The sequence below is a fragment of the Salmo salar genome, chromosome 02, assembly GCF_965601325.2.
Source record: "Salmo salar chromosome 02, fSalSal1, whole genome shotgun sequence".
Lineage (NCBI taxonomy): Eukaryota > Metazoa > Chordata > Actinopteri > Salmoniformes > Salmonidae > Salmo > Salmo salar.
Window position 1 is genome coordinate 90,743,187 of NC_138292.1, and position 72,089 is coordinate 90,815,275.

A 72,089-nucleotide genomic window follows, 5' to 3' on the forward strand; every position below is an offset into this window, starting at 1 on the left:
TATGAACGCGAGTTCAAATGTATTTGTTCATGTCAGAATGTTACAGATGTTACTGTGTGTTATTTAGTCAGTAGCAAACATGTTTAAAACAATGTCAAATGTGTTATTTGTATGTTTTAGACAACTTGGAAATGAGCCATTAGCCGTTCTGCTAGCTACCTTGCTAAAAGGCTGCTCACCGACTTCGTGCCCGACAGAGACCGTATGTTCAGCTCCTGTGTGTGTAGGTGAATGGGAGCAATGGAAAACTGAATGTTGTTGTAATCTAAAAATGAATACAAGGTTATACATGTTGTCTTTGTTATTAGGATGGTTATACATTTAAAAAGAGGGACAATAAACATGTATTAATTGAGCCATTGTAATGTATAATGAGACAATATTGGTTTATTGAACAATTGTAACAGCTATGCAATTTGAGAGAAGATATTTTGTGCATTTGTGAAACATTTTCTGTGGGATTTATTTGTATATTTCCACCTTTCAGGGGTATAACAGAGGCAAGTCTGGTGGGGTAAGTATGTTGTCAGAGCTATATGTAAGTTGATTATACAGACAATTTGGATATTTCCACATAATATTTCTCACAAAAATAAGATTTGATGCAGTTATTCTCTTGTCAATCTTCAACCAGGAAAGACTGGCATGCATGTTGTTTGTTCTGTATGTGCAGTTAAGGGCAAGGCGTGCTGCTCTGTTTTGAGCCAGCTGCAGCTTTGCTGGGTCTTTCTTTGCTTCATTTGCCCATATTACTGTATCACCTGACCATATTACCGTATCACCTGACCATATTACCATATCACCTGACCATATTACCATATCACCTGACCATATTACCATATCACCTGACCAAATTACCGTATCACCTGACCATATTACCGTATCACCTGACCGTATTACCTGACCATATTACCATATCACCTGACCATATTACCTAACCATATTACCGTATCACCTGACCATATTACCATATTACCTGACCATATTACCATATCACCTGACCATATTACCATATCACCTGACCATATTACCATATCACCTGACCATATCACATGACCATATTTCCATATCACCTGACCATATTACCTGACCATATTACCATATCACCTGACCATATTACCATATCACATGACCATATTACCATATCACATGACCATATCACCTGACCATATTACCGGAGAGTAATCAAGACAGGAGAAGACCAGAGCCTGAACAACTGGTACAGTTCATTTGTGTCAAAAATGCAGAACATCTTTTTATAACAGATATACCCCTCCCCATCTTCACAACAACTCTGTCAATATGACTTGACCATGGTTATTGAGCGTCCAATGTTATACCTAGGAGTTTAGCTTCCTCAACTTGCTCAATGCTCACAACCTTTATACACAACTCCAGTTGAGGTTTAGGTCTTAAGAATATGTTTTGAACCAAATACAACAGCTTTTACAGTAGTTTTAGATGCATTTAAGACCAGTTTATTACCCATTCTGATACTGACTGTAACTCCTTATTTAGAATGTCAGTGAGGTCACAGGCTTTGGGTGCTGCCATATAGAGCATGGAATCATACATAGTCATTCTAGCTTTGTGGTGTCATCATTTATTTAAAAAAATAGAGAAGAGTAACGGCCCAAGGGAACTGCCCTGAGGGATACCGCACTGTACATATCTGATGTTAAAGACGTTTCCATTGAAGAACATTCTCTGGGTTCTATTGGATAAATAACTCTCTGCAACCATGTGGTGGCATGTGATGTATCGCCATAGCAAGTGAGTTTCTTCAATAACAACTTATGATCAATAACATCAAAGGGCTGCACAGAAACTATCATCTTATTATCCATTTATTTTAACCAGTCATCAGTCATCTGAGTCAGTGCAGTACAAGTTGAGTGCCCTTCTCTATATGCATGCTGAAAGTCAGTAGTTAACTTGTTCTCTGAAAAATAGCATTGCATTTGGTCAAACAAAAATTCTCTCAATCAGTTTACTAAGAACAGGCAGCAAACTGATTGAACAACTGTTAGGGCCTATTTTTAGGAAGTGGAATGACTTTAGCTTTCTTCCACGCCCTGTGTGGACACACTCCTTTAGGCTTTGGTTAAAGATATAGCAAATAGGGTGACAATACAGTCTTGCTACCATTCTCCATAATTTACCATCTAGGTTGTCTATACCTGGTGGTAATACAGTCTGCTACCATTCTCCATAGTTTCCCATCAAGGTTGTCTATACCTGGTGGTAATACAGTCTGCTACCATTCTCCATAGTTTCCCATCAAGGTTGTCTATACCTGGTGGTAATACAGTCTGCTACCATTCTCCATAGTTTCCCATCCAGGTTGTCTATACCTGGTGGTAATACAGTCTGCTACCATTCTCCATAGTTTCCCATCCAGGTTGTCTATACCTGGTGGTAATACAGTCTGCTACCATTCTCCATAGTTTCCCATCAAGGTTGTCTATACCTGGAAGCTCATCATTATTGATGGATAACAATAGTTTTCCACCTCTCCCACACGAACTTGACCAAATTCAAATCAGCAATCCTTCTCTTTCATTATTTGAGCTTTTATACAAAACATATTATGGTTCACTGTTCAATGTTGTCACTTCACTTGAGAGTTTTTCCACTTTTGAAGTGAAATAGCCATTGAAATGATTGGCAATATCACAAAGATTTGTTATAAACGAACCATCAACTTCAATGAATGATGGAGAATAATTGTGTTTTCTGCCCATGATACCATTTAAGGTACTCCAAAATCTTTTTTTATTGTTTGGAATTTATCTTGGTTTGGTAATATAATTTATTCTTCTTTTTGTTAAGTTCACTCACAGCATTTCTAAATTGACAGTATGTTAACCAATCAGCTGAGCAGCCTGACTTGTTTGCCACCTCTTTTGTGTATTTCTGTATTTATATAACAAGGCGTGGGGGGGGCGTAGCAAATTGACGAGGAAGTGTGTGGGCGTTACGCATGCAAATAGCGTGCATATGAGAACCAATCAAAAAGTAGCTCAAAGTCAATAACAATTGTGTGTGTGTGATGTGGGGCTGAAGCTATTGACCTGGAAGTTGATGGAAAATACATTTAATTTCCAGACAAAGATTTTTAAATTTAACTAAATAGCTAACAATAATGTATTGAGACGTACAAAGAGAAGCAAGTGTTGATTGATTAGTGAAGATTTTTAATGAGTGAGAATAACATTTAAAAAATGTAACATCTACCACAGATCTGCATTTAAGGCAATTTCTTATTCAGTCATTCAAACAAACAGATAGCATCAAAATGAACAGACTAGCTCTATACTGCTCCTACATGGTGTAACAATACATCATGTAGATTTATATAATGAACAGACTAGGTCTATACTGCTCCTACATGGTGTAACAATACATCATGTAGATGTATATAATGAACAGACTAGCTCTATACTGCTCCTACATGGTGTAACAATACATCATGTAGATGTATATAATGAACAGACTAGGTCTATACTGCTCCTACATGGTGTAACAATACATCATGTAGATGTATATAATGAACAGACTAGGTCTATACTGCTCCTACATGGTGTAACAATACATAGATGTATATAATGAACAGACTAGCTCTATACTGCTCCTACATGTAACAATACATTGATGTATGTATATAATGAATGTTCACTAATGGCGTTCCACATTTTATTTATATTCAGATTTTTTTTTTGCATTAATCAAATGTGTTTTACAATCAGCACGTGTTATCTCTGACATGGTGGAATAATACTGATGGGAACATTGATGAAGTACACCACATGGTCAACAGTATGTGGACACCACCACTTTTGCTATTTCAGCTACACCCTTTGCTCACAGGTGTATAAAATACGAGTAGACATTATTTGGGTATGACTTTAACAGAATATGAACTTTGAAAAGTTAGATTTCCACTAGGCAATTACTTTAAAATAACATTAACCGGTTCCAAAGCTTTCAAAATAACGGTTCTGTTCTTGAACAGTAGAGATCACTTTCGTTATCGGTTCTGTTTCTGTTCCTCAAATGTTTTGCTCTTTTCCGGTTTTAGGTTCTGTTCCCTGAACCGGTTCCAACTCCTGTTCCTCACTGGGCGCATTGGAAAGAGTGTGTGTATTCTCTCATGCCTTTTCAGGTTCCCTAACCGTGTAAAATCCTTTCCACACAGAGAGCAATGGTAAGATGTCTCCCCTGTATGTGTCTTTTCATGCTCCTTCAGGTTCCCTAACTGTGTAAAGCTCTTTCCACACTGGGAACACTGGAAAGGCTTTTCTCCTGTGTGTGTTTTCTCATGCATATTCAGGTTCCCTAACAGGGTAAAACCTTTTCCACACTGGGAGCATTGGAAAGGTCTCTCTCCTGTGTGTATTCTTTTATGTTCCTTCAGATGCCCTAACCGTGTGAAACCTTTTCCACACTGGGAACATTGGAAAGGTTTCTCTCCTGTGTGTATTCTTTTATGCACTTTTAGGCTCCCTAACTTGGTGAAATCCTTTCCACACAGAGAGCAATGGTAAGAGTTCTCCCCTGTGTGTGTCCTTTCATGCTCCTTCAGGTTCCTTAACTTGGTAAAACCTTTTCCACACTGGGAGCATTGGAAAGGCTTCTCTCCTGTGTGTGTTCTCTCATGCTTTTTCAGGTTCCCTAATCGTGTAAAACCCTTTCCACACTGGGAGCATTGGAAAGGCTTCTCTCCTGTGTGTATTCTCTCATGCCTTTTCAGGGTCCCTAACTGGGTAAAACTCTTTCCACACTGGGAGCATTGGAAAGGCTTCTCTCCGGTGTGTATTTTCTCATGCCTTTTCATCTTATATAACCACTTAAAACTCTTATTACACTGGGAGCAGTGGTGTGGTCTCGCTGGTTTGGGCGTCTCTGGGTCTCGTTCCCCTGAAGGACCCTTTCCACTGTCAGAGTGAGAGTCTGGTCTCTCGCCTGCCAAAGACAACCATAATATTTGGTTAAAAACAGAGACTTAAATTAAATCTCCACATGATAAAACAGTCTTCCTATGAGGTAACTGCAAAATACACAGGCAATGAAAATATTGATCGGGGAACTAGTTGCTGAGGAAAGTGGCTGTTGTAAAAAATAGAGTTTTTAACAGTAAAACAACAGTATGTGCAGGAGGGGATAAAAGATGGGCTTGTCGAGTAACCCCCCGCCCCCCGTCCCCTAATGGTGATACATCACACAGATTCAGCAGTGTGGACAAACAAAAACTACACGCAGAACAGATAAAGGAATACAACATCTGAACAGAGTCAAGCTACTGAGGGTGTAGAACATTAATAACCAGTGGCCAGAGTTTATAGAACATTAACTAATTGAACTAATAACCGGTGGCCAGAGTTTATAGAACATTAACTAATTGAACTAATAACCAGTGGTCATAGTTTATAGAACATTAACTAATTGAACTAATAACCGGTGGTCATAGTTTATAGAACATTAACTAATATAACTAATAACCGGTGGCCAGAGTTTATAGAACATTAACTAATAGAACTAATAACCGGTGGCCAGAGTTTATAGAACATTAACTAATATAACTAATAACCGGTGGCCAGAGTTTATAGAACATTAACTAATAGAACTAATAACCGGTGGCCAGAGTTTATAGAACATTAACTAATAGAACTAATAACCGGTGGCCAGAGTTTATAGAACATTAACTAATAGAACTAATAACCGGTGGCCAGAGTTTATAGAACATTAACTAATAGAACTAATAACCGGTGGCCAGAGTTTATAGAACATTAACTAATAGAACTAATAAACGGTGGTCACAGTTTATAGAACAGTAACTAATAGAACTAATAACCGGTGGTCAGAGTTTATAGAACAATAACTAATAGAACTAATAACCAGTGGCCAGAGTTTATAGAACAATAACTAATAACCGGTGGCCAGAGTTTATAGAACATTAACTAATAGAACTAATAACCGGTGGCCACAGTTTATAGAACATTAACTAATTGAACTAATAACCAGTGGCCACAGTTTATAGATGTTATATTTTTTTTATTTTTTATTTCACCTTTATTTAACCAGGTAGGCTAGTTGAGAACAAGTTCTCATTTAAAACTGCGACCTGGCCAAGATAAAGCAAAGCAGTGCGACAAAAAACAACACAGAGTTACACATGGGATAAACAAAAGTACAGTCAATAACACAATAGAAAAATCTATATACAGTATCATATACACAATCATATCAGTTCGTCTTACCTAAAAACTATATATATATATATATATATATATATATATATGTATCATACACATTCATATCAGTCCATCTTACATTTTATATATAGTTTTTAGGTAAGACGGACTGATATGATTGTTTATATACATATATATACACATACACACATATACATATATATACACATATACATATATATATACATATATATATATAATGTATGTATATAGTTTTTAGGTATCATATAAATAATCATATCAGTCCGTCTTACCTAAAAACCATATAACATAATACACACTACCAGTCAAAAGTTTTACAACACCTACTCATTCAAGGGTTTCTCTTTATTTTTTACTATTTTCTACATTGTAGAATAATAGTGAAGACATCAAAACTATGAAATAACATGTATGAAATCATGTAGTAACCAAAAAAGTGTAAACAAATCAAAATATATTTTATTTGAGTTTTTTCAAATAGCCACCCTTTACCTTGATGACAGCTTTGCACACTCTTGGCATTCTCTCAACCAGCTTGACCTGGAATGCTTTTCCAACAGTCTTGAAGGAGTCCCCACATACGCTGAGCACTTGTTGGCTGCTTTTCCTTCAACTCTTTCAGTCCAACTCATCCCAAACCATCTCGGTTTGGTTGAGGTCGGGGGATTGTGGAGGCCAGGTCATCTGATGCAGCACTCCATCACTCTCCTTCTTGGTAAAATAGCCCTTACACAGCCTGGAGGTGTGTTGGGTCATTATCCTGTTGAAAATCAAATGATAGTCCCACTAAGCCCAAATCAGATGGGATGGTGTATCACTGCAGAATGCTGTGGTAGCCATGTTGGTTAGGTGTGCCTTGAATTCTAAATAAATCACAGACAGTGTCACCAGCAAAGCACCCCAACACCATAACACTTCCTCCTTCATGCTTTACGGTGGGAAATACACATGCGGAGATCATGCGTTTACCCACACCGCATCTCACAAATACACGGCGGTTGGAACCAAAAATCTCAAATTTGGAATCCAGATCAAAGGACAAATTTCCACCGGTCTAATGTCCATTTCTCGTGTTTCTTGGCCCAAGCAAGTCTCTTCTTATTATTGGTGTCCTTTAGTAGTGGTTTCTTTGCAGCAATTCGACCTTGAAGGCCTGATTCACACAGTCTCCTCTGAACAGTTGATGTTGAGATGAGTCTGTTACTTGAACTCTGTGAAGCATTTATTTGGGCTACGATTTCTGAGGCTAGTAACTCTAATGAACTTATCCTTTGCAGCAGAGGTAACTCTGGGTCTTCCATTCCTGTGACGGTCCTCATAAGAGCCAGTTTCATCATAGCGTTTGATGGTTTTTGCGACTGCACTTGAAAAAACTTTCAAAGTTCTTGAAATTTTCCGTATTGACTGACCTTAATGTCTTAAAGTAATGATGGACAGTCGTTTCTCTTTGCTTATTTGAGCTGTTCTTGACATAATATGGACTTGGTCTTTTACCAAATAGGGCTAACTTCTGTATACCACCCCTACCTTGTCACAACACAACTGATTGGCTCAAACGCATTGAGGAAAGGAATTCCACAAATGAACTTTTAAGACGGCACACCTGTTAATTGAAATGTATTCCAGGTGACTACCTCATGAAGCTGGTTGAGAGAATGCCAAGAGTGTGCAACGCTGTCATCAAGGCAAAGGCTGGCTGTTTGAAGAATCTCAAATATAAAATATATTTTGATTTGTTTTAACACTTTTTTGGTTACTACATGATTCCATGTGTTATTTCATAGTTTTGATTTCTTAACTATTATTCTACAATGTAGAAAATTGTAAAAATAAAGAAAAACCCTGGAATGAGTAGGTGTTCTAAAACTTTTGACCGTTAGTGTATATGTATCATATCAGTCTGTCTTACCTAAAAACCATATATATATACACACACACGGACACTCTTACTGACAGTTGTGGCTGCTATGCGTGATGTATTGTTGTCTCTACCTTCTTGCCCTTTGTGCTGTTGTCTGTGCCCAATAATGTTTGTACCATGTTTTGTGCTGCTAACATGTTGTGTTGCTACCATGCTGTCATGCTACCATGTCATCTTAGGTCTCTCTTTATGTAGTGTTGTGTTGTCTCTCGTGTCGTGATGTTACCATGCTGTCATGCTACCATGTCATCTTAGGTCTTTCTTTATGTAGTGTTGTGTTGTCTCTCTTGTCGTGATGTGTGTTTACTCCTATATTTTTATTTCATTTATGTTTAATCACAGCCCCCATCCCCACAGGAGGCCTTTTGCCTTCTGGTCGGCCGTTATTACAAATAAGAACTTGTTCTTAACTGACTTGTCTAGATACATACAGATTGAAATATAATTATATATTTTTTATTTAATCATGTCAGTCTGTCTTACCTTAACTAAAAACCATATAACAATTTTATATGTAAAGCTTCAAATCATGTTTAAAAAAATAATAATTTTGCTTTCATGGGATGTCGAAGTGTAGAGACTGATCAAAGCACTACAGAAAATATATATGTTTAAGGGAGATTATGTTACGTCTAGTCTGTGAGACCAGGCTGTAAACCGAGGTAGTTGTGATCAATATGATGGACCCGTTTTCACAACATTTAAGAACCTGGTGATAGAAAACAGTGTGAATGTAATAATGACAATGGACTTACTCAGGAGTAATTTAGCTAACTGTTAGTGTTTTCATTTGACTTAGAAAGAGTAGGACCACAAAGATTTCAATTGATTGTAGCAATATACCTGAGAACACAGCGTTTAAGTCAGTCAGTAGTCTCAAGTCAGACTGAGACATTCACTTAATGTCCTGGAAATCAATCTTCTTTCCATCAATAAATGCAAAAGGACAGCTGAAAGATGGTCTGTTCCCTAGCCTTTCTTTATTGTTTTGAGAGACGGGGTTCCATCCTCCCAGGTAGATGGCCTGGTGTAGGATCCTTTAGGGCTAAAGTAGTGGGATGGCCTGGTGTAGGATCCTTCAGGGCCAAAGTAGTGGGATGGCCTGGTGTAGGATCCTTTAGGGCTAAAGTAGTGGGATGGCCTGGTGTAGGATCCTTTAGGGCCAAAGTAGTGGGATGGCCTAGTGTAGGATCCTTTAGGGCTAAAGTAGTGGGATGGCCTGGTGTAGGATCCTTTAGGGCCAAAGTAGTGGGATGGCCTGGTGTAGGATCCTTTAGGGCCAAAGTAGTGGGATGGCCTGGTGTAGGATCCTTTAGGGCTAAAGTAGTGGGATGGCCTGGTGTAGGATCCTTTAGGGCCAAAGTAGTGGGATGGCTTGGTGTAGGATCCTTTAGGGCTAAAGTAGTGGGATGGCCTGGTGTAGGATCCTTTAGGGCTAAAGTAGTGGGATGGCCTGGTGTAGGATCCTTTAGGGCTAAAGTAGTGGGATGGCCTGGTGTAGGATCCTTTAGGGCTAAAGTAGTGGGATGGCCTGGTGTAGGATCCTTTAGGGGGGGGGGGGGGGGGTGACCAAAATGTGCAAAACCACACTCTGACCTGTGAAAGGCATCAATACAGCTTCTTCATGTGAAAAGTCACATGAAGAAGAAGGGTTGACATAGCAAGACTTGGCTCTGATTATAAAAAGAAGATATGGGTGTTTTTATAATCCCAAAGCCTAGGACCAAGAGGCATGGAGAGGCAGCCTTTAGTTACTATACCCCCAGCCTCTGGAATAGTCAGTCAGAGAACCTGAGGGGGACCAAGAGGCATGGAGAGGCAGCGTTTAGTTACTATACCCCCAGCCTCTGGAATAGCCTGCCAGAGAACCTGAGGGGGACCAAGAGGCATGGAGAGGCAGCCTTTAGTTACTATACCCCCAGCCTCTGGAATAGTCAGTCAGAGAACCTGAGGGGGACCAAGAGGCATGGAGAGGCAGCGTTTAGTTACTATACCCCCAGCCTCTGGAATAGCCTGCCAGAGAACCTGAGGGGGACCAAGAGGCATGGAGAGGCAGCGTTTAGTTACTATACCCCCAGCCTCTGGAATAGCCTGCCAGAGAACCTGAGGGGGACCAAGAGGCATGGAGAGGCAGCGTTTAGTTACTATACCCCCAGCCTCTGGAATAGCCAGTCAGAGAACCTGAGGGGGACCAAGAGGCATGGAGAGGCAGCGTTTAGTTACTATACCCCCAGCCTCTGGAATAGTCAGTCAGAGAACCTGAGGGGGACCAAGAGGCATGGAGAGGCAGCGTTTAGTTACTATACCCCCAGCCTCTGGAATAGCCAGTCAGAGAATGTAAGGGGAGCCAAAACTGTGAACATATTTAAAAGAGATCTTAAACACCTTTTTAGCTTTGCTTTTCCTTTAAGTAGTAGCGTTTTTATTGTACTCTTTTGTTTTTTTTATCCTCTGTTTGTTGTGTAGTAATATATATATATATTTTTTCATTCGTTTTTATTTCCTGTAATGCACACTGTTGCATTCCATGTCTGAAATGTGCTGTATAATAAATATTGTTTTGATAGTGAGAGCGTGACCTTGCCCTTTAGTTCAACAACTGCATTGTGCTTCTGTTTTAAGACAGTAAGTAACTTACTGGGCTTAATCAGATGTCCAATACCTCCTCTTCCTCTTCTTCCAATATGACAGTTATCTCTCCCTCCTCTTTCTCTTCCTTCACTGCAACATCCTCATCCTCTACTTTTGTTACTGTGACATCCTCCTCTTCCTTCTCCTCTTTCACGACAACGTTCAGCCACAGACCCTCTTTCTCCGTCCAGCAGACCTCTTCTTCTTTAGCAGGAGGAGAGTAGCTTAGTGAACTCATGGTCGGGGATGTTAGCTAACAGTTAGCTAGCTAGGCTAGTGAATTTAACCAGCCAGCTACGTTAGCTGACTAATAACAACACCGTAAATATGAAATTAAATGGGATAACTAGCTAGACGACAGAAGTGAGTCTAAAACACAGTGGATAATATACACAAACGCGTCTAAAGAGCTGCAATGTTTCAGCTAGCAAGCTACCGAAGTGGCTGACTGTCGTTTAACTATAAAATAACATGGCTGTCTAGCTGGGTTGTCACTAGTTACCACAGCCACAAAGTCAACATTGGCAAAACATGTATGAAAACAAACATGTTATTTTTTTCTTAATTTAAGGTTAGGGTTAGCAATGTGGTTAAGGTTAGGTTTAAAAATCACATTTTAATAAGAGAAGTTGTAGAATTGAGCGAGGTTTAGCCATAATTATGACTTTGTGACTGTGGTAACTAGTGACGACCGACTAGCTGTTGTTGTTTAATGAAGAGTCCAGTTCACCACCACGTCACACTCTGGCAGACTTGCCTGAAAGACCTACAGCGCCCTCTGCTGATTGGAGTGGAAACGCAGTTGAGGGAATGTTTTATTTTATTTTATTCAATAAGTTAAAACAATTTCAACGATTGGTTTTATTTTATTTCCAAGAATAATATTATATCACATTATATGACAGGAACCTCCAAGTTCAAATTGATCATTTAGGCTAAACTCTCTCTCTCTCTCTCTCTCCTCTCTCGACATGGCAAGTTCATTATTACTTACATTGTCAATGTATACATATAGAAAATATATAAATAAATGGTGGGACCAACAGCAATAATAATAGTAGTAGTAGTGGAAATGGGATTACCATTAACAACAACTACAACAACAATATGAATGAGAATAATAACAATACATTAAAGCAATGGTAGTAGACCAGTGTCAACATGACTGAAGACACATGACATAGTATGAAAGACAAAACAAAACAAGATGGGAAATATTATCGACATTACATTGCACTTTTCACTGGCTGTCCCTCAGGTTGTGGCAGGATTTGACCCTCTCTCTCCCTCTCTCTCTCTGACCCGCTCTATCACTCTCCCTTTGACCCTCTCTCCTTGACCCTCTCTCTCTGGATAGAGAGGGTCAAAGAGAGAGGGAGGGAGAGAGAGGGTCAGAGAGAGAGGGAGGGAGAGGGTCAGAGAGAGAGGGAGGTAGAGGGAGAGAGAGGGTGAAAGAGAGAGGGAGGTAGAGGGAGAGAGAGGGTCAGAGAGAGAGAGGGGGTCAGAGAGAGAGGGAGGTAGAGGGAGAGAGAGGGTCAGAGAGAGAGAGAGAGAGAGGGGGTCAGAGAGAGAGGGAGGTAGAGGGAGAGAGAGGGTCAGAGAGAGAGGGAGAGAGAGGGTCAAAGAGAGAGGGAGGGAGAGAGAGGGTCAGAGAGAGAGGGAGGGAGAAGGTCAGAGAGAGAGGGAGGTAGAGGGAGGTAGAGGGAGAGAGAGGGTCAGAGAGAGAGGGAGAGAGAGGGTGAAAGAGAGAGGGAGGTAGAGGGAGAGAGAGGGTCAGAGAGAGAGAGGGGGTCAGAGAGAGAGGGAGGTAGAGGGAGAGAGAGGGAGAGAGAGGGTCAGAGAGAGAGAGAGAGGGGGTCAGAGAGAGAGGGAGGTAGAGGGAGAGAGAGGGTCAGAGAGAGAGGGAGAGAGAGGGTCAAAGAGAGGGGGAGAGAGGGATAGAGAGGGTCAGAAAGAGAGGATAGAGTGGGTCAAAGAGAGAGAGAGAGAGAGAGAGAGAGAGAGAGAGGGTCAGAGAGAGAGGGAGGGAGAGGGTCAAAGGGAGAGGAAGGTAGAGGGAGAGAGAGGGTCAAAGAGAGAGGGGGATAGAGAGGGTCAAAGGGAGAGGAAGGTTGAAGGAGAGAGAGGGTCAGAGGGAGAGGATAGAGTGGGTCAGAGAGAGAGAGAGGGTCAAAGAGAGAGGGAGAGAGAGAGAGGGAGAGAGAGGGTCAAAGAGAGAGGGAGAAAGAGGGTCAAAGAGAGAGGGAGAAAGAGGGTCAAAGAGAGAGGGAGAAAGAGGGTCAAAGAGAGAGGGAGAAAGAGGGTCAAAGAGAGAGGGAGAGAGAGGGTCAAAGAGAGAGGGAGAAAGAGGGTCAAAGAGAGAGGGAGAGAGAGAGTCAAAGAGAGAGGGAGAGAGAGAGGGATAGAGATGGTCAAAGAGAGAGAGAGGGAGAGAGGGTCAGAGAGAGATGGATAGAGTGGGTCAGAGAGAGAGAGAGAAATAGAGAGGGTCAAAGAGGGCAGAGAGAGGGCGGGCAGAGAGATGGTCAAAGAGAGAGGGTCATATAATATTATTCTTGAAAATGATTAACTTTTTGTCTGAAAATAAAAAACATTCCCTCAACTGCGTTAAACTCTCCAGTCAGCAGATGGCGACGTGGGTCTTTCAGGCAAGTCTGCCACTGACCAACGTATTAGCAAAGATTGTTATTACTAAACCAAGATAGACCACAGCCCATCGTTTCAAACCGGAACAAATGAGTCATAGTGGGCAGAACAAGCAAGAAGGTGGGCAGAGCCAAACACAAGCAACCAAGATCCTATTGGCCCGTTCTAGCGTGCATGCGCATATTTCCGTTATGGAACGCCAACTCTATGAAGGGAGCGTGTGCAATAACCCAATTTACCATTGCACTCCTTCTAAACAACGCCCTTTTTAAAACGTTGGCAAAGGGTAACGTCTACAAAACTTAGTCCACGCTGTTCGTAACATAAAACTGTATTGAGATCAAATGTTTAATCGATGAGAAAATTAGCATATTGTCGGACACAATCCATCTCGTTCCATATTTTCCCACTGCCGGCCACTGGGCTTTCAATTCAATTCAAGGGCTTTATTGGCATGGGAAACATATGTTAACATTGCCAAAGCAAGTGAAGTAGATAATATACACAAGTGAAATAAACAAAAATTAACAGTAAACATTACACTCACAGAAGTTCCAAAATAATAAAGACATTACATTATTTTGTAGTGAGTGTAAACGCCAAGCGGATGCTTCATATTTATACATCCGGTGAATTATCTGTCTCATTGTTCGGTGGTGATTCTTTCAACAACGGCTAGTCGGTCGTCACTAGTTACCACAGTCATAAAGTCATAATTATGGCTAAACCCCATCCATTTCTACAACTTCTCTTCTTAAAATCTGTTTTTTTTTTAACCTAACCTTAACCACACTGCTAAGATTATGCCTAATCCTAACCTTAAATTAAGACCAAAAAGTAAAAATCTGTTTTCATAAATGTTTTGCCAATGTTGACTTTGTGGCTGTGGTAACTAGTGACAACCCAGCTAGACAGCGATGTTATTTTATAGTTAAACGACAGTCAGCCACTTCGGTAGCTTGCTAGCTGAAACATTGAAGCTCTAGACTCGTTCATGTATATTATCCACTGTGTTTTAGACTCACTTCTGTCGTCTAGCTAGTTATCCCATTTAATTTCATATTTACGGTGTTGTTATTAGTCAGCTAACGTAGCTGGCTGGTTAAATTCACTAGCCTAGCTAGCTAACTGTTAGCTAACATCCCCGACCATGAGTTCACTAAACTACTCTCCCCCTGCTAAAGAAGAAGAGGTCTGCTGGACGGAGAAAGAGGGTCTGTGGCTGAACGTTGTCGTGAAAGAGGAGAAGGAAGAGGAGGATGTCACAGTAACAAAAGTAGAGGATGAGGATGTTGCAGTGAAGGAAGAGAAAGAGGAGGGAGAGATAACTGTCATATTGGAAGAAGAGGAAGAGGAGGATATTGGACATCTGATTAAGCCCAGTAAGTTACTTACTGTCTTAAAACAGAAGCACAATGCAGTTGTTGAACTAAAGGGCAAGGTCACGCTCTCACTATCAAAACGGCCATATCTTTGAACCCTTATTCAAGTTGCTGAGACTTTTCGTCAGACTAGATGTTGTATTGCTGCCTGTCGCAGGTCAGAGTGCAGTTTTGTATTTTTTGGTCACCCCAAAAAAAGGGGAATGACAAAATTTGAAATTACACCACTATCTAACCCTGTACCTATACCCTATCTACCATCTAACCCTGTACCCATACACTATCTACCATCTAACCCTGTACCTATACACTATCTACCATCTAACCCTGTACCCATACACTATCTACCATCTAACCCTGTACCCATACACTATCTACCATCTAACCATCTAACCCTGTACCTATACACACACTATCTACTAGAGGTAGACCGATTTATCGGAATGGCCGATTAATTAGGGCCGATTTCAAGTTTTCATAACAATCGGAAATCAGTATTTTTGGCCACCGATTTGCCGATTATTATTTTTTATTTTTAGACCTTTATTTAACTAGGCAAGTCAGTTAAGAACACATTCTTATTTTCAATGACGGCCTAGGAACAGTGGGTTAACTGCCTTGTTCAGGGGCAGAACGACAGATTTTTACCTTGTCAGCTCGGGGATTCAATCTTGCAACCTTACGTTTAACTAGTCCAACGCTCTAACCACCTGCTTTACATTGCACTCCACGAGCAGCCTGCCTGTTACGCGAATGCAGTAAGTTGCTAGCTAGCATTAAACTTATATTATAAAAAACAATCAATCAATCATAATCACTAGTTAACTACACATGGTTGATGATATTACTAGTTTATCTAGCCTGTCCTGCGTTGCATATAATCGCTTAGGTACACGTTGTTCCAACCATAAACATCAATGTCTTTCTTAAAATCAATACACAAATATATATTTTTAAACCTGCATATTTAGTTAATATTGCCTGCTAACATGAATTTCTTTTAACTAGGGAAAATGTGTCACTTCTCTTGCAAACAGAGTCAGGGCAGTTTGGGCCGCCTGGCTCTTTTCGAACTGTGAAGACTATTTCTTCTTAACAAAGACAGCCGACTTCACCAAACGGGGGATGATTTAACAAAAGCGCATTTGCGAAAAAAGCACAATCGTTGCACGACTGTACCTAACCATAAACATCAATGCCTTTCTTAAAATCAATACACAGAAGTATGTATTTTTAAACCTGCATATTTAGCTAAAAGAAATCCAGGTTAGCAGGCAATATTAACCAGGTGAAATTGTGTCATTTTGCGTTCATTGCACTCAGTCAGGGTATATGCAACAGTTTGGGCCGCCTGGCTCGTTGCGAACTAATTTGCCAGAATTTTACGTAATTATGACATAACATTGAAGGTTGTGCAATGTAACAGGAATATTTAGACTTAGCCACCCGTTAGATAAAATACGGAAAGGTTCCGTATTTCACTGACAGGAAAAAACGTTTTGTTTTTGAGATGTTAGTTTCCGGATTCAACCATATTAATGACCTAAGGCTCGTATTTCTGTGTGTTTATTATATTATAATTAAGTCTATGATTTGATAGAGCAGTCTGACTGAGCGGTGGTAGGCAGAAGCAGGCTCGTAAGCGTTCATTCAAACAGCACTTTCGTGCGTTTGCCAGCAGCCCTTCGCAATGCTTCAAGCATTGCGCTGTTTATGACTTCAAGCCTATCAACTCCCAAGATTAGGCTGGTGTAACCCATGTGAAATGGCTAGCTAGTTAGCCGGGTGCGCGCTAATAGCGTTTCAAACGTCACTCGCTCTGAGACTTGGGAGTGGTTGTTCCCCTTGCTCTGCATGGGTAACGCTGCTTCGAGGGTGGCTGTTGTCGGTGTGTTCCTGGTTCGAGCCCAGGTAGGAGCGAGGAGAGGGACGGAAGCTATACTGTTACACTTGCAATACTAAAGTGCCTATAAGAATATCCAATAGTCAAAGGTATATGAAATACAAATCGTATACAGCGAAATAGTCCTATAATTCCTATAATAACTATAACCTAAAACTTCTTACCTGGGAATATTGAAGACTCATGTTAAAAGGAACAACCAGCTTTCATATGTTCTCATGTTCTGAGCAAGGAACTTAAACGTTAGCTTTTTTACATGGCACATATTGCACTTTTACTTTCTTCTCCAACACTGTTTTTGCATTATTTAAACCAAATGGAACTTGTTTCATTATTTATTTGAGGCTAAATGGATTTTATTGATGTATTATATTAAGTTAAAATAAATGTTCATTCAGTATTGTTGTAAATGTCATTATTACAAATAAATAAATAAATAAATAAAAGTAAAAAAAATCGTCCGATTAATCGGCACCGGCTTTTTTTGGTCCCCCAATAATCTGTATCGGTATCGGCGTTGAAAAATCATAATCGGGCGACCTCTACTATCTACCATCTAACCCTGTACCTATACACACACCATCTAACCCTGTACCTATACACACACCATCTAACCCTGTACCTATACACACACACACACTATCTACCATCTAACCCTGTACCTATACACACACTATCTACCATCTAACCCTGTACCTATACACACACTATCTACCATCTAACCCTGTACCTATACACACACTATCTACCATCTAACCCTGTACCTATACACACACTATCTACCATCTAACCCTGTACCTATACACACACTATCTACCATCTAACCCTGTACCTATACACACACTATCTACCATCTAACCCTGTACCTATACACACACTATCTACCATCTAACCCTGTACCTATACACACACTATCTACCATCTAACCCTGTACCTATACACACACTGTCTACCATCTAACCCTGTACCTATACACTATCCCCCAAAACCCACCAGCCCATCCCACTACGTAACATAGTAAATGTAAATCCGTAACACTAATTATACTGAACAAAACATATTAACGCAACATTCTACAATGACCTTTGATATATATTTAATGAGCTGGTACATGGGATCAGACAGCAGCCTCCCATGGTGTCCTTACTACATTATGCTTACTTTTCATAACATACATAGAGACGCCGCTAATTGTTGGTAATGGAAATTACGTGAAAAGTCGAGGAGATGTCATGAAATGGAGATGTCATGAAATTCCAACTGTCAAAATGTGTATGAAACCTGACAATTTGACTACAGGTATTTACTAAAAAAGTAGCTGAAAATATTAACATTTATTAAAATACTGAAAATAAATAGTTTAAACGGGTATTGGGGCAGCAGGTAGCCTAGTTGTTAGAGCTGGCTAGTAACCGAAAGGTTGCTGGATCGAATCCCCGAGCTGACAAGGTAAAAATCTGTCGTTCTGCCCCTGAACAAGGAAGTTAACCCACTGTTCCCCAGGTAGGCCGTCATTGTAAATAAGAATTTGTACTTACTAAAAAAGTAGCTAAAAATATTACAATTTATTAAAATACTTAAAATAAATAATTTAAATGGGTATTGGGGTGGCAGGTAGCCTATTTTTTTTTTATGTACATTTTAAAATCCTTCTCCCAAAATGTTTTACATTTATTCAAAAGCTCATCTTCTATCAAAAAATGTTGCTTCTTCTTTCTTTTGTTTCTTCTTTTTACTGCGTGTAGTAACCCTCTTCTTAATGGCATTAGATCTTTTACATTCTGTAAAAGGGGGAGAAATGAGAAACACATCAATTCTGGATCTGACAATAAAAGGCCACTCTAAAATGTGCAGTTTTGTCACACAACACAATGCAACAGATGTATCACGTTTTAAGGGAGAGCAGTGCAATTGGCATGCTGACTGCAGGTATTTCCACCACAGCTGTTGCCCGAGAGTTGAATTTTCATTTCTCTACAATAAGACGCCTCCAACGTCATTTTAGAGAATTTGGTGTTGAGTATTTATGGCTGTCATAAAGCCCCTTTCTGGAGGAAAACTCATTCAGATTGGCTGGGCATGGTTCCCCAGTGGGTTGACCTTTGCCCTCCCAGGCCTACCCATTTTTGCTGGCCCTGCCCAGTCATGTAAAATCCATAGGTTAGGGCCTAATTCATTTATTTCAATTGACTGATTTCCTTATTGCATGTTGCGTTTATATTTTGTTCAGTAAATGTAGTAGCTAGTGGTTAGCTTCTTCCAAGATCAAGCTTTGCTTGGTAACATCAGAGAATCCCCTCCTGGATCAAGAGCCCTGCTGTCTAATATTTGTTTTGTGCGGCAAACTGTGAGTAGCATTTTTGAGTTACTTGTATAACTTTATGAGCTGGGATATCTGGCCTCCAAATAGTTTAGTTACTTGAATTTTACATTTTAGTCATTTAGCAGACGCTCTTATCCAGAGCGACTTACAGTAGTGAATGCATACATTTCAAACATTTTTTTTTCTTCCCCGTACTGGTCCCCCGTGGGAATCGAACCCACAACCCTGGCGTTGCAAACACCATGCTCTACCAACTGAGCCACACGGGACCTATAACTTTATGAGCTGGGATATCTAGCCTCCAAATAGTTTAGTTAGTTGTATAACTTTATGAGCTGGGATATCTAGCCTCCAAATAGTTTAGTTAGTTGTATAACTTTATGAGCTGGGATATCTGGCCTCCAAATAGTTTAGTTAGTTGTATAACTTTATGAGCTGGGATATCTGGCCTCCAAATAGTTTAGTTAGTTGTATAACTTTATGAGCTGGGATATCTGGCCTCCAAATAGTTGAGTTACTTGTATAACTTTATGAGCTGGGATATCTGGCCTCCAAATAGTTTAGTTAGTTGTAAAACTTTATGAGCTGGGATATCTGGCCTCCAAATAGTTTAGTTAGTTGTAAAACTTTAGGAGATTTAGCAAGTGACATCAGTAAGGCTCATATCTTTCACCTGGATTTACCTGGTCAGTCTGTCATGGAAAGAGAAGGTGTTCTTAATGTTTTGTACACTCAGTGTATATAGTCTTCTGTCCCTGTAAGTTCACATGTGGAACTGGATGAAATGTGTTTTAGTTTCCAGTCATTTAGAAATGTGATCCCAATGTCCCACATTGTCCTCTTTATTAATAGAAAGACTCATATACAGTATAGTATTAGTTTAAAACTAAAATGGACCAATCCTGGATCGCTCCCTGTATTATCAGCCACTGAAATAGGAGAGTCTTTGTCCCCTCTCTGTTTGTCTACTCAACCCAGAGTGAAACCAAAACACCCCATGTAGCCCATGTTAACCTGATGACTCAGAGTCACGTCATAAACATGTACAACGGCCACCGTGGGAGGACACAACTGATGTTCACCATCTGGGACCATTCAACAGTCTAGATTTACCAGGTTATTACTAAATAAACTGTTCACCATCTGGGACCATTCAACAGTCTAGATTTACCAGGTTATTACTAAATAAACTGTTCACCATCTGGGACCATTCAACAGTCTAGATTTACCAGGTTATTACTAAATAAACTGTTCACCATCTGGGACCATTCAACAGTCTAGATTTACCAGGTTATTACTAAATAAACTGTTAACCATCTGGGACCATTCAACAGTCTAGATTTACCAGGTTATTACTAAATAAACTGTTCACCATCTGGGACCATTCAACAGTCTAGATTTACCAGGTTATTACTAAATAAACTGTTCACCATCTGGGACCATTCAACAGTCTAGATTTACCAGGTTATTACTAAATAAACTGTTCACCATCTGGGACCATTCAACAGTCTAGATTTACCAGGTTATTACTAAATAAACTGTTCACCATCTGGGACCATTCAACAGTCTAGATTTACCAGGTTATTACTAAATAAACTGTTCACCATCTGGGACCATTCAACAGTCTAGATTTACCAGGTTATTACTAAATAAACTGTTCACCATCTGGGACCATTCAACAGTCTAGATTTACCAGGTTATTACTAAATAAACTGTTCACCATCTGGGACCATTCAACAGTCTAGATTTACCAGGTTATTACTTTTGGGGGTTCTCATAGGCTTACAATTGTTGTTTTGAATTTTGCTTGAACAGTCGCTAAGATAATATTTCGTTTCTGATAGTTGCAAAATACCTATTTTGGATGCAGCCGTTGTTAGCCTGAATGCTAATGCTCACTGACAGGCTTGTAGCAAAGCTAGCCAAAGAGCATTTTACTGGTTGAAGTTTAAGCGTTTTTTAAGTATTGTTAGAAACAGAGTAAAAACTCACCGACGACTAGAAAAAAAGCTAAAACCAAGTTTATACACCCACTGGGTCATACAGCTGCAAAGACCATATGTTTACAGAAGTGCATATATTTATACCCTCCTACTACGCAGAGTCAACTCCTTGCTAGTCAGGACAGCTAATACATCTCTGTTGCTAGTCAGGACAGCCAATACATCTCTGTTGCTAGTCAGGACAGCCAATACATCTCTGTTGCTAGTCAGGACAGCCAATACATCTCTGTTGCTAGTCAGGAACTTCATTGGCTCCTTTCACCGGTGTAGTCATGGCCCTACCTCCTGCTAGAAGCTTTGTGTGCATGTAAGTATATATGTGTGCAACAGGACTGTTCCTTCTCACGTCACCTGACCTGACCTCGGGCCGAATCCCTACTCCACAGCTGTCAGTGACTGAAACCAGACTGTTACCCTTTGCCTCCTCCTTTGGAGCAATGAGATTTAACAATAACATGTTTTGACTTTCTGCACTCCCCCTTATCTCACTCAGTAACTTTCCATCCGCCTCGTTCTTAACTTTCCACCCTCCATTGACCTCAACACACACATTTATTATACAATACGTTCTGGTATGGTAACACGAATAGTTACATTCCAGCTAGAATTCAACAGTATAAAGCAGTTGATTTGAGATGGCTTACAATTGTTGTTTTTATTGTTGCTTGAACAGTCGCTAAAAATAATATTTGGTTGTGATAGTTGCAAAATACCTATTTTGGACGCAGAAATTGTTAGCTTAAATGGTAATGCTAGGCTGGTAGCAAAGCTAGCCAAAGAGCATTTTACTGGTGTTTTTAAGTTTAAAGCAGTTGAATTGCGAGGATGACACAAACATTATATTAAGCAGGACATTCAAACGAGCCTTACAATTCTTATCCAAAAGTAATGTGAAATGCACTCATAAGCAACCTCGAAATGGAGGCTATTTTTGCTGTCAGCCTATGAGAACTCCCCTGAGATTTCCCCCACGGTGGTGAATTAGTAAATAGACACAGAGCTTAATGTGAGTTTCCTTGAGTAGCACTCCTGATCTTGCGCTGATAATGCGCTGTAATATTCAGAATACATTGTGAAAAACTAAAATCTTTGCTCACCGTTTTTGCTCCAGGCAGGTATACTACATCCATAACTAGTGGTTTCCTCATTACCAGATATACTACATCCATAACTAGTGGTTTCCTCATTACCAGATATACTACATCCATAACTAGTGGTTTCCTCATTACCAGATATACTACATCCATAACTAGTGGTTTCCTCATTAGCAGGGAGGAGTTTCTACAACCAAATTGCATGTGCATCGCCCTCTTGCAGTAATTTGAGCAAACACAGAAAGGGGCCTATATTGGTGATTAGAAGTAGTGTAGCTCACTGCCTAAGGTTTCTGCAACTGTAATACTGTATTTCTAGCCTACAATCATCCAATATACTTATGTGGGAAAAATAAGACAAAATATGGCTATTGTTGCTTGCTTGACTGTCTTAAGACAATTGTTAAATAAGTTCGTACACAACATCATGGGCATCACCTTTTAGCTAAAATAAACAGTGGATTTCTGTTGTTGTGGGCCTTTAACCATTTGTCTGACTTTGTTGTTCACACAGGAGAGAGACGTGATTATCGTGGATCCTCTGGGGAGCCTCAACAACCTCATGAAGCAGAGAAGAGACTCTCCACATCAGAACACCTCAAGAAACATCAACGGAAACCCACAGGGAAGAAACTTCACCGCTGCTCTGACTGTGGGAAGAGTTATTCAAGATCAGATTCACTAAAAGTACACCAGAAAATTCACACTGGAGATAAATCCCATTGCTGCTCAGACTGTGGGAAGAGTTACTCCAGATCAGATTCACTAAAAGTACACCAGAGAATTCACACTGCAGAGAAAACGTATAGCTGTGATCAATGCGGGAAAAGTTTTACTTCTCCTAGCCAGCTGACTATACACCAGAGAACACACACAGGAGAGAAACCTTTCCACTGCTCTGACTGTGGAAAGAGTTTTGTTATCGCAGGAAATTTAAAATCACACCAGAGAACACACACAGGAGAGAAGCCTTATAGCTGTAATCAATGTGGGAAGAGTTTTGCTTACTCAAGCAGCCTGATAGCACATTTAAAAACACACACATGAGAGAATCTACTGCGCTGACTGTGGGGAGACCTTTTCAGAATCACCTACATTACAATCACAGCAGAAAATTTACACAGGAAAGAAATCTTATAGTATTTTAATTAATAATGTCACAATGTAGAATCCCAAATGTTTGCCCCCTGTTCTATTGATTTCAGCATGATATGGATATTAGGGGAAAAAAATCCAGGCTCTGAATTGAAAGAGTACTATTTATGTGATTAACAAAAAGTGACTAACTAAAGAAAGTGTTGCGTTACACTTACCTCATTGGTGACCCACTTCAATCAAAATATAACACTTCAAAATGTAGCTAGCTGTTCTCTAGAAATTGTCCTCTAACCAGTGATTCCGTGTGGTGTTTGAGCTGTTAGTTTTAACAGGACGTGCAACCTCATCTCCCCCCTCTTGCGCAATTGATTTCAACGTGATATCGATGAGTGATGGCAAATAAGTGTTGTATTCCTTTGTTTAGCGACCCACACATTTAAATGCATCACTCCAAAATGTAGCTGACTGTCTTCTGCAGGTTGTCCTCTAACCAGTGAGGTAAAAGATATCTCCCATTTCCATGTGTGTTTTTAGTTGTGTTAGTTTCAACAGCACGTACAACCTGATTTTTATCCGATCAATGTCCGTAATTTATTGCCACTTGTCAAAACAACAGTGTTTTTGGTGCTTGTGCAGTTTATAAGGAGCTTGTTTAAAAAAAAAAAAATGAAAGGAATATGCTTATTATTGTGTTTGTGTATATAGTACATTTTATGTTTTAGATTTTCAATATATCACAAACTGTTTCTGCATATTGGTTATTGATTTGGACGCGTTAAAAATGTTTGGACTTTGGGCTATCCCACCTAGCAAAATGTAATTGAAAAGACGTTGAAAAAAAGACCGAAGTTCAATCTACGTTTTTTTTAAGTATTAAAGACTTATTTGTATTCAACGTTTTTAACTTTTTTTATTATCCCATTCCTCACCATTAAGTGAATTATTGCCAATACATATTAACAAAGGGGTGTACATTCGGTTTTGATATTTCAAAATATTTACATTTCATGTAACATTTTAGTAATCATAATTATTTATGCAACCAACTGACAATTTGTTTTTACGATTATATTGTTGACTAACAATGTAGTAAAACAAGCTTATATTTTTGGTTGGATATTATATCCTATTCTTACTATTTTAATCAATGTCATTTTTTTAGAATGCTCAATAGTCTTTAAGTTATTATTGTTCTTTAGTTTTTTATCCTCTTATGTTTGTTTTGTAGTAAATATTACAGTTTTTATTTTCATTCGTTTTTTTAATGATTTTTTTTCTTTGAAGCGCATTGCTTTGCATCCATGTCTGAAATGTGCTGTATAAATAAAGCTTGATTTGAACATATTGCAAAACAAATTAACCCAATGACTGACCGACCAATCAACAGACTTTTGCAAAACCAATGAACAAATATGTGCAAAAGCAACACACATCTTGGTATGAAAACAGTATCAATTCTGTTTTTATGTAAAAATAGTGCAGTTTATCACTTTCAACCAATCCAGTACATTTTTGTTGAAAATGAAAAATCAACAATACGTCAAAGGATTCAACTACTGAAACAAGCAAATGGATCAACCAGATCAATCCCACTTTTCCAGCCTGCTGAAGGCGTGGTGGAGTGGTAAACACCACCACCGGCTCTACCAGGGGCTTGAGGTGGTCTCCCACAGCTCTGCTTATGTCATGCTCTGTGGCCTTGCCGTTCCGTTTCTTGACTGCCCCTGCAGCACAGAAAGAAACACATTTAGTCATATTATACTGAACAAAATATAAACGCAACATGTAAACTTTTGGTCCCATGTTTCATGAGCTGAAATAAAAGATCCTAGAAACTTTCCATACGCACAAAAAGCTTCTCAAATTTTGTGAACAAATTTGTTTACATTCCTGTTGGTGAGCATTTCTCCTTTACAAAGATAATCGATCCACCTGACAGGTGTGGCATATCAAGAAACTGATTAAACAGCACGATCATTACAAAGGTGCACCTTGTGCTGGGGACAATAAAAGGACACCATGCCACAGATGTCTCAAGTTTTGAGGGGCTGTGCAATTGGCATGCTGACTGCAGGAATGTCCAACAGAGCTGTTGTCAGAGAATTTAATGTTCTACCATAAGCCGCCTCCAACTTAATTTTAGAGAATTTGGCAGTACGTCCAACTGGCCTCTCAACCACAGACCACGTGTATTGCGTCATGTGGACGAGCGGTTGTGAACAGAGTGCCCCATCGTGCGGTGAGGTTATGGTATGGGCAGGCTTAAGCTAAGGACAACGAACACAATTGCATTTTATCGATGGAAATTTGAATGCACAGAGATACCGTGACGAGATCCTGAGGCCCATTGTCGTGCCATTCATCCGCCGCCATCACCTCATGTTTCAGCATGATAATGCATGGCCCCATGTTGCAAGGATCTCTACACAATTCCTGGAAGCTGAAGAGGTCCCAGTTCTTCCATGGCCTGCATACTCACCAGACATGTCACCCATTGAGCATGTTTGCGATTCTCTGGATTGACGTGTACAACATTGTGTTCCAGTTCCCACAAATATCCAGCAACTTTGCAGAGCCATTGAAGAGCAGTGGGACAACATTCCACAGGCCACAGTCAACAACCTGATCAACTCTATGCGAAGGAGATGTGTAGCTCTGCATGAGGCAAATGGTGGTCACAACAGATACTGACTGGTTTTCTGATCCCCAACCCTACCTTTTTTAAGGTATTTGTGACCAACAGATGCATATCTGTATTCCCAGTCATGTGAAATCCATAGATTAAGGCCTAATGAATGTATTTCAATTGGCTGATTTCCTTCTATGAACTGTAACTCAGTAAAATCTTTAAAATTGTTGCATGTTGCATTTATATTTTTGTTTGTTTGACCTGCTGCCAAGGCAGCAACTACTCTTCCTGGGGTTTATCATGGATCCCCATTAGTTCCTGCCAAGGCAGCAGCTACTCTTCCTGGGGTTTATTATGGATCCCCATTAGTTCGTGCCAAGGCAGCAGCTACTCTTCCTGGGGTTTATTATGGATCCCCATTAGTTCCTGCCAAGGCAGCAGCTACTCTTCCTGGGGTTCAGTAAAACTAAGGGAGTTATACAATTTTAAAATATTACAATACATTCACAACAGATTTCACAACACAGGCTCCTAATCCACTACCACATATCTACAGTGCTAAATCCATGTGTACGTGTGTGTATAGTGATTATATTATTGTGTGTGTGCATGCATGTGTCTTGTTTGTGTTGCTTCACAGTCCCTGCTGTTCCATAAGGTGTATTTTTTATCTGTTTTTTAAATCTAATATTACTGCTTGCACGAGTTACTTGATGTGGAATAGAGTTCCATGTAGTCATGGCTCTATGTAGTACTGTGCGCCTCCCATAGTCTGTTCTGGACTTGTGGATTGTGAAGAGACTTCTGGTGGCATGTCTTGTGGGGTATGATGCATGGGTGTCCGGGCTGTGTGCCAGTAGTTCAAACAGACAGCTCGGTGCTTTAAACATGTCAATACCTCTCACAAATACAAGTAGTGATTAAAGTAGTCACTTTAATTAACTCTACCTACATGTACATACTACCTCAATTAACCCCCACACATTGACTCTGTACCCCCCCCCCGTATATATTGTTATTTTGTACTGTTCCTCTTTAATTACTTGTTACTTTTATCTCTTGTTCTTATCCGTATTTTTTTAAACTGCACTGTGGGTCAGGGGCTCATAACTAAGCATTTCACTGTAAGGTGAATACCTGTTGTATTCGGTGCATGTGAATAATACAATTTGATGAAGTCAATCTCTCCTCCACTTTGAGCCAGGAGAGATTCACATGCATGTTATTAATATTAGCTCTCTGTGTAGATCCAAGGGCCAGCCGTGCTGCACGTTATTAATATTTTTTTATTTAACTAGGCAAGTCAGTTTTAAGAACAAATTCTTATTTTCAATGACGGCCTAGGAACAGTGGGTTAACTGCCTTGTTCAGAACGACAGATTTGTACCTTGTCAGCTCGGGGATTCAAACTTGCAACCTTTCGGTTACTAGCCCAACGCTCTAACCACTAGGCTACCCTGCCGCCCCAATATTAGCTCTCTGTGTACATCCAAGGGCCAGCCGTGCTGCATGTTATTTTTAGCTGTCTGTGTATTTATTTTAATTTAACCTTTATTTAACTAGGCAAGTCAGTTAAGAACTGTAAGGGAATTCTGCCCTGTGTTTATACAAGAGACCACAGGAAACTTCTTTGATCAGAGGTTAGTTTGTTTAATAAGGATTGCAACCCAGAGTATACACTTACAATGATTTGCAAGGAAACACACTCAGTACAAAATATGGTGTTTTCCCTTTTTATCCCCTACTGAGGATCACCCCGCTCAAGGTGATGTTCCTTAACTTTAATACCATATAAGCTCATAATTAATAGTTGCTAATACAAAGATGTCTCTGCTAGGCGGAGTTCAGCTTATTGTTATTTGTGGTTAGTTTCCCAATCCTTCTTCCTCTTATTGCTATCATGTGCAAGGCAGAAGTAAGACTGGAACATAGTATCAACTGAAGGTATAGTTCCAACAAACAGTCATATGATTTTTGTACAGTTGACCTCTTCATGCACTTACAAGGTGTCTACCACGGATTCTTCATCCCTCGACAACTACTGTGATTATTATTATTTGACCATGCTGGTCATTTATGAACATTTGAACATCTTGGCCATGTTCTGTTATAATCTCCACCCGGCACAGCCAGAAGAGGACTGGCCACCCCTCATAGCCTGGTTCCTCTCTAGGTTTCTTCCTAGGTTCTGGCCTTTCTAGGGGAGTTTTTCCTAGCCACCGTGCTTCTACACCTGCATTGCTTGCTGTTTGGGGTTTTAGGCTGGGTTTCTGTACAGCACTTTGAGATATCAGCTGATGTAAGAAGGGCTATATAAATCAATTTGATTTGATTTCATTCAAAGCAAAAGCAAAACATTAATTAATTGTACTTTTGTAATTACAGGTGTTCCTATAAAGCAACAGATATTATAACATTCCTTTCAGAACAAATTCTTATTTACAATGACGGCCTACACTGGCCAAACCCAGACGACGCCGGGCCAATTGTGTGCCGCCCTATGGGACTCCCAATCACGGCCGGTTGTGATACAGCCTCTACTTTTAAGGGCCAGCTGTGCTGCCCTGTTCTGAGCCAATTGTAATTTTCCTAAGTCCCTCTTCGTGGCACCTGACCAAACGACTGAACAGTAGCCCAGGTGCAACAAAACTTGGGCCTGTAGGACCTGCCTTGTTGATAGTGCTGTTAAGAAGGCAGAGCAGTGCTTTATTATGGACAGACTTCTCCCCATCTTAGCTACTGTTGTATCAACATGTTTTCACCATGACAGTTTACAATGGACATTGCACAAACGTTGCCCAGAAGAAAACAGTCGAGAGGGAAGAAAATTATTTTGTAAAAACAATTAATAAAAATTGATGGATGTGTTCGTGTTACAAAGACAAAAGATCCCTATTTTCTGCTGTAAATATCATATTGATGTGCTCATAAAGACAGCATGCCTACACTTTACCTAACAAATATAAAAAATCACTTGTGTTTACAGTCTGCTGACCATCCCCTACCAGATCCCCTGCTGTCCTTTACCCCTCAGTACCATCACAGATACCCCTCCCTCTTCCATTTTATCTCCACCCTGAGTGCCTGATGATCTCCCATCAGGCTCAGCTGGACCCCACCACATAACCTCTAGCCAGGTGAATATCAAGAGCTTCACCAGAGAGACGGAAGTGGAAGTGAGACATCTCACTCCCTCATTTTTTCTCTGTTTCAATGAAAAGTCAATGAACTATGTAGACCATACCCAGCTGCTATCACATTGGTGTCTATGGGAGAGCCACTCTCTTAAGTAGACAATGGTAAACGGCCTGAGTGAGCTATCTTCATTTATCCACTAGCTTTATGGTGTCAAATCCAATGCAAAAGTCGAACGAGCACTAGGTGGCGTGCGCAAGCAAGATGAAACACTAAGTCGAGAGAAGAAAATGGTCAAGCAATTAGAGGACGGGTCCAACGAGCTTCACCAGAGGATGGGTCCAGCGAGCTTCACCAGAGGACGGGTCAAACGAGCTTCACCAGAGGACGGGTCCAGCGAGCTTCACCAGAGGACGGGTCCAGCGAGCTTCACCAGAGGACGGGTCCAACGAGCTTCACCAGAGGACGGGTCCAACGAGCTTCACTAGAGGACGTGTCCAGCGAGCTTCACCAGAGGATGGGTCCAATGAGCTTCACCAGAGGACGGATCCAACGAGCTTCACCAGAGGACGTGTCCAGCGAGCTTCACCAGAGGACGGGTCCAGCAAGAAAATCATTGTCACAGATCAAAAATAAAAATGTCTTAAACAGTACATAAAGAATGGGCTGACAGGTGGGTGCGTGTCTAGAAACCTTAGATTGGTCACTTTCACTGGAGTGATGAACGAACTAACAAATTCCTGGCATTGGCCAGTCCAGTGTTGTGATTGGCTATTACGAACCTTCTGTTTGCAATGCACTGCTAGCTAGCTGGGTTGAGCAGTACGCGCCGAACGACTTGGGAAACCCAGCAGCTTGATAACCAAATGAATTGGTAAATAAATTCTAATAGGTATACTATACCTTGAGTTGAGGGGAATCTACTTGTTAGACTTAGCTAGCTTATTACTAGTTAAACTTAGCTAGCTTATTACTTGTTAAACTTAGCTAGCTTATTACTTGTTAAACTTAGCTAGCCTATTACTAGTTAAACTTAGCTAGCTTATTACTTGTTAAACTTAGCTAGCGTATTACTAGTTAAACTTAGCTAGCTTATTACTAGTTAAACTTAGCTAGCTTATTACTTGTTAAATTTAGCTAATTTAAAACTTGTTAAACTTATCTAGCTTATTACTTGTTAAACTTAGCTAGCTTATTACTTGTTAAACTTAGCTAGTCTATTACTAGTTAAACTTAGCTGGCTTATTACTTTTAAACTTAGCTAGCTTATTTCTAGTTAAACTTAGCTAGCTTATTACTTGTTAAACTTAACTAGCTTATTACTAGTTAAACTTAGCTAGGTTATTACTTGTTAAATTTAGCTAGCTTAAAACTTGTTAAATTTAGCTAGATTAAAACTTGCTAAACTTAGCTAGCTTATTACTTGTTAAACCTAGCTATCTTGTTACTACTTAAACTTAGCTTGCTTATTACTAGTTAAACTTAGCTAGCTTATTACTTGTTAAACTTAGCTAGCTTATTACTTGTTAAACTAAGCTAGCCTATCACTAGTTAAACTTAGCTAGCTTATTACTTGTTAAATTTAGCTAATTTAAAACTTGTTAAACTTATCTAGCTTATTACTTGTTAAACTTAGCTAGCTTATTACTTGTTAAACTTAGCTAGCTTATTACTTGTTCAAATTAGCTAGACTATTACTACTTAAACTTAGCTATCTTATTAATTGTTAAACTTAGCTAGCTTATTACTTTTAAATTTAGCTAGCTCATTACTAGTTAAACTTAGCTAGCTTATTACTTGTTAAATTTAGCTAGCTTAAAACTTGTTAAACTTAGCTAGCTTATTACTTGTTAAACTTAGCTAGCTTATTACTTGTTAAACTTAGCTAGCTTTTTGCTTGTTAGCTGGCAAAACGACAAGCAGACAGTCAGCTCTAGAAAATACCATTAATAAGGATCGGACGCCTTTTTTTCAATTTCCGCCAAAAAATGAACCAAATCTAACTGCCTGTAGCTCAGGACCTGAAGTCCTGTAGCTCATGACCTTACTTTATTCAACTAGGCAAGTCAGTTAAGAACAAATTACTCTTTACAATGACAGCCTAGGAACAGTGGGTTAACTGCCTTGTTCAGGGGCAGAATGACAGATTTTTAACTTGTCAGCTCGGGGATTTGATCTAGCAACCTTTCAGTTACTGGCTCAACCCTCTAACCACTAGGCTACCTGCCACCCCTATTCTTGATACTATTTGAAAGGAAACACTTTGAGGTTTGTGGAAATGTGAAATTAATGTAGGACAATATAACACATTAGATATGGTAAAACGAACAAAAAAACATGCGTTTTCATTTTCTTTTTTTGCATCATCTTTGAAATACAAAACAATAGGCCATACAATGACTTAGGAATCTAGATGTAATTTACATGTTGTCCACAAGGTGGCAGCAGTGTGTGCGCAAAGTTTCAGACTGATACATTGAAGATTGACATCCCTACATTATATTTTGTATCAAGTCTCCCATTTTCAAGTACATAACTATAGAGAACATACAAAAAAATACTATGGTAATAAAACATTTAAGTTTACACACTCTTACGAATGTCATACATGATGGATCATTAGCTTCCCTACAGAAAATACACTAACCTTCATACACCTAGATGGCCGGGCGGGGTGGGTGTGGAGCCAGAGACAGCAGTGGGGTCAAACTGTAGAACCCAGGTCCTACATTTGAATGAGTTGGGGGGGGGGGGGGGGGGGGGGGGGGTCTAAATGTTGTTTCTTTGAAGTTGGCTCCCACAGGTCACAGGTCACCGGTCATGTTACTCTCTACCCCTATTGAGGATTACAAAAATCGGGTTAGAACTCAAGTTTACTGTTTCTTATTTTATTTAACCTTTATTTTAGTAGGGGTGAGCCCTGCATCAATACATCAAATACACAAATATATATATATATATATATATATATATATATATATATATATATATATATATATATATATATATATGAGTATGGGGTACACAATCACTATTATGAACTATGTGGATCAATAGGCAGTAATAGACACATAGACTATACTAATATATTGTATGCCTCAGGTTTATATAGTATATATACAGTACCAGTCAAAAGTTTGGACACACCTACTCATTCAAAGGTTTTCCTTTATTTTGTAGTATTTTCTACATTGTCGAAGACATCAAAACTATGAAATAACACATATGGAATCATGTAGTAACCAAAAAAAGTGTTAAACAAATCTAAATATATTTTAGATTCTTCGAAGTAACCACCCTTTGCCTTGATGACAGCTTTGAACACTTTGATCGTGTTAGGATATAAAAATGTTTTTTATCAAACAAAACTATGCTACATTTTATCTCTGGGACCCTCTGGATGACAAATCGGAGCAAGATTAGGGAGGGAGAGAGAGGGTCAAAGAGAGAGGGAGAGAGAAGGTCCAAGAGAGAGGGAGGGAGAGAGGGTCAAAGAGAGAGGGAGAGAGAGGGTCCAAGAGAGAGGGAGGGAGGGAGGGTCAAAGAGAGAGGGAGAGAGAGGGTCCAAGAGAGAGGGAGGGAGGGAGGGTCAAAGAGAGAGGGAGAGAGAAGGTCAAAGAGAAAGGGTCAAAGAGAGAGAGAGAGAGAGATGGAGGGAGAGAAAGGGTCAAAGAGAGAGGAATTAAAAGGAAATAAAACCAATCGTTGAAATTGTTTTAACTTTTTGAAGAAAATAAAATAAAACATTCCCTCAACTGCGTTTCCACTCCAATCAGCAGAGGGCGCTGTAGGTCTTTCAGGCAAGTCTGCCAGAGTGTGACGTGGTGGTGAACTGGACTCTTCTTTAAACAACAACAGCTAGTCGGTCGTCACTAGTTACCACAGTCACAAAGTCATAATTATGGCTAAACCTCGCTCAATTCTACAACTTCTCTTATTAAAATCTGATTTTTAAACCTAACCTTATGTCTAACCTTAGACCAAAAATGTAGTTTGTTTTCATATATTTTTTACTATGGCCAATGTTGAAATTGTGGCTGTGATAACTAGTGACAAGCCAACTAGACAGCGATGTTATTTTATAGTTAAACGACAGTCAGCCACTTCGGTAGCTTGCTAGCTGAAACATTGAAGCTCTAGACTCGTTCATGTATATTATCCTCTGTGTTTTAAACTCACTTCTGTCGTCTAGCTAGTTATCCCATTTAATTTCATATTTACGTTGTTGTTATTAGTCAGCTAACGTAGCTGGCTGGTTAAATTCACTAGCCTAGCTAGCTAACTGTTAGCTAACATCCCCGACCATGAGTTCACTAAGCTACTCTCCCCCTGCTAAAGAAGAAGAGGTCTGCTGGACGGAGAAAGAGGGTCTGTGGCTGAACGTTGTCGTGAAAGAAGAGGAGGAAGAGGAGGATGTCACAGTAACAAAAGAAGATGAAGATGTTGCAGTGAAAGAAGAAGAGACGAGAAAGAGGAGGATTCAGATTTTGGAGAGGAGGGAGAGATAACTGGTATATTGGAAGAAGAGGAGGATCTGATTAACACCAGTAAGTAACTTACTGTCTTAAACCCGATGCACAATGCAGTTGTTGAACTAAAGGGCAAAGTCACGGAGTCACACTCCCACAATCAAGTCGGCCATTTTTGTTGTTGTTGAGACGATCAGGGCCAAGTCTTGGTCTTGTGACTAGACGTTGTATTGCTTGTTGTTGAGACGATCAGGGCCAAGTCTTGGTCTTGTGACTAGACGTTGTATTGCTGCCTTTCGGGGGTTGCACAATTTGACAAATGAAAAGGGAAAATGTTAAATTGCACCACCATCTAACCCTGCACCTATACACTATCCCTCAGAACCCACCACCCAATCCCAATACTTTGGCCCTAAATTAACCTTTTTATTTATTTATTTATTTAACTAGGCAAGTCAGTTAAGAACAAGTTATTATTTACAATGATGGCATACCCGGCCAAACCCGGATGACGTTGGGCCAATTGTGCGTCGCCCTATGGTACTCTCCATCACGGCTGGTTGTGATACAGCCTGGAATCGAACCAGGGTCTGTAGGGACGCCTCTAGCACTGAGATGCAGTGTCTTAGACCGCTGCACCACTTGGGAGCCAGCCCATCCCACTACTTTGGCCCTAAAGGGTCCTACACCAGGCCATCCCACTACTTTGGCCCTAAAGGGTCCTACACCAGGCCATCCCACTACTTTGGCCCTAAAGGATCCTACACCAGCCCATCCCACTACTTTGGCCCTGAAGGATCCTACACCAGGCCATCCCACTACTTTGACCCTAAAGGATCCTACACCAGGCCATCCCACTACTTTGGCCCTAAAGGATCCTACACCAGGCCATCCCACTACTTTGGCCCTAAAGGATCCTACACCAGGCTATCCCACTACTTTGGCCCTGAAGGATCCTACACCAGGCCATCCCACTACTTTGGCCCTAAAGGATCCTACACCAGGCCATCCCACTACTTTGGCCCTGAAGGATCCTACACCAGGCCATCCCACTACTTTGGCCCTAAAGGATCCTACACCAGGCCATCCCACTACTTTGGCCCTGAAGGATCCTACACCAGGCCATCCCACTACTTTGGCCATAAAGGATCCTACACCAGGCCATCCCACTACTTTGACCCTAAAGGATCCTACACCAGGCCATCCCACTACTTTGGCCCTAAAGGATCCTACACCAGGCCATCCCACTACTTTGGCCATAAAGGATCCTACACCAGGCCATCCCACTACTTTAGCCCTAAAGGATCCTACACCAGGCCATCCCACTACTTTGGCCCTGAAGGATCCTACACCAGGCCATCTACCTGGGAGGATGGAACCCCGTCTCTCAAAACAATAAAGAAAGGGAAGAGAGCATCTTTCAGCTGTCCTTTTGCATTTATTGATGGAAAGAAGATTGATTTCCAGGACATCAAGTGAATGTCTCAGTCTGACTTGAGAGTACTGACTGACTTAAACCCTGTGTTCTCAGGTATATTGCTACAATCAATTGAAATCTTTGTGGTCCTACTCTTTCTAAGTCAAATGAAAACACTAACAGTTAGCTAAATTACTCCTGAGTAAGTCCATTGTCATTATTACATTCACACTGTTTTCTATCACCAGGTTCTTAAATGTTGTGAAAACGGGTTCATCATATTGATCACAACTACCTCGGTTTACAGCCTGGTCTCACAGACTAGACGTAACATAGTAAAAATAAATCCGGGACACTCAAATACTGAACAAAAATATAAACGTAACTTGCAAGAATTTCAACAATTTTACTGAGCTACAGTTCATATAAAGAAATCTGTCAATTGAAATAAATTCATTAGGCCATAATCTAGGGATTTCACATGACTGGACAGGGGTGCAGCCAATCAGAATATGTTTTTCCCCACAAAATGTTTTTATTACAGACAGAAATAGTTCACAGTTTCATCAGCTGTCCTGGTGGCTGGTCTCAGATGAATGTGGAGGTTCTGGGCTGGCGTGATTACATGTGGTCTGCGGTTGTGAAGCCTGTTGGACATTCTACCAAATTTGCTAAAACGACGTTGGAAGCGTCTTATGGTCGAGAAATTAACATTAGATTCTCTGGTAACAGCTCTGGTAGACATTCCTGCAGTCAGCATGCCAATTGCCTTCAAAACTAGAGACATCTGTGGCATGTTGTTGTGTGTCAACTGCACATTTTAGAGTGGCCTTTTAATGTCCCTAGGACAAGGTGCCCCTTTAGAAACATTTAGAGAATTTGGCAGTACGTCCAACCAGCTTCACAACCGCAGACCACGTGTAACCACGCGAGCCCAAGATCAACCCACATCCGTCTTAGACCAGCCACCCGGACAGCTGATGAAACTGTGGGTTTGCACAACCGAGGAATTTCTGCACAAACTGTCAGAAACCATCTCTTGGAAGCGCATCTGCATACTCGTCGTCCTCACCGGGGTCTTGACCTGACTGCAGTTCGGTGTCGTAACCGACTTCTGTGGGCAAATGGTCACCTTCGATGGCCACTGGCACGCTGGAGAGGTGCTCTCTTCACGGATGCGTCCCAGTATGGCATTGGGTGGGCCAGTGGTTTGCTGATGTCACGTTGTGAACAGAGTTCCCCATGGTGGCAGTGGGGTTATACTATGGGCAGGCATAAGCTACGGACAGCAGACACAATTGCATTTTATCGACAATTTGAATGCACAGAGATACCGTGACGAGATGCTGAGGTCCATTGTCATGCCATTCATCCCCCGCCTCACCTCATGTTTCAGCATGATAATGCATAGCCCCATGTCGCAATGATCTGTACACAATTCCTGGAAGCTGGAAATGACCCAGTTCTTCCATGGTCTGCATACTCGACAGACATGACGCCCATTGAGCATATTTGGGATGCTCTGGATTGCATTGTACAACAGCGTTTCCCAGTTCCCTTCAATATCCAGCAACTTCGCACAGCCATTGAAGAGGAGTGGGACAACATTCCACAGGCCACAATCAACAGCCTGATCAACTCTATGCAAAGATATGTAGCGCTGCATGAGGCAAATGGTGGTCACACCAGATACTGACTGGTTTTCTGATCCACGCCGATACCATTTTTTAAAGTGACCAACAGATGCATATCTGTATTCCCAGTCGTTAAATCCCATAGATTAGGGCTTAATGAATTTATTTCAATTGACGGATTTCCTTATATAAACTGTAACTCAAAAATGATTGCATGTTTATATTTTTGTTCAGTATTAGAGGTCGACCGATTATGATTTTTCATCGCGGATACCGATTATTTGAGGGCCAAAAAAGGCGAGACCGATTAATCGGCCGATTATTATGCTTTTTTTAATATGTGTGTATGTATATATATACACACACACACACAGCTCTGAAATGACAACGATACTGAAGAGTCTGTTTAGGAGACAAACACTCTCAACTGTTTGAATAATAAAAATAGAGTTTAAGTTACCTGTGATGAATGCTGAAAACAAAAACTGTAATTTCTATATGCAGGAAATCCTATTTTAATAATGGGCATGGTAAGAATTGACTACCAAAGTGCGAGTCATAATTCTGAAAAGCGGTTCCTTCATTTATTCCATAGGATATTTTTAGATTAACTTAAAATAAGGTCTGTGTTTGGTTTAGGCTTACACCACCTTGCCAATTTTTATAACTGTGTAGATATCCATAGGATATAACTCTGATCAATATAAGCGAAGATAATTTTTTTTGTAGAGTGGATTTATGAAAATATGTTGACAAACGTTACCTAGTGAGATTTACACGGGTATCAAAACGCCGAGGCAGTTTAAGCACAAAACACAGACCTTATTTGAAGTAGATCAAGACATTCTCTATTGAAGACATGAACGGTAAAATAACGAAGGAACCCCTTTCAAGTTCAGCCGCAAGTTATTACAGGAATTATGACGCGTCGACTATTTTTCTCTAAACCATATACCTTTGACTATTACGAGCCTGCTGCTGCCTACCACCACTCAGTCAGACTGCTATATCAAATATCAAATCATAGACTTAACTATAATATAATAAACCTTAGTTTCCGGATTTGACCATATTAATGACCTATCATCTCGAAAACATTATTCTTTCAGTGACATACGGAACCGTTCGGGTGGCATCCATAAGTCTAAATATTCCTGTTACATCGCACAACCTACAATGTTATTTCATAGTTCCGTAAAATTCTGGCAAATTAGTTCGCAACGAGACAGATTCTGTAAGGCTAGTTAATGTAAGGTTGCATCCCCAAGCTGACAAGGTATAAATCTGTCGTTCTGCCCCTGAACAAGACAGTTAACCCACCCTTCCTAGGCCGCCAATGAAAATAAGAACGTGTTCTTTAACTGACTTGCCTAGTTAAATAAAGGTTTAAAAAAAAAACATAAAAAATAATTAAAAAAATCGGCAAATCGGTGGCAAAAAATACGGATTACCGATTGTTATGAAAACTTGAAATCGGCCCTAATTAATCGGCCATTCCAATTAATCGGCCATTCCGATTAATCGGTCGACCTCTATACAGTATATACACTGCTCAAAAAAATAAAGGGAACACTTAACCTGTTAGGGCTAGGGGGCAGCATTTGCACGTCTGGATAAAAAAAATGTACCCGATTTAATCTGGTTACTAATCCTACCCAGTAACTAGAATATGCATATACTTATTATATATGGATAGAAAACACTCTAAAGTTTCTAAAACTGTTTGAATGGTGTCTGTGAGTATAACAGAACTCATTTGGCAGGCAAAACCCTGAGACATTTTCTGACAGGAAGTGGATACCTGATGTGTTGTATTGACTTTAAACCTATCCCATTGAAAAACACAGGGGTTTAGGAATATTTTGGCACTTCCTATTGCTTCCACTAGATGTCACCAGCCTTTACAAAGTGTTTTGAGTCTTCTGGAGGGAGATCTGACCGAACAAGAGCCATGGAACGATGATGTCCCATTAGACACCTGGCGCGCGAGTTCATGTTGGGTACCCTCGTTCCAATACGTTATAAAAGAGTATGCATTCGTCCACCTTGAATATTATTCATGTTCTGGTTAAAAAAGGCCCTAATGATTTATGCTATACAACGTTTGACATGTTTGAACGAACGGAAATATATTTTTTCCCCTCGTTCATGACGAGAAGTCCGGCTGGCTTAGATCATGTGCTAACAAGACGGAGATTTTTGGACATAAATGATGAGCTTTTTTGAACAAAACTACATTCGTTATGGACCTGTGATACCTGGAAGTGACATCTGATGAAGAGAATCAAAGGTAATGGATTATTTACATAGTATTTTAGATCTCCCCAACATGACGTCTAGTCTGTATCGCAACGCGTATTTTTCTGGGCGCAGTGCTCAGATTATTGCAAAGTGTGATTTCCCAGTAAGGTTATTTTTAAATCTGGCAAGTTGATTGCGTTCAAGAGATGTAAATCTATAATTCTTTAAATGACAATATAATATTTTACCAATGTTTTCTAATTTTAATTATTTAATTTGTGACGCTGACTTGACTGCCGGTTATTGGAGGGAAACGATTTCCTCAACATCAATGCCATAGTAAAACGCTGTTTTTGGATATAAATATGAACTTGATAGAACTAAAAATGCATGCATTGTCTAACATAATGTCCTAGGAGTGTCATCTGATGGAGATTGTAAAAGGTTAGTGCATCATTTTAGCTGGTTTTATGGTTTTGGTGACCCTGTCTTTGACTTGACAAAACATTACACACAACTCTTGTAAATGTACTGTCCTAACATACTCTAAATTTATGCTTTCGCCGTAAAACCTTTTTGAAATCGTAAAACGTGGTTAGATTAAGGAGATGTTTATCTTTCAAATGGTGTAAAATAGTTGTATTTTTGAAAAATTTGAATTTTGACATTTATTTGGATTCAAATTTGCCGCTCTTGAAATGCACCTGCTGTTGATGGAGTGCACCACGGGTGGCACGCTAGCGTCCCACCTAGCCCATAGAGGTTAAACAATACAATGTAACTCCAAGTCAATCACACTTCTGTGAAATCAAACTGTCCACTTAGGAAGCAACACTGATTGACAATAAATTTCACATGCTGTTGTGCAAATGGAATAGACAACAGGTGGAAATTATAGGCAATTAGCAAGACACCCCCAATAAAGGAGTGGTTCTGCAGGTGGGGACCACAGACCACTTCTCAGTTCCTATGCTTCCTGGCTGATGTTTTGGTCACTTGAATGCTGGCGGTGCTTTCACTCTAGTGGTAGCATGAGACGGAGTCTACAACCCACACAAGTGGCTCAGGTAGTGCAGCTCATCCAGGATGGCACATCAATGCGAGCTGTGGCAAGAAGGTTTGCTGTGTCTGTCAGCTTAGTATCCAGAGCATGGAGGCGCTACCAGGAGACAGGCCAGTACATCAGGAGACGTGGAGGAGGCCGTAGGAGGGCAACAACCCAGCAGCAGGACCGCTACCTCCGCCTTTGTGCAAGGAGGAGCAGGAGAAGCACTGCCAGAGCCCTGCAAAATGACCTCCAGCTGGCCACAAATGTGCATGTGTCTGCTCAAACGGTCAGAAACAGACTCCATGAGGGTGGTATGAGGGCCCGACGTCCACAGGTGGGGGTTGTGCTTACAGCCCAACACCGTGCAGGACGTTTGGCATTTGCCAGAGAACACCAAGTTTGGCAAATTCGCCACTGGCGCCCTGTGCTCTTCACAGATGAAAGCAGGTTCACACTGAGCACGTGACAGACGTGACAGAGTCTGGAGACGCCGTGGAGAACGTTCTGCTGCCTGCAACATCCTCCAGCATGACCGGTTTGGCGGTGGGTCAGTCATGGTGTGGGGTGGCATTTCTTTGGGGGGCCGCACAGCCCTCCATGTGCTCGCCAGAGGTAGCCTGACTGCCATTAGGTACCAAGATGAGATCCTCAGACCCCTTGTGAGACCATATGCTGGTGCGGTTGGCCCTGGGTTCCTCCTAATGCAAGACAATGCTAGACCTCATGTGGCTGGAGTGTGTCAGCAGTTCCTGCAAGAGGAAGGCATTGATGCTATGGACTGGCCCGCCCATTCCCCAGACCTGAATCCAATTGAGCACATCTGGGACATCATGTCTCGCTCCATCCACCAACGCCACGTTGCACCACAGACTGTCCAGGAGTTGGCGGATGCTTTAGTCCAGGTCTGGGAGGAGATCCCTCAGGAGACCATCCGCCACCTCATCAGGAGCATGCCCAGGCGTTGTAGGGAGGTCATACAGGCACGTGGGGGCCACACACACTACTGAGCCTCATTTTGACTTGTTTTAAGGACATTACATCAAAGTTGGATCAGCCTGTAATGTGGTTTTCCACTTTAATTTTGAGTGTGACTCCAAATCCAGACCTCCATGGGTTAATAAATTGGATTTCCATTGATTTATTTTTGTGTGATTTTGTTGTCAGCACATTGAACTATGTAAAGAAAAAAGTATTTAATAAGATTATTTCTTTCATTCAGATCTAGGATGTGTTGTTTAAGTGTTCCCTTTATTTTTTTGAGCAGTATATTTAACCAGTTTTTCACATCAATGTATTTTGGTTTTCTTATTTTTTTGTTATTTAGCAGACACTCTTATGCAGAGCCATTTACAGGAGCAATTAGGGTTAAGTGCCTTGCTTAAGGGCGCATCGACAGATTAATCACCTAGTCTGCTCTTAGATTCGAACCAGTGACCTTTCGGTTACTGGCCCAACCAGTAACCCCAACTGGCCCAACGATTACCTGCCTAGAGGTAATGCAAAACAATGCACTACATGTTGTATCTCTAAAAGGGGTTTAGAGATAAACACGCTAATGCAGCTGGGGTTGTTCTCCAGGAAGAACCCCACTCCTGTAATTTCAGATTCAACGTTTTGGAAATCCCAATGGGTAAAATTCTGTTTTATTCTAGTCACAGGTATAATCACTCAGCTGGTACTATGATATTGCTTCATAATTGTAAAAGGCGATATTTCAGAGTCTTCTGAGTCCAGAGATGGGATATATTGATCTCCACAAGAATGCTGGTTTTATTATGTGTATGGGTACAATTCTCACACCTCAAACCAAGACTTTATTTTCTGATCTTGCTGATAAGCTTACTGAGCTGCAAAACAAGTATACAAATGCATGGCTGATAATAGCTGGAGACTTCAATTAAACACCTGACAACTCTTTAGATAGATTTACACCTAGAATAGCTCAGAGATCTCAGAATAGTGACGTCACCTCATTTTGCAGTAAACCTGACAGAGGTTGATACATGGCGTTTCTTCAATACAGCCTGACAGTGATCGATAGATGGCGTTTCTTTAATACAAACTGAAATGAATATACTTGGTGAATGACGGTCAGATCCAAAAGGGATGTGTTTCTCATTTCTCCCCACACTTTTACAGAATGTACAACAAGTAAGTCATAAAGCTCCATTGACTGATCATCAAATTATATTAGTGAAGTTATAACCTCTGGAAACGTCATAATTCACTCCTAAATGATCCAGTCTTTAACGTGACCATAAAGAGCTTAATCGGGGACTAGTTTCATTCAAATGATATAGAACCAAAATTTGGGAGTAATTGGGAAGTATATTTACATTTAAAGTAAGATCTATCAGCAGTAAAGAACTAAGGAACTAGAAATGTTTGCAAAGAAGATGCGCTTTTGAATAAATGTAATATTTTTTTAGGAAACGGATAGCCGTCAATACCGTTAACTATTTATTTGAAGTTTTTGTTTATACATTTAAATATTTTTCAGCTTTTTAAATAAATACCTGCAGTCAAATTGTCAGGGTTCATACATATTTTGACATTTGGAATTTCATTATATTTTCATTAATTTTAACCAGATCTCCGTGGCCAACAATTGTCTCTACGAATGTATAGAAAAGTAAGAGTGGTATGGACACCATGGGAGGCTGCTCTCTGATCCCATGTACCAGCTCATTAATATATCAAAGGTCACATGGCTATGGTAGGCTACACATCTTTTATTCAGATGAAGCAAGCCCACACATTTTCTTCAGGAAATGTACCTTTTCTAGTTTAGTCATATTTATCTTACCTTTTTAGAAGTATTTACTTTGCAGACTGACTAGCATTTATTGAGTTGCAATGTCCGATACGTTGGATGCCCAAATCAACTGGAAGTATATACAAAACAAGTTTTGAGTTGGCTACCTAGTTAGTCTGTTCTCTATCATATTCTATAAACTTGTCCTACCTGCTGCTGCTGTCCAACTGTCTCTCTCTTTCCTTGAGCAATGGCCACCCTCTCTCTCTCTCTCTCTCTCTCTCCTCTCTCTCTCTCTCTCTCTCTCTCTCTCTCTCCTTGAGCAACGGCCACCTCTCTCTCTCTCCTTGAGCAACGGCCACCTCTCTCTCTCTTTCCTTGAGTAATGGCCACCTTTCTCTTTCTCTCTCTCTTTCCTTGAGCAACGGCCAACTCTCTCTCCCCCCAAAAATGTTTTCTTCTTGTTCCTAAAATAAATACATTTGATAACTTCCCTAAAATTCCATGAATTTTCCAGGATTGTGATGTCCATATGAACCCTGAGTTGTGCAATATGTTAGGAGATAAAGAAGATGGCGTTCTCCATTTCACCTGTCGCATAATGTCATTATAAAGCTTACCGGTAGTCCCCAGTCACGTGGTGTTTGTTCACAAACACACAACAACTAGAGACCGGAGCCTTGTGAGTCACCCACTGTTACCGGTAGTCCCCAGTCACGTGGTGTTTGTTCACAAACACACAACAACTAGAGACCGGAGCCTTGTGAGTCACCCACTGTTGTGCAACATGTGCCAGGTGATCTAGCTACAGTATGGAATTCCTAACTAAATGTTTGCCATGCTAGATATCTTATAACTTAAGTCAACTGTCTAAAATGTGTTAAATGATCTGCAGTTGTTTACTAATTTAGTAGCTAGTTAGCTTAGTGGGTAGCTGCTTCCAAAATCAAGCTTTGGTAACAGCAGAGAATCCCCTCCTGGATCAATATTTGTTTTGTGCGTGCAGCAAACTGAGTAGCATTTTTTGAGTTACTTGTTTAACTTTATGAACTGAGATATCTGGCCTCCAAATAGTTGAGTTGCTTATATAACTTTGAGATTTAGCAAGTGACATCAATAAGGATCATATCTTTCACCTGGATTCACCTGGTCAGTCTGTCATGGAAAGAGCAGGTGTTCATAATGTTTTGTACACTCAGTGTATATAGTCTCCTGTCCCTGTAAGTTCACATGTGGAACTGCATGAAATGTGTTTTTGTTTCCAGTCATTTAGAAATGTGATCCTTATGTCCCACATTGTCCTCTTTATTAATAGAAAGACTCATATACAGTATAGTATTAGTTTAAAACTAAAATGGACCAATCCTGGATCGCCCCCTGTATTATCAGCCACTGAAATAGGAGAGTCTTTGTCCTCTCTCTGTTTGTCTACTCAACCCAGAGTGAAACCAAAACACCCCATGTAGCCCATGGCAACCTGATGACTCAGAGTCACGTCATAAACAAGTACAACGGCCACCGTGGGAGGACACAACTGATGTTCACCATCTGGGACCATTCAACAGTCTAGATTTACCAGGTTATTACTAAATAAACTGTTCACCATCTGGGACCATTCAACAGTCTAGATTTACCAGGTTATTACTAAATAAACTGTTCACCATCTGGGACCATTCAACAGTCTAGATTTACCAGGTTATTACTAAATAAACTGTTCACCATCTGGGACCATTCAACAGTCTAGATTTACCAGGTTATTACTAAATAAACTGTTCACCATCTGGGACCATTCAACAGTCTAGATTTACCAGGTTATTACTAAATAAACTGTTCACCATCTGGGACCATTCAACAGTCTAGATTTACCAGGTTATTACTAAATAAACTGTTCACCATCTGGGACCATTCAACAGTCTAGATTTACCAGGTTATTACTAAATAAACTGTTCACCATCTGGGACCATTCAACAGTCTAGATTTACCAGGTTATTACTAAATAAACTGTTCACCATCTGGGACCATTCAACAGCTAGATTTACCAGGTTATTACTAAATAAACTGTTCACCATCTGGGACATTCAACAGCCTAGATTTACCAGGTTATTACTAAATAAACTGTTCACCATCTGGGACCATTCAACAGTCTAGATTTACCAGGTTATTACTAAATAAACTGTTCACCATCTGGGACCATTCACAGTCTAGATTTCCAGGTTATTACTAAATAAACTGTTCACCATCTGGGACCATTCACAGTCTAGATTTCCAGGTTATTACTAAATAAACTGTTCACCATCTGGGACCATTCAACAGTCTAGATTTACCAGGTTATTACTAAATAAACTGTTCACCATCTGGGACCATTCAACAGTCTAGATTTACCAGGTTATTACTAAATAAACTGTTCACCATCTGGGACCATTCAACAGTCTAGATTTACCAGGTTATTACTAAATAAACTGTTCACCATCTGGGACCATTCAACAGTCTAGATTTACCAGGTTATTACTAAATAAACTGTTCACCATCTGGGACCATTCAACAGTCTAGATTTACCAGGTTATTACTTCTAAACAAAAACACTTTTTGTTGGGTTCTCACAGGCTTACAATTGTTGTTTTGATTATTGCTTGAACAGTCACTAAGATAATATTTGCTTGTGATAGTTGCGAAACACATGTTTTGGATGCAGCGGTTGTTAGCTTAAATGCTAAATGCTCGTTGACAGACTGATAGCAAAAGCTAGCCAAAGAGCATTTTACTGGTTGAACTGTTTAAGTATAAAGCAGTTGATTTGAGACCATAACACAAACATTATATTAAGCAGGATATTCAAACGAGCCTTGCGATTCTAATCCAAAAGTAGTGTGAAATGCACTCATAAGCAACCAGGAAAAGGAGGCTGTTTTTGCTGTCAGCCTATGAGAACTCCCCTGAGTTTTCCCCCACGGTGGTGAATTAGTGAATAGACACAGAACTTAATGTGAGTTTCCTTGAGTAGCACTCCTGATCTTGCTCTGATAATCTGTGGTAATATTTGGAATACATTGTAGTTTTTTCACAATCTCGCCATTTTTTTTCTCCCCGCAGATATACTACATCCATAACTAACGGTTTCTGCGTTCTCAGGGAGGGGTTTCTGCAACCAAATTGCATGCGCATTGCCCTCGTGCTGAAATTTTTGCAAACACAGAAAGGGGCCAATATTGGTGACCAAAAGTGGTCTGGTATACTGCTTCAAGTTTCTGTATTAACTTATTTTTTAGCCTAGAATCATTAATTTTACTACTAAAGTGAGAGAAAAATTACTATGACTGTTGTTGATCACTGACTTTCATATTAAGACAATTGTCAAATACGTTTTTAAAAACATTTGAAACATTCATTACAGACGTAAATTGTTGTACTACAACATGGGCATCACCTTTCAGCTAAAATAAACAGTGGATTTCTGCTGTTGTGGTCCTTTAACCATCTGTCTGAATTTGTTGTTCACACAGGAGAGAGAAGTGACTATTGTGGATCCTCTGGGGAGCCTCAACAACATCATGATGCTGACGAGGCAGAGACGAGTGTCTCCCCATCAGAACACCTCAAGAAACACCAACGGAAACCCACAGGGAAGAATTCTCACCACTGCTCTGACTGTGGGAAGAGTTATTCAAGATCAGATTCACTAAAAGTACACCAGAGAATTCACACTGGAGAGAATTCTCACTGCTGCTCTGACTGTGGGAATAGATTTACCTCGTCAGCAGACCTCAAAAGACATCAGAGAATCCATACAGGAGAGAGACCTTATAGCTGTGATCAATGTGGAAAGAGTTTTAATGTTCCAAGCAGCCTGAAAACACACCAGAGAACACACACAGGGGAGAAACCTTTTATCTGTGCTGACTGTGGGAAGAGTTTTTCAAAATTATATACATTACAATCACACCAGAGAATTCACACTGGAGAGAAACTTTATAGCTGCTCTGACTGTGGGAAGAGTTTTTCAAAATTATATACATTACAACTACACCAGAGAATTCACACTGGAGAGAAACTCTTTAGCTGTAATCAATGTGGGAAAAGGTTTACTCACTCAAGCTGCCTGAAGGTACATCAGAGAACACACACAGGAGAGAAACCTTATAGCTGTGATCAGTGTGAGAAGAAATTTGTTACATCTAGTAGTCTGACTATACACCGGAGAACACACACAGGAGAGAAACCTTATAGCTGTAATCAATGTGTGAAAAGTTTTACTTCATCTAGCCATCTGATTATTCACCAGCGGACACACAAGAGAGAAACCTTGTAGCTGTAATTAATGTGGGAAGAGTTTTACTCAGCCAAACATCCTCATATCACACCAGATAACACACACAGGAGAGAATTCTTATAGCTGTGCAATGTGGATAGAGAGATGCTGGTAAAATTTTGAAAATACATACATGAAGTTGTTTCATGATATCAATAAAATGTCTATGTAGAATGTTATTAACATTGTAGTAGAAGGAGTATTTTAATGAATGTCACAATGTAGAATCGTAAACGTTTCACCCCCTGTTCTATTCATTTCAGCGTGATATGGATATTAGCCTCGGGATAAATCCAGGCCTCATCAGGGGAAGTCCAGGCTCTGAAATGAATGAGTGATTAACAAAAAGTGATTCAAAAAAAGAGTTGTTACACTTTCCGAGTTGGCCTATTTGAATGAGAATGCAACACTTCAAAATGTAGGTAGCTGTTTTCTACAAATTGTCCTCTAACCAGGGATGTACACATTATTCCCAGATTCTGTTGGGTGTTTGAGCTGTTCGTTTTAACAGGACGTTCAACCTCATCTCCCCCTTCTCACACAATTGATTTCAATGTGATATCGATGAGTGATGACAAATAAGTGTTTGGTTTCTCTTTGTTTTGGGGACCAATACATTTAAATGCATCACTCCAAAATGTAGCTGACTGTCTTCTGCAGGTTGTCCTCTAACCAGTGAGGTAAAATATATCTCCCATTTTCATGTGTTTTATTTAGTTGTGTTAGTTTCAACAGCACGTACAACCTGATTTCCCCCCTAATCGATATCAGTGATTTATTGCTACTTGTCAAAACAACAGTGTTTTTGGTGCTTGTGCAGTTTATAAGGAGCTCGTTTAAAATTATTCAAGGAATATGATTATTATTGTGTTGGTGTAGATAGTACATTTTATAGTCATGTTTTCAATATCACAAACTGTTTCTGAATATTGGTTATTGATTTGGACACGTTATAACTGTTCTGACATTGGGCTCCTCCTACCAAAATAGCAACATTTTTGTTTTAAGAAAAATTGATGCCCGACATCTAATCTATTTTTATTTATTTTTTTAAGTGAAGTTTAAAAGTGAATTATTGCCAATACATATTAAAAGGGGTGTTCAGTTTGATATCTCAAAATATTTATATTTCATGTAACATTTAGTAATCATAATTATTTGACCATTTTTTTTGGTACAATAATATTGTATACTAACAATGTTGTAAAACTAGCTTATATTTTTGGTTTGATATTCTTACTATTTTAATCAATGGCATTTCTTTAATCAATGGCTCATTAGTCTTTCAGTCTTTCAGTTTTTATTATTTTATTATTTCGTTTTTTTATCCTTGTATGTTGTGTAGTATATATTTCTTTTATTTTAGTTTTTTTCCTGTGAAGCAGGACAAATCCATGTCTGAAATGTGCTATATAAATAAAGCTTGATTTGATTTGAACATATTGCAAAACAAATGAACCCAATGACTGACCAATCAACAGACTCTTGCTAAACCAATATGTGCAAAAGCAACACATATCTTGGTCCATCTTAGTATGATGGACCAATGTGTACTCTGCTCCCAAGTGGCGCAGCAGTCTAACGCACTGCATCTCAGTGCTCGAGGTGTCTACGGACACCCTGGTGTGCATACTATGTACGTTTTATCACTTTTCATCCAATCCAGTACATTTTTGTTGAACATTTTGAAATTGTAGTGTAATATACAAATACTCATCAACTGGATGAGTCACCATTTAGTTTGGAAATGATCCAACCATTATGTAGGTTGGTGGAAATGATCCAACCATTATGTAGGTTGGTGGAAATGATCCATCGACTGGATGAGTCTCCATTTAGTTTAGAAATGATCCAGCCATTATGTAGATTGGTGGAAATGATCCAACCATTATGTAGGTTGGTGGAAATGATCCAACCATTATGTAGGTTGGTGGAAATGATCCAACCATTATGTACGTTGGTGGAAATAATCCAACCATTATGTAGGTTGGTGGAAATGATCCATTCATTATGTAGGTTGGTTGAAATGATCCAACCATTATGTAGGTTGGTGGAAATGATCCAACCATTATGTAGGTTGGTGGAAATGATCCAACCATTATGTAGGTTGGTGGAAATGATCCAACCATTTTGTAGGTTGGTGGAAATGATCCAACCATTATGTAGGTTGGTGGAAATGATCCAACCATTATGTAGGTTGGTGGAAATGATCCAACCATTATGTAGGTTGGTGGAAATAATCCAACCATTATGTAGGTTGGTGGAAATCCCCATCGACTGAGAATGAGGGGGTCTCCATTTTGTGGATGTGTAATAATGATGTTGAATAATAATAATAAACTACATTGATCAATCTGACTCCATTGTCATGTGAATGCTATCGGGCCCATAATAGAATCCAGTGGATTTAGCCAAGGTTGTGAGCCTTGCGTCACCACTCAGAATACTATAAGATGCAAGTGACTAGGTTTACCATTATGCATTTTTTTTCAGAGGCCGAGGAACAAGGAGCTAATATCTTGCAATTGATGTCTTAGCATTCAATTATTGAGTTAACCTGCTCAGAGATGCACAGTTAGAGACTGAGAATATGTGCTACTTTTCGAATACTTCTGAAGTATTCAGACTCCTTGACTTTTTCCACTTTATGTTATGTTACAGACTTATTCTAAAATGTATTAAAACATTTATTTAAAAACTCATCAATCTATGCACAATACCCCATAATGACAAAGCAAAAACAGATATGTACATTTTTTTGCAAATGTATATAAAACAAATAAAAAAAACGTTATCACATTTACATACAGTACCAGTCAAAAGTTTGGATACGTACTCATGCCAAGGTTTTTCTTTATTTGGACTATTTTCTATAACACATATGGAATCATGTAGTAACAAAAAGGTGTTAAACAAATCTAAATATGATTCAAAATACAATTAACTGACATGGATAACTAGCTAATGAAACACAACTGGACATTTACAGTAGCTGGCTAGGCTATTCAAACTGTAACATTGGCTAGCTTTCAATACAATGGATAAATGGTCCATGGAGTTACCTCTTCATATTATCAAGAGAATCCTTATTGCACACTGAACATTTTAAATGCACTCTAAAACATATATTTATCTTATTTCAGTCTTTGGGAGATAGATTTATCTGTTTCTCTTCATCAGGCAGCAGCTCACGTTTTCACAAGGGGCTGTAGTTATATAGTAGATAAAAGCAGGCCATTGGCTGCCTCCAAAATGAGGGGTATGTACGGGACTTCTGATTGGTTCCAAGTTTAGGAGTTCGGCAAATTTGCCTGATCAGACAGTGTTAAAATATAATTTGTATGAGAACGTGCAAGAATTGAAGGTGCCAACAAATGTTATAGTCATCATAAGAATATTTTACTGTCATATACAAAAATGCAGGTCCTCCCTCGACTGGGACCGATTAACTTCACTATTTTCAGCTTTTGCCCACCACCTAATAACACAACCACTACAGATGGAACAATGAGCCAGCTTATTTCACCTGATGAATAAATGTGAAATATCCGGTTGGCGTTTTCCACTCACTACTAAATATGGTGATGTGAGGAAGCCCTGTGGGAGAAGAAGTTGTCAGATGGATTCTGGCTGACATTCTGCTGATTTTCTCATTGATCAAACGTTTGACCTCAATACAGTTTTCTGTTTCCATAACTAGAATGTGTAATAAACAGAGTGGACTACGTTTTGTAGACATTACCTATCTCCTGCTTGGCTCTGCCCACTTTCCTGCTTGTTCCACTATGATCAATTTGCTCCCATTGGAAACAACAGGCCCTTTTCTATCTTGGGTAAATTATACTAATATTTGGCCACATGGTCTGTGAAGAGCATGAGGTGTGGCTGACGTTATCTTGAGCTCGCTACCGAGCTAGCATACGACCTCGGAATCACAGAGTATATCAAGTTCACATTGCAAAATTGTGCATTGTGTGTAGTTTAGAAGATGTCGGAAAAAAATAAGTTAATAAATATGTAATAACGCAAAAAACATAACTGTTTGTACTTAATAGGTAACCACATCATGACTACAATTAATTGACTAAATATTTACACACTGGTGAGTAAAAACTCATGATTCCTACCTTTTAACTTTTTGTATGAAAATTAAATATACATTTTACTCAACTGCGTTACCCACTCCAGTCAGCAGATGGCGGTGTGGGAATTTAAGGTAATGCTGTTGGTGTGACGTATAATCTAGTGGACGGAACCCTTCTTTCAACAGCAGCAGCAGTTATTCAGCCACCTCGGTAGCTTGCTAGCTAAAATAGCCGAACCAATAAAGCTCTTTAGACGCTTTAGTGTATATTAGCCACTGTGTTTTAAAACCACTTCTGTCGTCTAGTTAGTTATCCGTTTTAATTTCATATTTACGGTGTTGTTGTTATTAGTCAGCTAGCGGGCTGGTTAAGTTAGTGTAGCGTGGTTCGTTCTGCTTTGTGTACTTTTATTTAGGACACTGCCACAACTGGAATTCTGATGGTTGAATCATTTTTATTCGACCTGCACACGAAGAGACAACACACAATATGTTAGCCCTCGGTGCAGTCACAGCTCTCGGGCACCTGCGTGAGCACATAGCAACTCACTCAAACACGGTCCCAAATACTCCCGAGTTACAATAGGTACCCTAATTAGCGAGCTCGGTGAAAGTTGTTAACATAAATCTTTATAATTGTCCACATTGTAACAAAACCTATAGTTGCGTAACAGCACTTTATGTAACTTTACCACAGTTTTATATTGACAAATTACGGCGCCAAGGACAACATACCTTGCTAGTTGAAGGTCAGGCAAAAGAGAACAATAAGAGGCTACATAAGTACGGATAACCCGCGATGGACCAAACCAAAATATACAAACTTTTACAATTAGGTGTATTTACAATATAGATATTAACAAAATGTTTGTACACCGAAAAATAACATTAACTATGCAGCTGTAATTAAATAAAGAAAACACCTTGAATTATTATTATTGTTATTAAGTTATTAACATCCCCTCTTGACCTGGCCTACTTGAACTGTCCTTGTGTGCAACTTGGTGCATAATCTAGGGGAACAACATCACTCTACTACATTCACTGTTTTACACTAGATTATAGGCACAAAACACATTACCTCGAAGGTAACAAAGCAAAGAAAGAAAAAAAATGTCACACCCACAGAGCGACGGAGTAACCCAGTGTAGTCCCTTAATTCTAGACCCACAAATGGTCGATCAGCTGGAAAGCTATCCCGCGAAGGATTAGGAAAAATAAGAGGTAGCTAATCCCTTATTCAACCGTATACAAAAAAATGCCAAATACATTTTATGCTGATGAACTACACACAAAGTTACATGAATTGTCAAAAATATTAGACCAACCCACAAATCACTCTAAGACCCACTTAGATTACCACATACACACAAAAAAGAAAAGGTAGGCAATATCCTACCGTCACTGAGAAACCAAGAACGGTTTCATTTCCAGTGTAGACATAGTTTGGATTAGCCTATTCACGGGCTTAATAAATCTACCTAGTCTAGTCCGAACACCCTCACCCAAAAACCTAGCAGGAATGTCACGGACAGCACTAACCGTGCTCAGAGGTCTAACCTCAGGTTGGGGAATACTACAACTCGGCCTATCCGGAGCCAGTACACTTTCAGTTACAGACTCAACACTAGTAGTGTCAGACGACTGATCAGAATCCTGGTAGATTGCCACAGACCACACTGACAAAGCATCTTCAACCAAGTTAACAACATCCGTCACAGCACCATCCCCACTGAATGAAGTTTCGCTATCAGAACTCTTGTAGGCTTTGGGGATCTCTCTCTGGTCCACTTCTACTGAGCACACCTCACTCAAGGGGACGTCATATGGCTGTTCCACTTCACTTCCATCAACTGGGACTTCACCATCCTCTTGGAATATCCTCCCAGAAGACTCAGGAAGGCTTGCTACCCAGTGGACAGTCCTTGCGTCACTCCCATCCATTTTGCTGGACGCTGCAGACATCTCAGAGAACACGTCACCACTCGATAGAGATCCGTGACTCTCAGGTTCATCCCAAGAAGGCAAAGGCAGAAAGTTGACTGGCATAATCAGGTTCCTATGCACCGTCTTGATGCGTCCAGTGGTAGGGTGCTGTATACGATATGTGTTCAGTGAGCTGTTCTTCGCAACAATATGTACACTGCACTGTCCCAGCGATCGGCCAGTTTCTTCTTGCCCCTCTCTCCCTTGTTAGCAAGTAGAACTCTGTCTCCCTTCTCTACCGAATGACCCTTCGACCGTCTTTTGTAGACCTCGGCTTGTCTCTTTTGTTGCTTACTTGCATGCTGCTGAGCCAATGTCATGGCTTCTCTCAGATCCTCACCCAAAGACTGGACATACTTATCCACATCAACCGTGTCTCCATCCAACAGCACACTTTCAAACATAACATCTACTGGCAACCTAGGGGTGCGTCCAAACATCAAGAAGAAGGGTGGAAACCCAGTAGTCTCGTGAACAGTGCAGTTATAGGAGAATGTCAATGTGTTCAACATCTGAGGCCATTTAGCCTTGGACCTAGCTGGCAGAGCTCTAATCATGGCACCCAGTGTGCGATTTAGACGTTCTGCTTGACCGTTCCCCATGGGATGATAAGGTGTGGTGTGGGACTTTCCAACACCAGAAAACTGAAGTAATTCTGCAATAAGTGAACTTTCAAAGTTAGCACCCCTGTCAGAATGGATACAATCAGCGAACCCATAAATGCAGAATAAATTATTCCAGAGAACACGAGCCACAGTCTTAGCAGACTGGTTTGGACACGGATACGCACATGCCAGCTTAGTAAAGTGATCAGTCACTACTAACACATCAATAGACTTGTTGTTTGAATCTTCTGCAGTCCAGAAATCAATACACACAAGTTCCAAAGGTGCCGTTGTCACAATGGAGACAAGTGGAGCTCTTGCTTCAGGCTCAGGTGCTTTACTCAACACGCATCTCTTACAGTGGGCCACGTATTCCTTGACATCCTTTTCCATAGAGTCCCAGTAAAACCGCTGTCTCATAAGCCACAATGTGCGTTGCTGACCCTGATGACCTGCATCATCATGAACTCCCTTTTATCACAAGGCCTCTCAAAGACACAGGTCCAACATACTGGAATATTTTCTTCTTACTCACTGGGTGTTTTGAGACACGATACAGAATCCCTAACCGCGTGGTGAGTTTTCCCCACTGTCTTAGAGTATAAACTGTTTCATTAGCTTCAAGGACTCGCTCTCTCCTAGATGGGTGCCGGCCTCTATCTACAAAGAACATGACTCTGCTGATGACAGGATCCAGTGACTGGTTATCATACAGCTCCTTGTGTGTAAAGACAGGTAAAGGGCTCTGACCCATGGACATCAACTTCTCAAGGTGCTGCGCATGTGAAATGGCCCTCACTGTGGCACCATCATCCCATCGGCGGTGAGCATGGAGGACAGCAGACACCTCTTCACAGGAAACCAACCCACTGACATCGTCTCCAGCTCTACTCAACTCACTCCCAGGAGCCATAGACGTTCCACAGCCAGCCTCGGGCTGTACACAGGAGAGGCGGAACATGTCTTGAACATCATCCACTTGAAGACCTCTGGCTTCCTCCAGCAGGACATCATATGGAATTCTTGTCAGTCGGTGCAGAACTGTGGAGCGTACAAATGGCTCTCTGCTCAAAGCATCAGCAACGGCATTCTTGGGACCTGGTATGTACTGGATATCAAAGTCAAAGGGTGCCAGCTTTGCAACCCATCTCTGCTCGCATGCATCAAGTCTCGGCTTTGTAAGAATATATTTGAGTGGATTGTTGTCGGTCCACACAGTAAACTTATGCCCTCGCAGCCAATGGCTGAATTTATCATGAATGGCCCATTTCATGGCTAGAAATTCCAGCCGGTGAGCAGGATACTTGGATTGTGCATGATTAAGAGATTTACTAGCAAAAGCTATTGGCCTGGCTATTGCCGTCCCATCTTGCACTTGGGATAGTACAGCTCCCAAACCACTAGTAGATGCATCCACAGAAAGTAAAAATGTCTGAGAAAAATCTGGATGAGCCAGCAGTGCCTGGTCAACTAGTGCTGATTTCAAAGCTTCAAAAGCGAGTTGACATTCGGCAGTCCAGTCTGCAGCAGTGAGCCTGCGAGAGGGACCAGGCCTCCTCCTACCCTTGCCTCTCCTAGGCTTCTTTTGACCTGTAGTTAGCTGAAACAATGGCCTAGCAACCATGGAACAATTCTCAATGTAGTGCTGATAGTATACTACCATACCAAGAAAATAATGGATTTTGCTAGGAGACGGAGTGACACCATCAGCTTCCATCATCTCGCTCTCAGTCACATGCAAAATAGTTTGAACTTTAGCAGGGTCAGTGGCTACACCCTCCTGAGAAATGATGTGGCCCAAAAACTTAACAGACCTCGTCAAAAACTTGCACTTAGACGGAGACAGTTTAAGATTGTGCTCCTGCAACCGCTGAAAAACCATCTCAAGTCTCTGCAGACTCTCTTCCTCAGTCTTAGCAAAAACCATCAGATCATCCAAATAACAAAGGAGACTTAGAAAGTTTTGGTCACCAAAGATGGTCAGCATCATTCTCATAAAAGTAGCCGGGCTGTTGCAGAGGCCCTGAGGTAACCGATTGTACTCGTGCAGACCTAAAGGAGAGGAAAAGGCAGTGTATTTCTTATCCTCTTCATGCAGTGGCACGTTATACTACCCTGACGTCAACTCCATTGTGCTGAAGAAGGCATTACCTCCCAGCGCGGCCAGTACATGAGCCTGATGAGGCAGGGGATGAGCATCCTTTACTGTGCGGGCATTTAACCACCTAAAGTCAGTACATAGGCGCAAGTCCCCATTCTTTTTCCATACCCGCACCAATGGTGAGGCATACTCACTGCTGGATTTTCTGACGATTTCCTTTTCCTCCATATCATCCAGTGTTTCCCTGAGTTTTTGGTAATGAGCTGGAGAAAGCCTACGATAAGGTAATCGAAATGGGCGGTCATCAGTCAGCCGTATGCGATGGCAGAACTCCTTTGCCTCACCACAATCTAGGCTATGTCTAGAGAACACTGTGTCATACTTCCCAATTAAATTGACAAGTTTATCTTTCCAGAACTGTGAAACTGGACACTCCTCAACAGACAGGCCTTGAAGTCCAAGATTGCTCAGTGTACTGTTGCCATGAACTACACTGCCACCAACTGAACTCTTAGCTGTCAGACTGCCGTGTTTGCTGTCACATTGAACTTTTGCCACGTTCTGGTAAGCTGCTTGCTGCTTGACATCATCAAAATCCTCCAATGCAATGCAAGGATACACATCTGCCACTTTAGCATTTCGTCTCAGGGTAACTGGTGATGTTGTTGGATTCACTATCTTCACAGGGAGCCATCCATCCCCCCACAGAGGCGTAACTACTCTCCCCACTAGTATGTGTCGATTCACACACCGAGACGTGCTGGGCTCGACAACAACAGTACTGCCCACAGAGAGTTTTGTCTTTAGGGGTAGGCGGCCCCACACCAGATGCTCACTCATGGGTTGGAGCGTTACTGCTCTCTTCAACTTAATGGTGCCTACTTTATCTGGGATGGAGTCTCCTCTCCATCTCTCCAGATTTGACAGGAGACGCAGGAAGTGGCTGTCATCGCATTGGCTAGAGGAACCTGGTGTACCCACCACCCGCCAGTAGCTGTCATTTGATTTGAACTGTCTAATCAAAGACTTCAACACATTAGTGCCCACAATGAGTTCATCAACCTGCCCATCTACAATAAGCACTGGGACTACATAGCTGAAACCATAAAGCTGAATTTTTAAATCACACATGCCCACTGGGCTAGTTTGCTTCCCACCACAACCCACCAGGATGATATCTGAAGGAGCTAGAAAGTTCCCCTCTACCACTCCTGCCTCCCTCAACCGAGGTACAATATATGCGCGCAGAGTAGTAGCCATGGACCCACTATCTAACATCCCCTTCAGCTCAACTTTATCCTGTACTAGCACGGAGGTGTAAAACAAACTGTCATTCTGAGTAATTCTCATTGTGTTCTGAAAAATGACTGTGTTGTTCTTGGGTACTGACTCACAAAAGTAAGAATAAACAGGTTGGATATCATCATCAGTGGAGGAAAAACAAGACTGCCCCACATTGCCCTCCTCAGAATGGAGGCATTCTAGTTTTCCTGAGACCTGCCAGTCTGTCCACATCCAGGGCTCTGTCGCTGCCCAGCCTCACTACAGTCAAAGCTCATGTGGCCCGGAGAGAAGCACTTGAAGCACAGCTGGTGCATCTGACAGTGAGCTTTGGTCCAGTGATTAGTGCTTCCACAGACAGCGCACTCACGCTGACGTTTGTGGAACTGTTTACGGGGCCCTCTGTTCACAGACTGAGTATTGCTGACCAGAGCCTTCTCTAACAAAGTCAAAACCTTCTCTAATGTCTCACCCTCAGATATAGATGGTGCCTGGTCTGGTTCACGGCCACATTGAGAAAAGGATGACACCTTAGGTCTGTTCACAGGACCCAATCCCTCCTGGGGGGAGTCAAAGACGGCAGCCACCTGCTGTGAAAGTTGTGTTCTACATGCTTTACGTTCCCTTAACAGTTCATCCACCTGATTCTGTACCTCACTGGCTGTCCAGTCACGAAGGGCTTTGCTCTTGAACACTTGGGCCAACTCTTTATCAGGACAGTTGCGTACAAACATGACTGCCAACTCTGAGCACTCATTGGGTAGGGTCCTGCCCTCACTCACAAGGTACTGTTTGGCTGCCTCTGCAGCTTTGTTTAGCCTAATCCAGAAATCTATTGGACCCTCATTAGCATATGGTTTGATTGAATAGAAATCAGCTAATGGCATACCTGAGCAGACAGTATCCCCAAAGTGTTGCTTGAGAACACTGAACACCGCCTTAACATCTGTGACAACAGGGTTGTTACACATCCAGACTTTGGTCACATCCCGTACCCTCCCCATGAGCCTAGACATCACCTCCCCAACATTCTCAGACCCAGTGTAACCCCTCTTCTCTAAGTAGACTCCCATTAACTCCTCCCACTCCAGGACAGAGTACTTATCTGAGCCATCACCCCTAAAGAAAGGTGGAGGACTAACATCGGACTTCACAACCAGATTCAGCTTGGACGCATCAATAAAGGTTGACCCACTCTGCTCAGGCAGGGGAAACTGCTGGGGTTGGTGAGGGGGACGGGCAGGAGAAAGACTTGAAACCCCAGACTGCAGTAAACTCGCTCTGATAGATTCACCTATCTCTGAACCAATCTGCTTAATAATGTCACTAAGCTGACTCGGAGGCATCCCATTATCACTGAGGACTGTGGATGATGGTACATCAAAAGACAGAGGTGGGATACCCTGGTCAGGTGGAACAAACAGCCTACCCCTCCCAGGGCTTGCAAACTCAGGACTAGCAAACGCTCTACTCCCAGGAGCTGACTGTACAATTGGTGTAAATGGAAGGACACCCCTCCCTCTACCCACACTAAAATCCCCAGCATAACTCAATTTATGGACTTGAGAGTCTTCCATGGCTCAACAGAGCACTAAAATACAATGTAATTTACTGCATTCAAATACAAAAAAAATTGCAATAAACAAATTCATAAAAAACATACAAATAAGCATGAATACCTGTATCTAATGAATATGCAACACTCACATTCACTGTTTACAGCATATATTAGTTTACAGCAAACCATCAACAAATGCGCAGGCGCAGGTCGTGCGCCTCAGCCACATGCACAGCTCCGGGGGTCGGCTTGAGCTGACCAGTCGGCAGGTCACGGCACCAGTTTGTAGCGTGGTTCGTTCTGCGTTGTGTACTTTTATTTAGGACACTGCCACAACTGGAATTCTGATGGTTGAATCATTTTTATTCGACCTGCACACGAAGAGACAACACACAATATGTTAGCCCTCGGTGCAGTCACAGCTCTCGGGCACCTGCGTGAGCACATAGCAACTCACTCAAACACGGTCCCAAATACTCCCGAGTTACAATAGGTACCCTAATTAGCGAGCTCGGTGAAAGTTGTTAACATAAATCTTTATAATTGTCCACATTGTAACAAAACCTATAGTTGCGTAACAGCACTTTATGTAACTTTACCACAGTTTTATATTGACAAATTACGGCGCCAAGGACAACATACCTTGCTAGTTGAAGGTCAGGCAAAAGAGAACAATAAGAGGCTACATAAGTACGGATAACCCGCGATGGACCAAACCAAAATATACAAACTTTTACAATTAGGTGTATTTACAATATAGATATTAACAAAATGTTTGTACACCGAAAAATAACATTAACTATGCAGCTGTAATTAAATAAAGAAAACACCTTGAATTATTATTATTGTTATTAAGTTATTAACATCCCCTCTTGACCTGGCCTACTTGAACTGTCCTTGTGTGCAACTTGGTGCATAATCTAGGGGAACAACATCACTCTACTACATTCACTGTTTTACACTAGATTATAGGCACAAAACACATTACCTCGAAGGTAACAAAGCAAAGAAAGAAAAAAAATGTCACACCCACAGAGCGACGGAGTAACCCAGTGTAGTCCCTTAATTCTAGACCCACAAATGGTCGATCAGCTGGAAAGCTATCCCGCGAAGGATTAGGAAAAATAAGAGGTAGCTAATCCCTTATTCAACCGTATACAAAAAAATGCCAAATACATTTTATGCTGATGAACTACACACAAAGTTACATGAATTGTCAAAAATATTAGACCAACCCACAAATCACTCTAAGACCCACTTAGATTACCACATACACACAAAAAAGAAAAGGTAGGCAATATCCTACCGTCACTGAGAAACCAAGAACGGTTTCATTTCCAGTGTAGACATAGTTTGGATTAGCCTATTCACGGGCTTAATAAATCTACCTAGTCTAGTCCGAACACCCTCACCCAAAAACCTAGCAGGAATGTCACGGACAGCACTAACCGTGCTCAGAGGTCTAACCTCAGGTTGGGGAATACTACAACTCGGCCTATCCGGAGCCAGTACACTTTCAGTTACAGACTCAACACTAGTAGTGTCAGACGACTGATCAGAATCCTGGTAGATTGCCACAGACCACACTCACAAAGCATCTTCAACCAAGTTAACAACATCCGTCACAGCACCATCCCCACTGAATGAAGTTTCGCTATCAGAACTCTTGTAGGCTTTGGGGATCTCTCTCTGGTCCACTTCTACTGAGCACACCTCACTCAAGGGGACGTCATATGGCTGTTCCACTTCACTTCCATCAACTGGGACTTCACCATCCTCTTGGAATATCCTCCCAGAAGACTCAGGAAGGCTTGCTACCCAGTGGACAGTCCTTGCGTCACTCCCATCCATTTTGCTGGACGCTGCAGACATCTCAGAGAACACGTCACCACTCGATAGAGATCCGTGACTCTCAGGTTCATCCCAAGAAGGCAAAGGCAGAAAGTTGACTGGCATAATCAGGTTCCTATGCACCGTCTTGATGCGTCCAGTGGTAGGGTGCTGTATACGATATGTGTTCAGTGAGCTGTTCTTCGCAACAATATGTACACTGCACTGTCCCAGCGATCGGCCAGTTTCTTCTTGCCCCTCTCTCTCTTGTTAGCAAGTAGAACTCTGTCTCCCTTCTCTACCGAATGACCCTTCGACCGTCTTTTGTAGACCTCGGCTTGTCTCTTTTGTTGCTTACTTGCATGCTGCTGAGCCAATGTCATGGCTTCTCTCAGATCCTCACCCAAAGACTGGACATACTTATCCACATCAACCGTGTCTCCATCCAACAGCACACTTTCAAACATAACATCTACTGGCAACCTAGGGGTGCGTCCAAACATCAAGAAGAAGGGTGGAAACCCAGTAGTCTCGTGAACAGTGCAGTTATAGGAGAATGTCAATGTGTTCAACATCTGAGGCCATTTAGCCTTGGACCTAGCTGGCAGAGCTCTAATCATGGCACCCAGTGTGCGATTTAGACGTTCTGCTTGACCGTTCCCCATGGGATGATAAGGTGTGGTGTGGGACTTTCCAACACCAGAAAACTGAAGTAATTCTGCAATAAGTGAACTTTCAAAGTTAGCACCCCTGTCAGAATGGATACAATCAGCGAACCCATAAATGCAGAATAAATTATTCCAGAGAACACGAGCCACAGTCTTAGCAGACTGGTTTGGACACGGATACGCACATGCCAGCTTAGTAAAGTGATCAGTCACTACTAACACATCAATAGACTTGTTGTTTGAATCTTCTGCAGTCCAGAAATCAATACACACAAGTTCCAAAGGTGCCGTTGTCACAATGGAGACAAGTGGAGCTCTTGCTTCAGGCTCAGGTGCTTTACTCAACACGCATCTCTTACAGTGGGCCACGTATTCCTTGACATCCTTTTCCATAGAGTCCCAGTAAAACCGCTGTCTCATAAGCCACAATGTGCGTTGCTGACCCTGATGACCTGCATCATCATGAACTCCCTTTTATCACAAGGCCTCTCAAAGACACAGGTCCAACATACTGGAATATTTTCTTCTTACTCACTGGGTGTTTTGAGACATGATACAGAATCCCTAACCGCGTGGTGAGTTTTCCCCACTGTCTTAGAGTATAAACTGTTTCATTAGCTTCAAGGACTCGCTCTCTCCTAGATGGGTGCCGGCCTCTATCTACAAAGAACATGACTCTGCTGATGACAGGATCCAGTGACTGGTTATCATACAGCTCCTTGTGTGTAAAGACAGGTAAAGGGCTCTGACCCATGGACATCAACTTCTCAAGGTGCTGCGCATGTGAAATGGCCCTCACTGTGGCACCATCATCCCATCGGCGGTGAGCATGGAGGACAGCAGACACCTCTTCACAGGAAACCAACCCACTGACATCGTCTCCAGCTCTACTCAACTCACTCCCAGGAGCCATAGACGTTCCACAGCCAGCCTCGGGCTGTACACAGGAGAGGCGGAACATGTCTTGAACATCATCCACTTGAAGACCTCTGGCTTCCTCCAGCAGGACATCATATGGAATTCTTGTCAGTCGGTGCAGAACTGTGGAGCGTACAAATGGCTCTCTGCTCAAAGCATCAGCAACGGCATTCTTGGGACCTGGTATGTACTGGATATCAAAGTCAAAGGGTGCCAGCTTTGCAACCCATCTCTGCTCGCATGCATCAAGTCTCGGCTTTGTAAGAATATATTTGAGTGGATTGTTGTCGGTCCACACAGTAAACTTATGCCCTCGCAGCCAATGGCTGAATTTATCATGAATGGCCCATTTCATGGCTAGAAATTCCAGCCGGTGAGCAGGATACTTGGATTGTGCATGATTAAGAGATTTACTAGCAAAAGCTATTGGCCTGGCTATTGCCGTCCCATCTTGCACTTGGGATAGTACAGCTCCCAAACCACTAGTAGATGCATCCACAGAAAGTAAAAATGTCTGAGAAAAATCTGGATGAGCCAGCAGTGCCTGGTCAACTAGTGCTGATTTCAAAGCTTCAAAAGCGAGTTGACATTCGGCAGTCCAGTCTGCAGCAGTGAGCCTGCGAGAGGGACCAGGCCTCCTCCTACCCTTGCCTCTCCTAGGCTTCTTTTGACCTGTAGTTAGCTGAAACAATGGCCTAGCAACCATGGAACAATTCTCAATGTAGTGCTGATAGTATACTACCATACCAAGAAAATAATGGATTTTGCTAGGAGACGGAGTGACACCATCAGCTTCCATCATCTCGCTCTCAGTCACATGCAAAATAGTTTGAACTTTAGCAGGGTCAGTGGCTACACCCTCCTGAGAAATGATGTGGCCCAAAAACTTAACAGACCTCGTCAAAAACTTGCACTTAGACGGAGACAGTTTAAGATTGTGCTCCTGCAACCGCTGAAAAACCATCTCAAGTCTCTGCAGACTCTCTTCCTCAGTCTTAGCAAAAACCATCAGATCATCCAAATAACAAAGGAGACTTAGAAAGTTTTGGTCACCAAAGATGGTCAGCATCATTCTCATAAAAGTAGCCGGGCTGTTGCAGAGGCCCTGAGGTAACCGATTGTACTCGTGCAGACCTAAAGGAGAGGAAAAGGCAGTGTATTTCTTATCCTCTTCATGCAGTGGCACGTTATACTACCCTGACGTCAACTCCATTGTGCTGAAGAAGGCATTACCTCCCAGCGCGGCCAGTACATGAGCCTGATGAGGCAGGGGATGAGCATCCTTTACTGTGCGGGCATTTAACCACCTAAAGTCAGTACATAGGCGCAAGTCCCCATTCTTTTTCCATACCCGCACCAATGGTGAGGCATACTCACTGCTGGATTTTCTGACGATTTCCTTTTCCTCCATATCATCCAGTGTTTCCCTGAGTTTTTGGTAATGAGCTGGAGAAAGCCTACGATAAGGTAATCGAAATGGGCGGTCATCAGTCAGCCGTATGCGATGGCAGAACTCCTTTGCCTCACCACAATCTAGGCTATGTCTAGAGAACACTGTGTCATACTTCCCAATTAAATTGACAAGTTTATCTTTCCAGAACTGTGAAACTGGACACTCCTCAACAGACAGGCCTTGAAGTCCAAGATTGCTCAGTGTACTGTTGCCATGAACTACACTGCCACCAACTGAACTCTTAGCTGTCAGACTGCCGTGTTTGCTGTCACATTGAACTTTTGCCACGTTCTGGTAAGCTGCTTGCTGCTTGACATCATCAAAATCCTCCAATGCAATGCAAGGATACACATCTGCCACTTTAGCATTTCGTCTCAGGGTAACTGGTGATGTTGTTGGATTCACTATCTTCACAGGGAGCCATCCATCCCCCCACAGAGGCGTAACTACTCTCCCCACTAGTATGTGTCGATTCACACACCGAGACGTGCTGGGCTCGACAACAACAGTACTGCCCACAGAGAGTTTTGTCTTTAGGGGTAGGCGGCCCCACACCAGATGCTCACTCATGGGTTGGAGCGTTACTGCTCTCTTCAACTTAATGGTGCCTACTTTATCTGGGATGGAGTCTCCTCTCCATCTCTCCAGATTTGACAGGAGACGCAGGAAGTGGCTGTCATCGCATTGGCTAGAGGAACCTGGTGTACCCACCACCCGCCAGTAGCTGTCATTTGATTTGAACTGTCTAATCAAAGACTTCAACACATTAGTGCCCACAATGAGTTCATCAACCTGCCCATCTACAATAAGCACTGGGACTACATAGCTGAAACCATAAAGCTGAATTTTTAAATCACACATGCCCACTGGGCTAGTTTGCTTCCCACCACAACCCACCAGGATGATATCTGAAGGAGCTAGAAAGTTCCCCTCTACCACTCCTGCCTCCCTCAACCGAGGTACAATATATGCGCGCAGAGTAGTAGCCATGGACCCACTATCTAACATCCCCTTCAGCTCAACTTTATCCTGTACTAGCACGGAGGTGTAAAACAAACTGTCATTCTGAGTAATTCTCATTGTGTTCTGAAAAATGACTGTGTTGTTCTTGGGTACTGACTCACAAAAGTAAGAATAAACAGGTTGGATATCATCATCAGTGGAGGAAAAACAAGACTGCCCCACATTGCCCTCCTCAGAATGGAGGCATTCTAGTTTTCCTGAGACCTGCTAGTCTGTCCACATCCAGGGCTCTGTCGCTGCCCAGCCTCACTACAGTCAAAGCTCATGTGGCCCGGAGAGAAGCACTTGAAGCACAGCTGGTGCATCTGACAGTGAGCTTTGGTCCAGTGATTAGTGCTTCCACAGACAGCGCACTCACGCTGACGTTTGTGGAACTGTTTACGGGGCCCTCTGTTCACAGACTGAGTATTGCTGACCAGAGCCTTCTCTAACAAAGTCAAAACCTTCTCTAATGTCTCACCCTCAGATATAGATGGCGCCTGGTCTGGTTCACGGCCACATTGAGAAAAGGATGACACCTTAGGTCTGTTCACAGGACCCAATCCCTCCTGGGGGGAGTCAAAGACGGCAGCCACCTGCTGTGAAAGTTGTGTTCTACATGCTTTACGTTCCCTTAACAGTTCATCCACCTGATTCTGTACCTCACTGGCTGTCCAGTCACGAAGGGCTTTGCTCTTGAACACTTGGGCCAACTCTTTATCAGGACAGTTGCGTACAAACATGACTGCCAACTCTGAGCACTCATTGGGTAGGGTCCTGCCCTCACTCACAAGGTACTGTTTGGCTGCCTCTGCAGCTTTGTTTAGCCTAATCCAGAAATCTATTGGACCCTCATTAGCATATGGTTTGATTGAATAGAAATCAGCTAATGGCATACCTGAGCAGACAGTATCCCCAAAGTGTTGCTTGAGAACACTGAACACCGCCTTAACATCTGTGACAACAGGGTTGTTACGCATCCAGACTTTGGTCACATCCCGTGCCCTCCCCATGAGCCTAGACATCACCTCCCCAACATTCTCAGACCCAGTGTAACCCCTCTTCTCTAAGTAGACTCCCATTAACTCCTCCCACTCCAGGACAGAGTACTTATCTGAGCCATCACCCCTAAAGAAAGGTGGAGGACTAACATCGGACTTCACAACCAGATTCAGCTTGGACGCATCAATAAAGGTTGACCCACTCTGCTCAGGCAGGGGAAACTGCTGGGGTTGGTGAGGGGGACGGGCAGGAGAAAGACTTGAAACCCCAGACTGCAGTAAACTCGCTCTGATAGATTCACCTATCTCTGAACCAATCTGCTTAATAATGTCACTAAGCTGACTCGGAGGCATCCCATTATCACTGAGGACTGTGGATGATGGTACATCAAAAGACAGAGGTGGGATACCCTGGTCAGGTGGAACAAACAGCCTACCCCTCCCAGGGCTTGCAAACTCAGGACTAGCAAACGCTCTACTCCCAGGAGCTGACTGTACAATTGGTGTAAATGGAAGGACACCCCTCCCTCTACCCACACTAAAATCCCCAGCATAACTCAATTTATGGACTTGAGAGTCTTCCATGGCTCAACAGAGCACTAAAATACAATGTAATTTACTGCATTCAAATACAAAAAAAATTGCAATAAACAAATTCATAAAAAACATACAAATAAGCATGAATACCTGTATCTAATGAATATGCAACACTCACATTCACTGTTTACAGCATATATTAGTTTACAGCAAACCATCAACAAATGCGCAGGCGCAGGTCGTGCGCCTCAGCCACATGCACAGCTCCGGGGGTCGGCTTGAGCTGACCAGTCGGCAGGTCACGGCACCAGTTTGTAGCGTGGTTCGTTCTGCGTTGTGTACTTTTATTTAGGACACTGCCACAACTGGAATTCTGATGGTTGAATCATTTTTATTCGACCTGCACACGAAGAGACAACACACAATATGTTAGCCCTCGGTGCAGTCACAGCTCTCGGGCACCTGCGTGAGCACATAGCAACTCACTCAAACACGGTCCCAAATACTCCCGAGTTACAATAGGTACCCTAATTAGCGAGCTCGGTGAAAGTTGTTAACATAAATCTTTATAATTGTCCACATTGTAACAAAACCTATAGTTGCGTAACAGCACTTTATGTAACTTTACCACAGTTTTATATTGACAAATTACGGCGCCAAGGACAACATACCTTGCTAGTTGAAGGTCAGGCAAAAGAGAACAATAAGAGGCTACATAAGTACGGATAACCCGCGATGGACCAAACCAAAATATACAAACTTTTACAATTAGGTGTATTTACAATATAGATATTAACAAAATGTTTGTACACCGAAAAATAACATTAACTATGCAGCTGTAATTAAATAAAGAAAACACCTTGAATTATTATTATTGTTATTAACTTATTAACATCCCCTCTTGACCTGGCCTACTTGAACTGTCCTTGTGTGCAACTTGGTGCATAATCTAGGGGAACAACATCACTCTACTACATTAGCATTAGCTTAGCTTACATCCCCGATCATGAGTTCACTAAGCTACTCTCCTCCTGCTAAAGAAGAGGAGGTCTGCTGGACGGAGAAAGAAGCTCTCGTGAAAGAGGAGGAGGAAGAGAAGGATGTTACAATACAAAAACAAGTAAAGGGTGAGGCTGTTACAGTGAAAGAAGAAGAGAAAGACGTTTCAGTGAAAGAGGAAGACGCGTTCAGAGTGAAAGAGGAGGATGTTACAGTAAAAGAAGAGGAGGAGGAGAAAGAGGAGGATGCAGGTTATGGAGTGAAAGAGGACGAGGGGGAGATGACTGTCACATCCAAAAAGGAGGAGGAAGAAGAGGAGGAAACCAGACATCTGGGCCCTGTTTCCCAAACGCATCTTAAGGCATCCAATGGTTCTAACGGTGAACTTAGGCATAAGATGGTTTTGAGAAACCGTTCCCTGATTAACACTAGTAAGTACTGTCTTAACAGAGGCACAAACTCTGCAGTTGTTGAACTGATGTTTGGTGTTAAAGGGGAAATATCCAATAGCTACATCCATTTTTGGACTTTTAAATCATTTATTTATAGCCATTGATTATTGAAGAATATAACACATGCCTTATGAGCTTAGTTCAACTGTTGTACCCCATCAGAACCCCAAATAAGCTTTTTTTACTCCAATGTTTAGAAACAATGTAAACCAACACTGTATAGCCTCAACATGGTTAAAACTGTAATGTTGATATCATGGATGGTCAGTCCTTGCATCCAGATGTCTGTCTATGATTTTGAGAGTAGTTACATTTCTCCAGCCCCATCATCATCTTATAACCATACAGTGGTGGAATTACAGCTTTGTTATTGTTTCAACTGCAGATTGATTGATTGTTGTGTGGCTTGTTTAAAGGGACAACCTAGGATTTAAACAGAAACAAAATGGCTGCCAGAGACTTGGTAAATAGCTGAGGGATGGGGGCTGGAGAAATGTAACCACTCTCAAATTCATGTTTTTATTTTACCTTTATTTAACTAGGCAAGTAATTTAAGAACAAATTCTTATTTACATTAACTGCCTACCCCAGCCAACGCTGGGACAATTGTGCGAGTCCCTATTGGACTCCCGATCACGGCCGGTTGTGATACAGCCCGGAATTGAACCAGGGTCTGTTGTGTCCTCCTCAGATGAGGAAGCAAACCCAGACCAGCTGGCGAGGGGTAACCCCAGAGCGAGGGGTTTTAGCACCGTCTGAGCGACCAGTGAGCCGCTCCACAAAAACATTGCTGTGGCGACATTTCGTTTTGTTACGGCAAAGGGGTACTATGTCAGCCATTGCCAGAGCCCCCTGTGCTAATAAGTGGCTTCATGCAGGCTATACAGTCTCAAAGAAGCACAACGTGTGTTGGAAGCTTCTCCATGTTTAATTCCCCTCTGGTACCTCACATTCCATGGTGTTCAAGGGGTATATCAATCTCTCCAGGGCAGGAGTAATAAGTTGGGCGATTCACTCTCTGTCCACAAGGGGGCACCTTGTGTTACCACAGAAGGGTTGACAAACCTGTTTGTAAAACTAAAACTATTCTGAAAATATCTTGGACTCCAAAACTAAAATAGCCTAAAATAATAACCAGCATGAATTATGTTCAGTTTGAATCATTTATATCTTAACTTTGGGCAAAAATAGAATTGGGTTTTAAAGCTTTTTATGTGGTTTTAAAGCTTCTGAATCTGGTGGCTGGTAAATGCATTGGATGGCAATGTTTCAACTAGACCTAGCTTGTGTATCACTATCAACAGAAATACTTGGATAAAAAAATGGATATGGGAAACTCCATTCGATTCGTATTAACGCCAATTGTGTATGTTGCCTGTAGGTTGTCAATGTGCGTTCTGGGTGATTCTGGGACAAGGAGTGCACTCTTTCAAGAAGTGGGAGTCAATTGGACACTTGCTAAAAAAAAATTGTTGTTATGGTCCTACAGTAGGTCTATGTTGTTAGGTGAAGTTATGGGTTCTACAGTAGGTCGATGTTGTTGTTAGGTGAAGTTGGGGGTCCTACAGTAGGTCTATGTTATTGTTAAGTGAAGTTTTGTGCCAATTTGGCATACACTTAGTGTACACACCCTCATTGTCAGGTTGATGGAAAAGCTAGCCAAAGAGAATTTTACTGGTTGAAGTGTTTTTTAAGTATAAAGCAGTTGATTAGCGATGATGACACAAACATATTAAGCAGGACATTCAAACGAGCCTTACCATTATAATCCAAAGTAGTGTGAAATGCACTCATAAGCAACCTGGAAATGGAGATTACTTCCCTGAGTTTTCCCCCATTCACATTCAGAATGCATTGTGAAAAACTAATATCTTTGCTCACCATTTTTGCTCCAGGCAGATATACTACATCCATAACTAGTGGTTTCCTCATTACCAGATATACTACATCCATAACTATCGGTTTCCTCATGACCAGATATACTAAATCCATAACTAGTGGTTTCCTCATTAGCAGATATACTACATCCATAACTAGTGGTTTCCTCATTAGCAGATATACTACATCCATAACTAGTGGTTTCCTCATTACCAGATATACTACACCCATATCTAGTGGTTTCCTCATTAGCAGATATACTACATCCATAACTAGTGGTTTCCTCATTACCAGATATACTACATCCATAACTAGTGGTTTCCTCATTACCAGATATACTACATCCATAACTAGTGGTTTCCTCATTACCAGATATACTACACCCATATCTAGTGGTTTCCTCATTAGCAGATATACTACATCCATAACTAGTGGTTTCCTCATTACCAGATATACTACATCCATAACTAGTGGTTTCCTCATTACCAGATATACTACATCCATAACTAGTGGTTTCCTCATGACCAGATATACTACATCCATAACTAGTGGTTTCCTCATTACCAGATATACTACATCCATAACTAGTGGTTTCCTCATTAGCAGATATACTACATCCATAACTAGTGGTTTCCTCATTACCAGATATACTACATCCATAACTAGTGGTTTCCTCATTACCAGATATACCACATCCATAACTAGTGGTTTCCTCATTAGCAGATATACTACGTCCATAACTAGTGGTTTCCTCATTACCAGATATACTACATCCATAACTAGTGGTTTCCTCATTACCAGATGTACTACATCCATAACTAGTGGTTTCCTCATTACCAGATATACTACATCCATAACTAGTGGTTTCCTCATTACCAGATATACTGCATCCATAACTAGTGGTTTCCTCATTACCAGATATACTACATCCATAACTAGTGGTTTCCTCATTAGCAGATATACTACATCCATAACTAGTGGTTTCCTCATTACCAGATATACTACATCCATAACTAGTGGTTTCCTCATTACCAGATATACTACATCCATAACTAGTGGTTTCCTCATTACCAGATATACTACATCCATAACTAGTGGTTTCCTCATTACCAGATATACTACATCTATAACTAGTGGTTTCCTCATTACCAGATATACTACATCCATAACTAGTGGTTTCCTCATTAACAGATATACTACATCCATAATTAGTGGTTTCCTCATTACCAGATATACTACATCCATAACTAGCGGTTTCCTCATTAGTAGGGAGGAGTTTCTACAACCAAATTGCGTGTGCATTGCCCTCGTGCCGCAATTTTAGCAAACACAGAAATTGCCCTATTATTGGAGACCAAAAGTCATCTGGCACATTACTTAGGGTTTCAACAACTTGAATAACTCAATTATTGATGTTACTACTAATGTGAAAACAAGACAAAATATGACTATTCTTGCTCATTTTGTTGTGGGCCTTTAACCATCTGTCTGACTTTGTTGTTCACGCAGGAGAGAGACGTGACTATCGTGGATCCTCTGGGGAGCCTCAACAACCTCATGATGCTGACAAGGCAGATAAAAGTCTCTCCACATTAGAACACCTCAAGAAACACCAGCAGAGATCCACAGGGAAGATCCACATCCGCTGCTCTGACTGTGGGAAGAGATTCACCTCAACAGCAGGCATTAAAATTCATCAGAGAATCCACACAAGAGAGAAGCCTTTTAGCTGTACTCATTGTGGGAAGAGTTTTACTCGGTCAGCCAACCTGATATCACACCATAGAACACACACAGGAGAGAAATCTTATAGCTGTGATGAATGTGGGAAGAGTTATGTTACATCTAGCAGTCTGACTAAACACCGGAGAACACACACAGGAGAGAAATCTTATAGCTGTACTCAATGTGGGAAGAGCTATACTACATCTAGCTGTCTGACTAAACACCAGAGAACACACACAGGAGAGAAACCTTATAGCTGTACTCAATGTGGGAAGAGTTTTACTCGGTCAACTAGCCTGAAATCACACCATAGAACACACACAGGAGAGAAACCTTATAGCTGTGCTCAATGTGGGAAGAGTTTTACTTGGTTAACTAGCCTGAAATCACACCATAGAACACACACACGAGAGAAACCTTATAGCTGTGCTCAATGTGGGAAGAGTTTTACTCAGTCAACCAGCCTGAAGTCACACCAGAGAAAACATACACAGGAGAGAAAACTTATAACTGTGCTCAATGTGGGAAGAGTTTTACTAAGTCTAGCAAGCGGACTACAGACCATATAACACATACAGGAGATAAACCTCAGCTGTGACCAGAGATAATCTGATAAAATACATACATGAAGGAGTTGTTTCATGATATCAATGTAGTAGGAGTATTTTAATAATGTCGAACCCTAAACGTTTGCCCCCTGTTCTATTGATTTCAACTTTATATTTTTTTTTTACATTTTAGCAGACGGTCTTATCCAGAGCGACTTACAGTAGTGAATGCATACATTGCATTTCATGCAGTTTTTTTTTTTTTGTACTGGCCCCCCATGGGAATCGAACACACAACCCTGGCATTGCACACACCATGCTGGCGTTGCAAACACCATGCTCTACCAACTGAGCCACAGGGAAGGCCCTAACTTGATAGGCATATTAGCCTTACGGAAAATACAGGCTCTTAATTGAAAGAGTACTATTTATGTGATTTAACAAAAAGTGACTAACAAATAAAGAGTCGTTGCACTTACCACGTTGGTTACCCACTTGAATCACAATGCAACACTTCAAATTGTAGCTAGCTGTTTACCACAGGTTGTCCTCTAACCAGTGATGTACACATTATTCCCATATTCCATGTGGT

At 41.2% G+C, this 72,089-nt stretch overlaps 1 protein-coding gene, 1 long non-coding RNA gene and 1 other non-coding gene across 3 annotated transcripts; 2 read left to right on the forward strand and 1 right to left on the reverse strand.

Annotated features, from left to right (window-relative positions):
• Positions 1 to 3,176: 3,176 nt before the first annotated feature.
• Positions 3,177 to 11,279, reverse strand: LOC106591221 (uncharacterized). The gene is made up of 2 exons (XM_045712611.2): positions 10,796 to 11,279; positions 3,177 to 4,965 (listed from the first exon to the last, which is right to left on the reverse strand). The coding sequence occupies exon 2, from the start codon at positions 4,835 to 4,837 to the stop codon at positions 4,031 to 4,033; it is 807 nt and encodes a 268-aa protein (XP_045568567.2). The 5' UTR covers positions 4,838 to 4,965; positions 10,796 to 11,279; the 3' UTR covers positions 3,177 to 4,030.
• A 2,568-nt stretch (positions 11,280 to 13,847) lies between these two features.
• LOC106592918 (uncharacterized) lies at positions 13,848 to 24,597 on the forward strand. Its single transcript, XR_006763652.2, has 2 exons — positions 13,848 to 14,816; positions 22,654 to 24,597. It is a non-coding gene; the product is annotated as an uncharacterized LOC106592918 (transcript).
• An 8,285-nt stretch (positions 24,598 to 32,882) lies between these two features.
• LOC106592676 (uncharacterized) lies at positions 32,883 to 49,229 on the forward strand. Its single transcript, XR_014382628.1, has 2 exons — positions 32,883 to 33,548; positions 46,066 to 49,229. It is a non-coding gene; the product is annotated as an uncharacterized LOC106592676 (long non-coding RNA).
• The last annotated feature ends 22,860 nt before the right edge of the window (positions 49,230 to 72,089 follow it).

Bases quoted from the DNA above. Each gene is read 5' to 3' on its own strand.
- LOC106591221 (XM_045712611.2), bottom strand. From the start codon at position 4,837: ATGAAAAGGCATGAGAAAATACACACCGGAGAGAAGCCTTTCCAATGC.